The following is a 72,089-nucleotide window of genomic DNA, read 5'->3' as shown; positions in this document are numbered from 1 at the left end:
CAATTTAGCTAGTTGAATTGGTTCGAAGTTTGTTTAGGACAAACTTACCAGCTGAAAGTCACTCTTTACCTTGTTAGGTAGTATTGAACTATGAAATTTCTCATCTTCATTCTTATATATACAGACAGCCATTAGTTTCTTACAAGGCTTCTAAGAGCTTTACTTTCTTGAGTTCTTCCACGTGTTCTCATTTAATAGTTTTTAACACCTATCTTTATGTTCTTTTCTCATGGTCAATCCTAAACATGTTTTCGATGGTAAGGCATTTTTTCTCTCCGTATAATTAACACAACCATTGAAGCATGCATTTGGATTGTTTGGCCCTATTGAGTCTATTCTTGCTCTTGCCTAGATTGGGTGGTTTTCAATGGCTCCAAACATGTGGACAACTTCAAGGTTGATTGATGTATTCAATCCAAAAATTTAAGCTGTTGAATAATGATTTTTTTAATAGTTTATACTGTTTTCTAACACGTCCCCTCATACAATAGTCTATTAGACTTGAAAGATAAATAATGGATAGACATTCAATGAAAACATTATTAATAATTTATATCATTCTCTAACAGTTGTTATACGGTACTTGCAAAGGCATTTGAAAGCCCAAATCATCAAGGATTTAAGATGGTTTAATGTGTGTGAGAGAGAAAGACAAAGAACACAACTTAAAAACTACCGAAATCCCACTCATGTATAAGTGGTAGGTATTTCCTTGCATGCTAGTGCTAATTTCACCTTGGAGGCAGAGACATATGATTGTTGTGAGGATGGAATTTTGTTATTGCATTAGCTAGTTATAGAATGACACATGCCTAGGCGCATATCACATAATTAGGTTATTAACTAACCTCGGACTTAGGGTGTGTTTGGTACAAGAAAAATTTTTTAGTATCTGGGAATCACGATTAATGGAAATACAATAAAGAGTAAATACCATTTTTCGTCCCTGACAATTTTCACGAGGCACATATTAGTCCCTAACAATAAAAAAGGCTCATTTTAGTCCTTAATATTTGAAAAAAAGGGCCACGTTCGCCCTTCCGTTAGTTGGCATCTGACGGCCCAACTAACGGAGCACATGTGGACCGTGACTTTGCTGAGTCACCGTTAAGTATGTCAGCGTGGAAGTAATACGACGTCGTTTTATGTCTTCTTGGAGTTTTGGACAACTGACCCTAGCATCGAAGGCCCTATTTGGTCCCTGACAAATTTATCGAGGCCCTATTTAGACAAACCTTTCTTTATGACAAACATGACCTCACTGAGGCTCTATTTATATCAGCACTTTTGTGCTTGATGCTATATTTTTATATTGAATCTACACCTCTAAATAGAGTCTTCGATAAACTTGGAGCTACCAAAGCCTCATCTGATGAGGAAACAATAGCAACAAACTCAGCAATCAGAGTCTTTGAACTGCCCAAGATGTGACTCTACAAACACCAAATTTTGTTACTACAACAACTACAACAAGTCTCAGCCTCGCCATTTCTGCAGAGCTTGTAAGAGGCACTGGATTAAAGGCGGAACTTTACGCAATGTTCCTGTTGGTGGTGGCAGGAAGAATAAGAGGGTAAAAAAATCAACCACCCCAACATCTTCCTCCACCACCAAAACCACCACCTCCTCTACTTGCACCACCACTGTCTCCACCTCAATTGGCAACATGGGTGGCGGGTCAAGTAGCCACATGACAATGAATCCAACTCCTCTTGCAGTGAGTAATCAGAAAAGCATCCCTTCCTCTTTCTATCAAGTTCAAGCTTTGATTCGTCCACCATCTTTGCTGCTACAACAGAATCTGATGAATACTGGAGACTTAGAAAGCAAAGATTTTGGTATTGGTAATAGCATCTTTTTGAGTTCAACTTTGCCTCTTCCTCAAAACCAAAGCCTACACTTTCCCTTCTCAACCTCAAGCTCTTTTGACACAAACCCTTGTGCGGTATCAACTTTTTTGCGATCCTCCAATGTTTATAACTATGGGGAGGAATTTAAAACAATGGAGGAACCAACCATCAACAGCATAATGCCCAGCACAAGTGGCGGTAACACATAGCCATGGGAGATACCAGCAACAAGTGCTGGCATGGAAACTTCAAACTATTGGAATTGGGAGGACATTGATTCTTTGGTCTCAACTGATCTGAAAGATCCCTGGGATGATTCTGATATCAAACCATGAGACGGAAAAAACAAAAAAGCAACATGTGATAGTGTCTAAAGATTAGAAAGGTTTGTGGTGTTAAGGACTAACTAGGGCCTCGATAAATTTGTCAGGGACCAAATAGGGCCTTCGATGCCAGGGTCAGTTGTCCAAAGATATCACTGCTCTGGCCTTAATGGGGCGGTTTGCGAGGGTCCTAGACACACTAGAGAGTGTCAAGGTAGATTTTCCATGACTTTGTAGGGTATCAACAAAGACACTCCAACGCTATAGTAAGAATTTAAAGTGAAGTGCATAGGCAAGAGATAGAGAACATAACCTGAAAACTGTTGAAATCCCTTCCATAAATAGGCCTAAGTGGGTACTTCCTTGCACTTTGGTGTTGATTGCACATGTGATGAGAGCGATAAGGAAGAAAATTTGCTATTGTGTGAACCAATCACAAGAATACATGTGTTGTTGAAGCTATTACTGGAAACAAATTATTTGACAAGGAGAGAAATAAATAAATAAATACTCTTTTTGGTCCTCACCAAATCTCACGATGTCCACTTTAGTCCCTAGCAAATAAAAAGGCCTATCGTGGTCCTTAAAAAATTCAAAATGGACCCATTTAGTTGAAATCGTGGTCCCTCACAAATTCAAAAAAGACCCATATTAGTCCTCAAAAGGACTAAAATGGGTCCATTTTGAATTTTTTAGGGACCACGATAGGCCTTTTTATTTGTTAGGGACTAAAACGGGCATCGTAAAATTTACTGAAGACCAAAAATGATATTTACTCAAAAAAAAATTAACCCGCTCTGATACCATGTTAAAATAAAAATCATATAAATTTATCGTGGTTCAGCCATTAGGCTCACGTCCACGCTGAAAATGTTTCTCCCCCTCTCAATTATGATCAAGAAGGGGGTTTCATTTAATATAAATAGGAGATGATACAATAATTGGGTCAGGTTATTTTGTCCACAATTCAAGGTATCAAATGATTTATTATTCTTTTTATGAGTAATATTTGATACAGAATTACAATTTGATCCTAATTTGTTTCCGCTTCAACATTATTACTCTTTTTATGAGTAATATTTAATATAGAATTACAATCAATCATTGATCCTAATTTGTTTCCGCTAATAGCTTCAACAGATATTCAGAATAGGGTAATTAACCAACTTCTGACCCACATGGGTCAAGCATTGTGGATCAAATTCGGAATAATGAGTACTATATAGGCTTCGTTTGTATGTTGGGCCATCAACTCCTTCCACAAGTTATTTGATATTTGGTCAAACCATACAAGTCTTGTACGGGTTACAACCCTCTAACTCAGTTAAATGATAACTAATTGGTGGGTGAGCCATGAGTTTGGTTTCTCATATCATTGATTGATGAAAATCTAATTAGTGAAACGGTCTGAAATCAATGAGTTCTAAGTGTTGCGACATGATTTTTAGTTCTTTTATCTATGATTATGGTTATGGAGCTTCTTACTTGAGAATGTGGATTTTGAATCTGATTTGAGTGGTGGTGTTGGCATATGCATGTGTATTGTTCCATGAATTGCTAGCTTGTAGCTTCAAAAGAAGACCACAACCAGTAGGGTGAACTTATCATTTGCAACAAAAGAATGAAATTCTCATAAAATTCTTAGGAAGAAACAATTTCAATTGAAAGACTACCAAATTGTCGTGTTCCATTAACATGAAAGGAAACAACTACCTCCTACCAAATAAAGATATAAAGTAATAAGAATAAAAGTAATTTACCCACTTAGTTGTACATGACAATTGTTTTCATCATATGGGATAATGACAAAACATTCTCAGAATTCCGGACAATCATTAGGTAACCTAAATATGTGCTTCAAAATGATGAAAAATTGCATCCAAATAAATTCTTTGCATAAACTACAGCTTATAATAGCTTCCACTCCCATACACTAATTAAAATAAGTGAAAAGTGTTTGTTATTTTAAATGACAGAAAGTTATGTCATTTTAAGAGAGATGCAGACACAGAAAATTTGAATTTTAAATTAAAAAAAACCACCCACTTTCTCTCTCCCATTATTTCCGTTTTTATGTGTCTATCTCTCTGCTAAAATAACATAACTTGTGTCATTTAAAATGACAAACACCAAACTCTTAAAATAAATAAGTTTTTTGTTTACCAAAAAAATAAAAATAAATAAGTTCCATATAGCTACTCAAAAGATGAAAATTCATCGCAATTTGCACGGGTGAAAATGCTGGTCCATGTCTGGAAGGTCTTGTGTGCTGCAACTGACAGTGAAGAAGTGGCTTGTACAAAGGCAATTAAATACTCAAATCTAAGGTATTTGCATTTTTCTGATAACATCTTAGGTAATAGTATTATTTTCTATTGAAATTTTTTATGAGGTTGTGTATAGGAACTACAAAGATGAGCACAACAAAGTTTTTGATATAGTGTGGGAAATGACTTACTAGATTAATGAATGAAAAAGTCGGATATCTTCTGAAATTATCTTATGAAGAGTATCGAAAGTTACCTAGAAATCATAATAATGTTTTAAGCAAACTCAAGTATTTAACATTGAAAGTGCACACATTTTAGCTACTTTAAGAAAATGCATCATGCTATTGATATCGGTTGTCATTAGATAAGATTTGTTTAAAGTTGGATCAAATAGATGTTATGAGAATTGTAAGTGATGTTTGGATTGTTGTCAGCATGTAGTTGTGTATTGTCTTTCATTTGTTACCTCTCTTATTTAATATTGACATTCTTGATTAGCTTCATTGTTGTTTACCATATAAAAAGTTATCTAGCTCATGGAAGTTGATTATGTGTTTTCACCGTGAGATATTTTCATGAGATTTCGATGAGATGGTTCGGTGTTAAAATTCATCTATTTCAGTTCTGCATTATTTTTATTTAACTTATTTGCAAGGTATTATAACAATATTATATAAAATACTTCATACTTCATGAAAAAAAAAAAGAATAATGTTGTAGGAAAGTTGTTAAGTTTGGGTCTCACAATCCCTATCTCTATAACATAGCCTAACAACTTTCCTACAACATTATACTTATATTTCTCATACTTCATTGGTAAGAAAATCATACTCTTATATTGCATAAGATGGATCTCTCGTATAACTCTCTATTCAAAAAATGTGCTTTTTTTTTCTTTTTTTCTAAAAGTTGATAGAACTTCTCTCGTACTACATGAGAGAAGTAATCCTCTTATTGGTATTGGAGTTTATGGCTGAATTTGGTGCGAGAACATTGATATATTCTAGTACATGTGGAGAGCTGAGAAGAAGCCCATTACAGAAGACACAGAACAGGTGGGAAATCTAAGAGTGATTAAATAATGAAGTTTGGTCAAGAACATGTTTTTAGTTACATATATATTAATCTCACAGTCACACACATGAACAGCCAGCCTTGTCTCTTCAAATCTCATCTCTCTGATGTTTCTCTCTCTAAATATCATCATCAACCCTTGTCTGTAGGAGCAAACCTTGGACGCTACTTGCTGCACCATACATCACTTCTAAAAAAAGAAAAATTTCGGATTTGAAAGAAATTATGAGAAAAGACATGGATTCAAGTGGTATTAAAAAATTTCAATTTAGGAAAATGCTGTACCCAACTAGGTATAATAAAATTCTTGTCTCTAGATTAGACAACCTATGCACAACATTATTGCCATCAAGCATAAACTGCTTCATTTGGTGGCTAAGAACACCCTCAACAATTTTACAATCATAGGAAGCACCAACCTTTCGAATTACATCAGTTACATCCTTGTTCAGACAACAAAAGAAAAATTGATTAAAAAATAATAATTCCTCAATAAAAATAATTCTTCCTTTTTCTGCATACAAATTGACAAGTAATGGTTTGAATAACACACTATGTTGGCTACAATAGACAAGCGTACTGACTATATAAATCAGCACAACCATGAAACTATTTTCAGCCAATTCTAATTTCGGCAACAGGGAAAAGAGGAAATCAATATGGTACTGATCACCTCGGCAAAGTTGCCAATATAACATCTTTAACATATACTATGAGTATTGGAGTCCATATGTACATTGACAAAAGCTAACAAGAGCTGCAAATTACTCTGCATTAATAAGTAAATTAAGGGAAAATGACATTTATTGCATTATCATACTTAATCACCAAAAATGCCACAAAAAAATTGGATCCCATGAAGTCTAATAGGATTATGTATTACACATTAAGCAGTGCCACCCTCCTAATGAATTACTCATATCCACTATGGAAGTGGTTGGTTGTAAGGTATACATGGAACATACTAACATAGGATGAATGATTGATTCTCCATCAGTGTAACTATGACAAAAAGAGGCTTCATTGGAGTTTATCCATAGCCTATGATGTCTTCATCATATAGAGATCAGATCATCCAATGTACAATATATTATAAACCAAAATAAGATAGTATTAAGAGGTAGTTGGAAACTGGAAAGAAACATGAGATAGATCCAGCTAAGTTTTTCTTTTCTATAATTTCAATCAGAATAGAAAGAAAAAAAAAAACCAAGTCTTTGATGACACAGTGCATAGAAGATTAATCATGCAGGTAAAATAACATGTCCAAAAGGCTTGAACTTACAACCAAGCAATTTCAAAAGTACTAAACAAATAGAACAAGATGAGAAACTAAACATTTAAGCTAAGAGGAACCCAAAAGATCAGAAAATACACATTTTAGCGAAGAGGAACCCTAAACAAAAATCAAATCTTTATCCAATTGGGTTGTGAAACAGAACCAAAAACAGAGAAATAAGGAAGACCCAGATGAAAAGTTGTGAAATTGATGGGTTTTGCAGCATCACTCAAAGTTGCACGGTTGGGTTTGATTGAGGATGAAGGCAACAAATTGGAAAAAAAAAAAAAGTAGAGCAAGGGGGTGGCTGCTAGCTCAGTGGAACTAGGGTTACAGCCAAGGAAGCGGCTGTGGCTTATATAGGATTTTTCATTTTCATTACAAAAATACTAACTTTGGAGTTTGGCGTAGGGTTTTCTACTTTTCTCTCTCTATTAGGCTAGGGGCATATTTGGTACGTAATATAAAATAAGACATGATAATATAAGATCTAATAATATAAAGCATGATTGTATAAGATCTGATTAATTTTAATACTATTCAGCATTGGACATGATATTGTATAAGATAATATATTGTATATGATAATATCATTTAATATTTGGTAATACACTGTATAATACTAGATAGGTTAAAAATAAATATTTTTGTCAAAATACCTTATAATAATGAATATACATAATTCTTCCAAATATATCAGATGATATTATTTTTTATAGAAACATGTTGATCAGTGTGTCTAAAAAATATATTAAATTTTATAAAAAAAAATCTCCAATATTTTAAAAAGTTATATATTAATTTTTATTTTATTTTAATATACTAATATTAAAATAATAATATTAATTCTTGATAATTGCATTGGTTAATACATCAACCCCTTATCAGGCCTAATCCTACCCTCCTAGGCCTGATTAAGTTACATATTATTTTGATGTATAAAGGGATCCTTCTGTATAAGCTTATATTATACGATTGTCACACCAAACAATTAAAAATGTCGTAACGTCTAGTATAAGCTTATACTATCAGGCCCTAAGAGTATTAATGGGCTGAGTCCGGTCAGGCTTAGCTTTGATTTTGAAAGATTAAGTTTGTATTTAATTTCTTAACATGTAACTTATTATGAAAGTTTGGCTTAGCCTGTTAAAAAAACATAAGACAATAAAAATTTGTCCAAATAGAATATACGATTAACAACACTAATAATTTTATGAAGATTCATAAATTCAATGTATATCCAAACAGTATAATATAGAACAAAATCATTCAAAAAATCTGTTTAACCAATAAATTAAAATAGTATAAAATTCTATATATCCAAAAGAATAAAAGACAACAAATTCTGCGTAAACAATTTAATATACTCATATCAACAATTTAATATATTGCGATGTTGCCTCTTCCGACATAAAAAAAAAAGTCAAATTATTTTTGACATTCAATTATAATATCATAAGATATAAAACAACGGGAGAGATATTTTGACTCCAAAGTAAGACTTCTAAGTCGTACTCTTCATCTCAGCTGTAGACTTCTGTTCATTCAACGATTGTCATTTATTTGAAATTAATAATTAATTAATTGATATAACTCAATAAACTATAACTGCTTAATGGATGAAAATTAATGGTTAGGATGAGAAATAAGACTTAGAAATCTTATTCTAGAGTTAAAAGATCCATTCCCATAAAACAATTTAAGTTAAGTAAATACCTTCTGTTTTTTTCTTTATGCCATACTTATTACGTAATCAATTTGCACTGCAAATTAACGATTGAGCCATACTTTCAGCCAAACTCGCCCGATAAGTATCAATGACTCTTTCTCCAGTACTAAATGTCAATTTATATACGACTGTAGAGACTGGTACTGCTAATATATCTTTTGTCATTTTTTGATAAAATCTTATACTTCATTCTATTGTTCTTCCATCATTCCAAGGCATCAAATAAAAGATGGGAATTATCCTCACTTAGATAAACATTCTCTTCAAAACAACACTTTAGCTCTGACATAATTGAATGAGTAGATTCCCTTGCACGTAACATTCTATAGCACCTAACAATTTTCTAGAAGAAGATCGGCTAGGCTTCACCAACCACCAACCTTCTCCTTCAGTGAGCCTTTCTCCTCTGTTGCGGTTTGTGTTGGTCTAGTGTGAACTCCGGCAGGGTACAGAGAGACAAAGAGAGGAGAGGAAGTGAAGTCAGGGAGAGAAAGTAAAATGATGATGGACCACGAAGAGAAAGTGAAAATTAAGTTGGGTTTAATAAATGAGTAGTATAAAAAATATAAAATAAAAATAAGAGTTATATACGAGGCCAATTCTAAGGCCAAATTTTTTAATTGGAGCATATGACCTTTTTATTAAATGAGATTTTATACAAGTTCAAGTCTGTATCCAACAACCAAAATAGACGGAGCACACAAAACCTAAACAGGTCAGGCCAAAGGCCTGGAAGGCCCCGACTCTTTTAACATCCCCAATTACTGCTATACATAATAACGTAGGTCAATAATATGAGCTGACTTTATTTTCCCTAATAACATTCCATCTTTCAAGTAATTCATTTTTCATTTCTTTCAAGTTAGCCACGACTATTTGTAATTATAAATTTGTGCTTTTTTAAAAATTAAAAATAAAATTGAGATGTATAAAAATATCTATGTGAATCACTTTATTTAAATTATTTATGTAGTGTTTAATCATATTCATAAAGTTGCGTACAATACTTATTTAAAATGCAATCCTTATACATTGTAAATACAGAATTATCTTAAACTATAATTTAATTTTATATTGATGATACCTTATTCAATAAAATTGATTAATTTAATAATTCGATGAGACGTGAAAGATAATAATTGTTGTGCGTTGTGACAAAATTTTATTGGATATAAAATATCAAAAATTTATATTGAGAATTCATCAATTTTTTTAACCTCAAATATTGAAATGATTTGTTATAGAAAGAAAAAATACGGCAAGATAAATATATTAAATAATAGAGAGAGATACTATCTCTTTGTCAAACAAAGTAAACGAAGCCTTTTTCGTTAAAGAGGAGCGACATCCTAGTTTAAAACCAGACGTATTATACGCATGAAAACTGAGGGGTTTTTTTTTTACCGTAAATAATTTACATTGAGCGCAAAACGATATTATTTTGAAATAAAAATCAAGGTATTTTTGTAATTATAATTTATTTCACAATTATAGTAGTCTTTTTTATTACAATTTTTTAATTTTACAACCCAAAACGACGTCGATTTAGAAGCGAATATAAATAATTTATTTACATTCACCGTAGAAATATTAAAGTCATAAACAAAATGCTGCTAATTACTTAAAAACAAAAGATTCATTTTAAAAGTTGCTCTTCTTTTTTCTATTCACTTTTAGCTTCATTATTTTTCATGTTATAAGAGATAAATTTATTTTCTATACACACATAAATTTATATAGAGCCATATTTCCTTTTTCTCTTTTTTCTCTATATTTGGTCCTATATGGACCCCACTCCATATATTTTTATGTATATATAGAAGATAAATTTATTTTCTACAACATAAGAATCATTAAACCGTCACTTTAACTATGAGAATGGTTAAACGGGATCTTTTAGCATTTAGCTCAAAGTCTCACAGTATATCAAAAATAACTTTTATCTTAAATCTATCTACTTTTTTTTTTTTATTGCTGGCATCTAATTTGCTTTTTTATATCTGTTAGACACAACCACAAGTCCAAAACAATAAAAATAACAATATTAAGCATTAAAAAAAAGGATTTATTTTCATCAACCCAACCACAGATTCGTCCTAAGAATTCAAACTCAAATTAACATTAAAAAAAAAAATAACATGACACAAAGTACAGTAGAATTGAAAAACTCTCTAACATTGTAGGAACATAGTTTAGTAGTGGTGCCCTGCTTTCTCTAGGGAGGTAGCAACCCTGAACCTGAGCTTCGTGCAATGCGACCCTTAATCCAATTCTTGATTCTTTCAAGAACAGCATATTCATATGCAACTAATGTGAACATTCCAACCCACAAGGCCAAAGTGATCCAAGCAACTATAGATGAGATCATGCTCACAGCCAGAACTGAAGCAGCACTTCCCAGCATAAGCATGGCACATGTTATGATTGGAAGAAGGCTTTTGTTATAGAGCTGAAGTATTGTTCCAATTATCACCGAGAAGGAGTATAGAACAATGATCAAAACCAAAGATTTTTCTGTGTCAGATTTTGTTGCTGCAATCAATGCAATCAACAGTGTACAGAATTTGATAAGGGTCTCTTGCAATAATTCCTTGAATAGATTGACCTCTTGGTTCCTATGCACATTCATTGAGGGGAAAAAAAAAAATTAAAATTAAACATAATAGAATCATGCAATTTTGGTAGCTATAGATGCAGCTCAATGGTGAATCTGACAGAAAACTCATATACTAACAATAATGTGCCCTTAGTGAATAATAGAAAGAAATTGAGGAATAAAAAAGAGTAAGGTGAATTAGTGAAACATGATAAAGATGATGAAATGGTAATTTAGAAGTACCTTCTAACAAGGTTATGGTGAAGAGCATAAGCATAAGTTTATGGATATACATAGTAGTGATAATTATACTTACCTCATTGAAGCGAATGATTCTCTTTATTTGCTAATGAGATGAGAATGAATGATTTTGTTTGGGGGAATGAGAGTGGTTCATTGATGTAGCCATGATGAGGGTATTTATATGAAGTGGAGTAGCTAGAGAGAGACCTTGGTATGAAAAGGAAGGCAAAGAATCACAAAATCTAGTTTGTCAACTTTTCTATTTGATTAAGGGACCAAAGTATTAAACTTTACCGTTTTATACGTATTTTATCCTACTCATGCAGAAAGAGAGAGAGAAAGAGAATTGTTTCTACATCACTATCACACAATTAAACTCTTTGAAGAACTTTGGACTGCGTTATTTGTTGAGTGTTAACTTCTGCTTTTCAACTTGGAAAGTTCTTGCTGTGTTCCGGAGGAATTTTTTAATTTTTTTTTTTTCTTCTTTGAGGAAGATTACCATCGTATATAATATTAGAGTAGGTTCTATAGATGTGAATTCATTAGAATTAACGTGAACAATTTTTTTCTAATAAGATTTCAACTTATTAGTGATTGATGGAATTGTCACCATAATTAAATGAAAATGTATGGTTATGTTTCGTAAAGTATTATCCTTTGACAAAAAGTATATAACACTGTTGGGATTGAGTTTGGATTAAGAATTATTGAAGGAAATCTAAGAAATCATAAAGACATCAACATGCATGTAAATAGGATATAAAAAATTATGAACTCTATTATCTGTTTGGTTTTGTAATTACCAGTATCTTAGTTAATTAGTAATAAGTAATCTATGTAGATAGCTCCTGTTATTCGGAGGAATGTCATATTAAACTTGAATTGTATATGAGATTGTTCGGAACAACAAGGATTATCTACATAGATTAATTACTTGGTTACTGAATAGGAAAGGTACTGAAAGATACTCTATTATCTACAGCAATCAAGTAATTAATCTATGTAGTTAGCTCCCATTTTTTCGAGGAATCTCATATATAAAACTTGAATGGTATATGAGAGTGTTCGAAACAACATGGACTACATACATAGGTTATATCCCAAGGTTCTTTACATGGTATCAGAGCCTAACAAGAGGAATCTTAATCCGTTTAACTTAGTTCTATTTTCCATAATTTCAATATGGTTATAGAGAGATATCACCTTCCTTGAGGGATTTCCGTTGCTATTTCTTTTTCAGGTTTTTCTTAGTATGCTCTGTGACGACAGTTTAGACTGATCTGTCACATCAGAAAAGAATGATCCTTGGGAAGTTGTTGGGTTGACCACCGTTGTTGTTGACCGACCACCGTTGACCGCGTCGTCCACCGTTGACAGCCGTCTCCGGCGACTTTTTCGGTGACTTTTCCGATGACTTTCCGGCGACTTTTTCGGCGATCCACCACCGTTTCCGACGACCCACCGTCGTCTCCGACGACTTTTTCGATTCCGCGAAGCTTTGTTTTTCTTTAATCTTCTTTCTTCCCAAGATGGAGTATTTATACTATTCATCATCCATCTTGAGGGGGAGCACTGTCCATGTTGCTGATGGTCATTCCAGCACAATTGTCTTTGCCGATGATTATTCCGGCACTGTTTAGAAGTTCCTCTTGAGGGGGAGCACTGTCCATGTTGCTGATGGTCATTCCAGCACAGTTGTCTTTGCCGATAATAATTCCGGCACTGTTTAGAAGTTCCTCTTGAGGGGGAGCACCGTCCATGTTGTTGATGGTCATTCCAGCACAATTGTCTTTGCCGATGATCATTCCGGCATCTTCCATGTTGACGTTCATTTCGACGCCATTTTTAGCACATTGTTGATTTTTGGTTTCTCATTTAGGAGATTTATTTTGATGTTATGTTACTTGGTCTTTCTTGCAATAAGCTTGTAGCATAGTCAAGGGGAAACCACGGCTGCTCACCAACTGTTAAATGAAATGTCTGAGAGGGATCTTGATGCTGATGTCCTGGTCAGCTCAGTTGTCTTTGCCGATGATAATTCCGGCACCATCCATGCTCTGATGTCCATTCCAGCACTGTCTCTTTATCAGCTCTTCAGACTGATGGTCATTCCAGTTGATTTGTTGTACTTAGTCATTTCATTTCGTTGATGTAGCATTGTTGTTTTTGGTTCCTAATGGGAGTATTATTTATGTATCAAGCTTGTAGCATATGATCTATATGCTACAGCTTGAGGGGGAATGTTAGTGTTAATAGTGTAGAAGTCTCACATTGAGTGTGTCTCTTTGTATTCTTCAATTGGTTTGCTATATAATAGCACCAATGTTGTGTAGTTTAATACAATAAGGATTACTATCATTTCCTCTTGTATCTATGATATTCAACATGGTATCAGAGCACAGGTAGGCTGGGCCTGTTGCATTGTCCACTCTTCAAGCCCAATGGGCTCTCGTGTGAGGGGCGTGTTGAGATATATAGTCTCACATTGGTTGTATATGCAACTAATGTGGAGTTTATAAGATCTTGGGCACTCACACCCTTTGAGCTAGCTTTTGGGGTGGTGTATCCCAAGGTTCTTTACAGGTTACTTGACTACTATTTAGGTATGATACTGGAAGTTACAAGACTAAACAGATAAGAGATTTCTTAATTTTTTATACCTTATTTACATGCTTTCTGATTTCTTATGATTTCTCTTCCTATTTGTTTCATCACCAAGGTATGCGCATATTCATTCTGAAAAGATCGTCCATCTCCCTCATTGCTACTTTGCAAATGATTATAAACAAGTTATTTTTACAAACTTGTAATAGAAAACTTTGGATTCAATTGAATTGTATTTCTGTTTTCGTTGTGTATTTAGATGCATGGCATTGAATGCCTTTGTCCACATAATTTGTTTGTTTGGGAATTAGTTTTCAGAGGAAAAGGAAATGAATGAGAGAGTTTATTAATCATTTCCTAAAAAAATGGGAGATTCGAGATTTTTACAAAATTCTCCAAAACCCTTATCACCCTTAAAATTAAAGTTCTCATAATTTGAGGGGTTTAAGGAGGGAAATATTAATAATTACTTATCTATGCTTAGCATTAAAACGTGAAAACTACATAAATGTGAATCATTTTTAAATATGACACTATTAGAAAAGTCTCAAACATTGACGAAATTTATTCACAAAAAATATTTCATCGAAAATAACGACAAAATATTTGAAAAAAATCATATTACGTCGAAAATAGAGATGAAATTTTTTTTGTCAAAACAAGATTTTGTCATAATCACTAACATAAATTTTTTACAGAAAAAAATTTCAGTCAAAATTCTTGATCGAATCTAAATTTCGTCGAAACTTTCGACGAAAATATTTTCGTCAAACTTTTCCACGAAAACCGTCAAAAATTTCAACGAAACACATTTCCATAAAAAAGTTTCGACAGAAAACAATTCTGTCAAAAAATTTGACAGAATTTAAATATTGTCGAAAATTTCCACAAAAACATTTCCGTCAAAATTTCCGACGCAAAATATTTCCATCAATATTTTCAACGGAAAATATTTCCAGCGAAAATTTTGACAAAAAATATTCACGTAAAATTTTTGACGAAAAGTATTTCTGTAAAAAAAATTGACGGAAAATTATTATTTGTCATAATTCTTTACGGAATCTAAATTCCGTTGAAACATTTCCCTCAAAATTGTTGACGAAAAAACATATCCGTCGAAATTTTATACGAAAAATATTTCCATCACAATTTTCTAGGGAGCACATTTCCATCGAAAATTTTTTACGAAAAATAATTCGGTAAAAATTTTCATAAAAATTCTTAACGGAGTCTAAATTCTCTCGAAAGTTTTCGACAGAAACTTTTTCATCAAAATTTTCAACGGAACATATTTTCATCGAAAATTTTCGATAGAAAAAATTTTCATCCAAATTTTCGACAAAAAAATTTCCATGAAAATTTTCAACGGGACACATTTCCATCGAAATTTTTTTATGGAAAATATTTTGGTAATTTTTTTTGAAGAAAACCTTTGAAATTTTCATTGGAACACATTTACATTGAAATATTTTTACGGAAAACATTCCATCAAATTTTTTGACGGAATTCGTTTTTCCATTGAAAATATTTAAGAAATCATTTTCGTCAAAACTTTTGAAAAAACTAAATTTTGACAGAAAATTTATTTCTGTAAAATATTTCAATGGATAAAAAATTTTGTCGCCTTTCATCGAAAAGTATTATGACAGAAAAATACCTTTTTAATGGAATTTTCGTCGTTTGCAACGTAGAATTTTGTCAAAAATATGATCATTTTTAGTAGTGTGAAAAGTAAATAAATAATTTTGTTAAAAATTTTAAATTTAATGTAATTTGTAAAATTTAATAATTATATTAATTTTTAAAAAATGTTAAAATGGTAATAATATCTCAATTAACTCTCCATTTTTCTTACTTACCATATTTTCAACTCCGAAACAAAAGAAGAGAATACTCTCCAATTTACTTTCTTTCCGTCTCCTCCCTCACCCTTGAATTCCCTTCCTTCTCTTCTCCTCTCCTCCAAACTCCCAAACAAAGTATTTGAGAAAAAGAAAAAGAAAAAGAAAAACAAGACGTGCTAGATCCAAACTACCACCATAAATGATCAGATTATGGTCTAGCCAAGGAAAAATTAATATTTGCATGCTTCAATCAACTTTAAAAGATCGACCGTGAAATATTTAAGACATGGTAAAGTCATGATGCTCTTTATTGTTTTTAAGATAATAAGATCGCTCGTTAATAACCTTTTTTTTTATCCTATTATGAATGTAAAATATGAGCTTTAAAACTCCAAAATTTAGCAAGAGTCTCATGATTTAGTAGATTTTTTGATGAATTATCATTATTTGAAGTGTTAAACAAGAAATGTCTAGCAAAGGATGCTAGTGTTTCTATCTACGAAACAACGAGAGAAAGATATCTTGCAAGGGAAGGTCAGTACCTCTAACCTTTAGCCTGGTAGGAAAAATTAAGGGTGTGTGTGTGAACATGCATGTCAACGTATGAAAGGGCTTTTAAAGCATTTTTTTTTTCAAGAACAGAGTGACGACTAGGGTTATTGCAGAGTGCACAACTTAGTTGTTCGTGAGAGAAGAGGGTAAAGACATAATCAACATATGAAAACATTAATCTTCTCCCTCATGGATTCTAATGAAGTCTTTCTTTAATCGTTCTCTTCTTGCTCCTTTCATCTGTAGCCTTATAATTTCCTTGTGTTAGGACTAGATGGAACCCTTGTGGATCTTAATGTAACTTTATTTTGATTTTTGATACAATTTCTCTTTTTAATATCTTGTGTTATATTCCATATTACATGTATGGAAATTGATCACTTATACATTGATTCTAGAATCATATATGACAATTAGAGATTTGCAAAAGAATCAAAAAATTGAACTGAACTGTGAACTGAACTAAACTACACATAAAATAACTGATTTTTAAAAACTCATGAACTGGTTTTTAGAACCAGTCCAAGAACCGAATCATTTTCGAACAAAACCGAACTAGTTTTTATTACTTATTTCTTTATTTTTTCTTTTTTTTTTCTTTTCAGAATAGAGTCGACCCAAACGGGTTCTAAACCAAACTGAACCGTTTCCAACCAAACCAAATCGGTTTTGAAGCGAACTGAACCCTTTTCGAACCAAACCGTTTAAAACAATTCGGTTCAATTATTCAAAAAATTTAGTTCAATTCAACCCATGCACACCCTAATAATAATAGGGATGGTGGTATAGGAATTATACATGAATAAATCACCCTATTGCGTATATGATATAGGGATAGACATGTTAAATGAGCAATTGATAATTAAGTAATCTTTAGGCTTCACCCGTCTTTTGAAATATTAAAGGAATATGTTTCTTAACAAAGATCAAAGGGTTAGGATACCAAGGAATTAACAATATTGATTTCGGAACATCTTGGAAATTGAATTAGGTTATTTAGGTGAAAATTGAGGGAAGTCGAAACTCTAATTGTTCATTCTTGATAACTATTTTTTTTAGTTCTTGCTTTTAATTTTATTTGTGCACTCATTCCTTAGTTTATGGCGCATCTAACTTAAGTGGAACACTGAATTGATGTAGAAATGATGTTCTTATTTATCACTTATATATGACCGGTGTACATCTAGCGTTCATAACTCACTAAATTATATTATATTCATGTCTTCTACTTTTTAAAAATGTCATAGCTTTTCTAATCAAATTTGTTGTATTATGATTTCATATAACACAAATTAATATTCATAACTTGGCATATAGGCAAACCTTTAAGACCACCGCAACCGATAGCTAATTGCTAGAATTCACCGTGCTAAGACTCGTACGTGTCATCGTATGCCATTTTCAGAGTGGCACCTACGTGCGTGTCCTCTTTCACCTCTAGCCGCGTCTGTTGCACGTGTCCATGCATAGCTGCACTTAAGTTTCCTTTGATAAACTATTTTTCACCTAAGAGGCTTTTCCTCCATTGCTATATTTATGACCCTACATTAGTTTACGACTTTACATGCAATATTCTGCACCCTATAAAACGATGAACCTTTCTTCTTTCAGTGCTGTGAGCAATAGCAAAGTCTTTTTCTTAGTTGACACCCTTAACACTACTAGTCATCATCGTCATTCAGTTCACTTCCTAAGCAAAAAAGTCCTTGCAAAAGGAATAAAAAGTCTCAGTGTGAGTAACATGGCATCTCAAAATCAAAACCGTGAAGAACTTGATGAGAAGGCAAGGCATGGTGAAACTGTGGTTCCTGGTGGAACTGGTGGGAAGAGTCTTGAAGCTCAAGAACACCTTGCTGAAGGCATGCAAACCCTCTTTTCCTCTCTCTCTCTCTCTCTCTCTCTCTCTCTCTCTCTCTCAATAACACTTTTATGTTATAACCTTTTTTTTATGTAAGTAATGCATTTTATGTTAGTTTTAATGAGTTTTATGATGTTAATCCATGTGTAGGAAGGAGCCGTGGAGGGCAGACAAGGAAGGAGCAGCTAGGGTCAGAGGGGTATCATGAACTGGGAACCAAAGGAGGGCATACAAGGAAGGAGCAAATGGGGAGAGAAGGGTACCAAGAGATGGGACGCAAAGGAGGGCTAAGCACTATGGACAAGTCTGGTGAAGAGCGTGCTAAAGAGGAAGGCATAGATATTGATGAGTCTAAGTTTAAGAATAAGTAAAATATATATATGTGTGTGAGGAAGTTGTAGTGTAATGTTTTGTTGTGATTTCCTTTTAAGCTGTAGGAGTACTGTAATATGTGTGTTTTGATGGTGCTGTTTGTTAGTAGTGGTAAGTCCTTCAGGTTTAGGAAGGATCCTTAGGAGGTAGTCCCTTTATCTTTGACTAAGAGAAGGGGCATGTGTATCATGGGGTTGTAGAAGTTCTCTTATCTTTTTGCTTATAAAATGGATGGTCTTTTATCTTGAAACATTTGAGTTCTATCAAGAGTGGAAGTTGACTGATAAGAACTGGACCTTTAGATTATGAAGAACATCGAGGATAAATAGAAACTAACACAAATTTGAACCACCGGATGCAAGATCACAGTTAAGCCATGTTTTGTGTTGTGCGTGTAAGTTTTATGAATGTGATAAATGAATGCTCTATGACAAGTGTAATGAATGCAAAAACAAATACATCAATATAGGATAACCTTTGGCATTAGGGTACGTAATTATGTATTGTCTATGAAACCATGAAAGGGAATTGGATATGTCTACTTTTTGTACAAGCTTTCTAAAAAAGAAACCTTCTCAACCTAAACTCAGAAATCATCAAAACTCCAATAAGTGGGAGAACAAAACCAAATTACAGGACAAGCCTTGGTGATACTTCCTGTATGCATGGTGGCAAACAAAAACTATGGCACATATCTTGAATATTGGTACCTAACAACAGCCAATCTAAGATTTGTGAATTTCCTTCTCACTGTTGACTCCTCCTTCATCTTTATTTCATGAATTAATGCCCTTTTAGTAACTTTTGCACATAAAAGATCAGTGGCTAGTTGCTAGAGCAGTAACCAATAGACCAAGCACCAGAAATGGCTGTGCACTAGCCTGGAATCATGAGAACGATAGTGTAAGTTGGAGTAATTCACTCTAAATAGATGCCACGTTCTATTCATGATATTTCAAAGTTCAGAATAATGGGGGTTAGCATTGCCCCTGCTCCACAATATAAGCTTAGAAGCTGAAGTTTAAGTGGTTAATATATACCTGATATTTAACGTCATATTTCACAGGATCCTTGAGGAAGTACTGGAACTGCAAGGCACAACATGATAATAAACAGTGAGATGACACCATCAAATTAAGATAGAACAGTTTAGCATATCTTAATAGCTATGCTTATGTCACGTGATGGCAAACAATTTTTTAACATCATGTACATGTAACTATGTGATTTACCTGAAATATGACTTGTGGGACTATTAAGGCAAGTAAAGCCAACGCATAATACGGTTTACCAGCCCCAAGTAGATATCCTGCAACCATAAATGTCAGTAAAATTATTTGCATTAAAATGTAATCCAATTTTCATTTCTAGTACAAAATTATGTCTTGGTTACAAATGAAAAAGACTGCTTTACCAGAATTCAAGACACTAAATCATCTTAAACATGATTATTTATCTCTCTATATTCTTATCACCGAAATGAACAAAGACAATTTCTGGAGCTTAAAAGATTAAATAATTTATATAATGATATTTTAAAGCTATCTGTTATTAGCTTTTAAAAAGATATGAAGATTAATACTGCATCAGTTGCAATATCAACATTTATATTTCAAAAGAATTTATTCATAAAGTAACTGGGTTTTCCCTAGCAATTCTTTCATTAAATAGATACAATAAAAGAAAAGAAAAATACTTGGAACCTATTCTAAAATGCTGACCTCCACATTAATTCTGTGCTGATTACTAGTACTGCTTTTACTTGTCATTTTTGACATCACCACTCATTGTATCAGAAGCAAATTATTAAAACTAGTACTTGAATTTCTTGAGACCTAATTTAGAAAGAATTCGACAAAGAAACTTTGACAAAACAAAAAATTGCCATTGTATCATGGTCATAACATTGCTTTAGACGAAAGATAAAAACAAAAGTCTAAACAACAGTTGTCCACAGGTAATTAACAAATAAGGATGATGGTTAAGTTAATATGGAGACAAGTTTCCAACCCTGTAAAAAAGTCAAAGCACTATTGAAGATAGAGAAATTATTTGTGTATATTTGAGGGATTAAAATGTACCAGCAATAGATAATTGTGTGATGTCAATAGCACCAACACATATCCATTTTGCAGTTTCAGCTCCAAAAGCAACTGGAAGAGACTATTCAAACAAGATTGCCCATAGAAAAGTCAGCAGCAGCTACTTCAATGACTATGCATGATTAAAATTTGTGAAACATGAAAAGTTAAGATTACAGTTATTGAAAGGCAAAGGATATTAGAGTAGACCTGAAGCCCTAGAGCTCTATCCCCCTCAATACTTTTGAAGTCATTGACAATGGCAATTCCCAACTGCCATGTGATACAACAACAATAATTAAGTCTAAGGTATCATTAGACATATTATACATCCAACAAAATGCCATGCAGCATATACTACATACTCCAGCTATGCTGTAAAGGAGTGTTAGAACTATTATGTCTGGTGTAAGAGTCCCAAACAAAGCCTGACCAGCCCACCTGTCAATAAGAAATTGATCAAGACCTTATGAAACAGTGCAAATCCAGAAAATAGAACTCAGAAGTAAATCAAACAAGATCAGTTTAATCGTAATCTCTGTTGATGAAATGGACCTAGGGTTACCCCAGTTAGATTTTATTGAATATTGTAAAGAACCTATTCAACCCAAAAGCTTAAGCTGTTGGGTGAGGTCACATTAATGGTTTTATATATCTCAACACGTCCCTCACACGAGAGTCCACTGGACTTGAAGGGTGGACAATGCACAGGCCTGCCTACCTGTGCGAACAAAGAAATTCCACTTGAAAGAAAGTGGGGGGCGGCGAGGATCGAACCGGGGACACGAGGCTCTGATACCATGTAAAGAACCAATTCAACCCAAAAGCTTAAGCTGTTGGGTGCGGCCACATTAATGGTTTTATATATCTAAACAAATACTTATCACATTCCAAAAAGTGAATGCTATCCAGAAGCAATAACTTTTAATTAAAAAAAAAAAAAAGCAATTAATTGGCCTTTCAGGTGCATCTTGCAATTAAAAGCTATGCACCATTCATGTTCAGCAACTCATTTATCTGAGAATATAGATAAAAACCAAATCATTGAATTAACTAAAAACAACAAATTGACCACGAGGATAACAGTTTAAATCGATAGCAACTAGAGTTTAACAAAGTAGAAGATACCACACCATGGTAAACTAATGTAACTTGCTCCAAGGGCAAAGTTTCCAATCCATCCATTTTGTTTTAACTAGAAAAACATGTAGAACTTAGTCAAATGACCATCAAAGGCAAAAGGAATAGAAAGTATAAAGAAAAGATAAGGAGATTAAAAAAAACTACCTTTAAAGGAGGTGCGGAATATATATATGACAGAAGAGATCCACCCACAGCAAGGTAAAAAACTACAGGGAAATCATGCCCTGCCTGTAAAGGAGAAGATTTTAGCAACCAAGCATCTGGCAATTTACACTCAGAAGAGATGGATCATGGTACAATTGTGTACAATACCCACCCATATGTCCAATATACCAGCCAAGGTAAGACCTCCAAGTAGCAGCACCCATATTTGAGTGATTACCTGCAGAATTTTGAACAAAAAATGAAAAAATAAAAACAAAACAAACAAGTGGCAACAGAAAAAGTTTCAGATATAGAACATACCTCATTCTCAGATATTGCCCCAGAAGGAATTGGTCTGTAAGGTTCATTTATTGCATCAATTTCTCGGTCATACCAATCATTCAGAGTCTAAAAAATTAACAGCCCAACAATTCAATGTAATGTCAGTTTCATACTCATGGCTGGTAAAACTTGATATCAACAAATAAAAAAATATTACCTGTGTATATCCTGTAAGGAATGGGCCAGACATCATCATGCACAGAATTGATTTACCAACATCCTCAAAATTCCAATGGAAATTTCCTGCCCAGAGGGCACAGTTGATTCAGAACATAGAGAAGTTGTATCAAATCAAATATATGAATGAAGGATGAGGCAATAAATAGAGAACTTTGAAATGAACGTTTCTAAACAGTAATCCAAGTATAATGCAGGACCAAACTTTTTGTGACCATGCATGTCACATTTTAATGATATGCTAAAATTTAGTACCAGAAGCAGCAGCACCACAAACTACTCCCCAAACTAATGGAGGCCAAGTGACAGGTTTTGTAAGTTGAAGACGAATCTTCCATTTATTCTGCACAATATATTACACAATGAATTATCAAATACAGATATTTTTCAAAAACAGTTATCTGATCAATACATTAGAATATCAATAAATATCTCATAACATCATTATTGTATCTTATAATATCTTAAAGTATCTTGGTGATCTCTTAGGCTTGGTTTCTATATTTCATGATTTGTTTCACCATAAACTCCCCCCCCCCCCCTCCCCCCACTGAAGCTCTGCTGCGTTCACTACTCATTCAGCTCTCTGCAGGCCTACAAACACCACCCTTTCTTCACCATATAGATGGCGGAACCACCGTAACCCACCTCCAACCAATGCGCTTTCAATATTGGTCCCTTCATACTAGAGCCTCTAACTCTGTTCATACAGCAAACAATTAGTCCTCCTAACTAGGCTCCACATCCCCTCACATCTCAAATCTTTAGGAGTCTAGTACTAGTATTACTATAAATTGGGGTTAGTGCTTGTCTTTTGCATCACATTATTGAATAATAAGCTAAAAGAGGCATACGTTATAATCCGTGTATTTCAATAGCACCGCGGAGCCTTTAATATATAGACTTGACTATAAGTCTATAACAGTTACATAACACTAATTTAATGATGTGGGACTTCATCCCTCACTAACTATCAACCTATTTACAATATTTCTAGCACTACCCCTCAAGCTAAAGTTTACTAAGCTTTAAGCTTGTCAGAAATGAACACTTAAAAATAAAAAATAACCACCAATATAATATGAAAAAAAGAACGAGGGAAGACCGCATTAGTCGACAGTGACAGACGGACAACAGTGGCAAACGATTGCTAGAGGAACATCATGACAGGAGAAACCGAAAACTAGATGGACTACATGGTTTCTGGAGGCGTGTATTTAGGTACTAAGGTTGCCTCTCTTCAGACTCTCGATACCATGGCTCTGATATCATGTTGAATAACGAGGAAGAGCCATCATGTTGAATAACGAGGAAACGAGAGGCATATGTTTAAATCTGTGTTTCAATAGCATAACAGAGACTCTATTATATAGACTGACCATAACAATTACTTCATCCCTCATTGACTATCAACCTATTACAATATTTCTAACACACATCTTATCACATCATTACGCACTACAAATAATATTTATATATTTCATCCCTACCTAAATTCCGATAATTTTAACATGGTATCCACTATCCACCTTAAGGATAGTTTCTTCCTTCCATTTTGTTGAGTTCATGGAACTCAAGTACCATTAAGCCTATATCCTGTGTTTTTTGTTTTCTCATCTTTGTTTTCTCCCAATCTCTCCCTTGTGGGTTTTATCATGTAGAGTTTTTAGTCTCAAGCTCTAGTTCCATGACCCATCCTTGTTGTCTTTTCAGGCTTCAGCTTGTCTTTCCTCAAATTTGCTTAGTTTCAACTTATCTTTCAATAGGCTGGCTCCATTCTGCCCTATCTTTGTGCGAATTGATTCCATTTCAGACTGTCTTTTCGCATATTGGCTCCGTTACATCCCGTCTTGCCGCAAACTGGCTCCATTATAACCTGTCTTGCCTATCAAGAAAATATCTCATAATATCATTCCTATATCATAGAATATCTTAAAGTATCTTTAGACGATCTTTTAGGACTGGTTTCCATATTTCCTTATATTTCATGATTTCTTCCCTTATTTAATAAGAATCAAGAGTCTAGTATTACTATTAATAGGGGTGAGTCCTTGTCTTTATATCACATCTTATTACATCATTACACACTGCAAATAATATTCATATATTTCTTCCTTACCTAAATCTCTATAATTTTAACTGAAATAAACTTGCAAATGCCAATAATTGTTAGTAATTTAGAACCAAAGTCATACTTATCGTGTTTCAAAATACTAAACTATATTTTCAATAATGTATCCAAAAATAAGAATAGATTAATATGCATTGATGGATTAAAAGACACATATTCAGATTAATATACAGTGTGGTAGCCAATTGTGGAAAAGTTTGCCAATAACAGTATGAAGGCATTTTCTTATATGAATGGTCCATCAGCAATTCAGTATGCCAGATTAAGATCATTTTGTTTACCAAGAACACATGGCTCGCCATTTTAGTTGGACAAGATAACACCTTTTCTTCAGTCCTTCAACCGGTTCAATCTTATCTTACATATTTTAGGTGTTAAATGGAATTGCCATCTGAAAAGCCAGTAATATCTCTGGCAATAGAAAATTGTAAACCTTCATCTCCAAGGAAGGAAGTGCTTATTAAATTAAAAGTAGTTTAGCATTTTTTGTAAAATATGCCATTATCAAATCCTACAGTCTTCACTTTCTCCAATTAAATTCGCTGTCTTGTTTCCTAACTTCTACTTTTAAGCCTTTGCAGTTTACCAAAAAAGTTTATGGAAGCAACCAATGCAAAATATATCCAAAGCAAGCTCAAAAGCTAATACAGCTTAGCATCGAATTTCAACTGAGAAAACTAGGTTGGTTCATTTTTCCTGCTGTCATAAAGCTTACCACCCGATTCCATCGTCATTTTGTCACCATGTGATCTAATTCATGCCACTTTGTCCTTGTACTACACCCTGCTAATGGTATGTACTATCTGTAATTAGTTTTTGACAGATTCAAACATATCTATAGTAATTTTTATCAAACCATCATCAATTCAGTGATGCTTAGTTGACATTGAAGCAAAATCCCTGCTGAAGGAGTCAAGTGGTAATAGAATTGTTGCAATACTCCCCAAGAATAAAAAACTATGTATATCTATGGTCCTTGCAATTTAAATTATTAACTTTAGGTTTGGCTTAGGATAAGCATTGTAATTGAGATCTGTGACTGTAGCTATCCAATCACTTAGTGGAGTATATATAAGGCCTTTGGCTAGCCATGTACTGCTATATGTATATATCTTTTAGGTTCTATTTCGGTTGTGAATGTGTTTATGAGTGACATAATAGGAATACAGCACAAGGGGGCAGTGTCATAAATAAACCGCAGTTCAGGCCCTATGAGCAGCTTAAGCAAATTTCCTCTGTAAAAATTCACAATGTTCCCATCCCCACAACAACAACATTTGTTTTCATTCACTCTTGAACTTCTACTTCTCAAATTTAAGTGGCTGAAGAAATAAGAAATACTCATCCTAAAAGTCCTTGATCTACTACACCATCCAACTTCGTAACTTCCAGATAAAATCTGACTATGAGTATTTCATGCATCCATCCATCATGAAAATTGAAGAAAAATTTCCTAATCCAAACAACAAATCTCCATCAGAGAATGTAAAGAAATAGCAATATGGTTGAGTTTGACTCACTGTTTCTTGGGCAGCTCCTTTAATACCAAGAAGCTGATTGAAGCTTGAACCATTTTTAGCTGGTGCCTTATCCGGTGCCTGAGATTTAACTGCTCAAACACCCCCACAAATACACACACACACAACACACAAAAAGCACTTTCTGTGAGAAATACAAATAATGAGAAATGAACAACTAACATCAAACAAAAAAACCCAAAAACACCTTCATTTGCATCAGTTTCTGTTGCTCGAATGGTTAATCTCCGCCCTACAATGTCCACATAAACACAAACAATTTCAGACCCAATAAAAGCAACACATAAAAACTGCAACTTTAACCATGTTGGTAGCTGAGAAACCATGCAGAAGCATGATTAGTCAGCTCAGGCACATTGAATATGGGAATACAAAAGGAAGCCCAAAAGGGTGTTTAGAACACACAACAGTTCACTCTATGAGCAACCAAAAAAGCTCTATTGAGTCAACCTACTGGTAAATGAAACAGAAAACGGTGCCAAAACAGGTCGAGCATGAACTGAAGGAGTTCTTGGGGTTGATGATATTCTTGGTGAAAGCGAAACCATGTTGAGTAAGGAAGCCATTGAAGATTAAGAGATGGTGAGTGGAGCTTCAAGATGGCACGAGACACGGGTTATCAATCTCTTTGGTTGTAGTGGCCCGTTTGGATCGTCTTTTTTACTCCAGAAGTTGCTTTTTCTTTTCTTTTCTTTTTTTAAAAAAATGACTTCTTATTTTTAGTTCGTTTAGATATCTGCCTTTTAAAAAAGTAGAAGTCATAAAAAAGTCAAAAATTTACTTTTTTCTGAAGTTAAAAATTTTAACTTTTAAAAAAGCAGAAGTCAAAAGTCAAATATTTTTTTCAAAATCTAAATATTTTTATAAAAATATAAATAGCTTTAACTTTTGCAAAAAGGACTTCTAAAATAAGGAAGAGATAAAAATTACTTTTTTTAAAAAGTGCAAACAAATGTCTCTCACAGCCGGGTCAAACAGGGTTCTACTTGACCCGATTATGGCCCCAGATTTTGGAGTAATTATTTAAATTAAACTTAGTTTGAACTGAAAGTTTAAAGAAAGAATGTTATTAAACTTGTTTAGTAAAATTAAATAGGAAAGATCATTTGGCATTTTGGAGAATATAATTTGGTATCTTTGTAAGTGAAATTATCATATTTTGATGTATATTATTAATTTTTTAATTATCTCTCTTGTATAATATTTTCTCTCTATATCTAATTATATGGACGAGAAAAAAATATAAAAGACGATACAATCATGTTATTTAAAATCACACAAAATATAAAAAAAAAATTATATAAAAGACGATATACAATCATGTTATTTAAAAAAATAGTAATAAGGACTTCGTGTGATGGTGAAAAAGGTGAAAAAGTCAGTTAGTTATAAATCTTTATTTTTGAGTATTTTTTTTTTTTTTTATCATTTGTGAACATATTTCTATTTCTTTGGTCATAGATAATTGTAACTTAAAAAAATATGCAAGTATATCCTTTTATATGTTTGTTACGTAGAGGGTCCTAATCATATAAAAATAAGTTAATGATTATAAAAAATAAGAGAAAAAAATATTAGAATAGTAAGTTATGATATTATTACTATTGATTTGTTTATCGATGGTTAATATTTTTTCATATGGTATGGTTATATTAAATAACACATGAGATATTTACCAAAAAAAAATAACACATGAGATGATCTAAATTTCAAAAATACTTCTTCCAATTTCATCCCTTTACAGAAAAAGGGAATTGTGGCTTCCGCCATTAACTATGCATTACTAACTAAAGTCGAATTTTTTTTGTTGTTGCATTTATTAGATTTATTCCTTTATAATTAATTGTAATATTAGTTTTTTTTCCCTCTTTGTAATAAAGGAGGACAGAGTACCAAAGAAATGCTCAATGTTAATGTTATTAATTTACGCCATTGCATGACCCACAAGTCAACATCTGGAGGTGGCTTCTTACCGGCATGCCTTTGCAGGCCGTTTTTCCTGATGCAAAAATTAATAATATGCCATATTTGAACGTTTTGCATCTCATGAATGTGTTACCTTATGAGAAAATGAGACATTTATAGCTAGACATCACTGATGGTTTTGAACTATAAACAAGACAAAATGCAATAGTTTTGCTACTCGCGTTGTTAACCAAATATATAAGAGAAAAAAGTATGTGTCATTTTAAATGATATAATTTATTCAATTTTATAGACACAAAGAGATGTGAGTCTTATTGAAAAAATAAAAATAAAAATATCACTTTTTTGTATCTATAAAATGACACAACTGTATTGTCTAAAATAACACACATTTTTCTTATATACAAATAACCTTTAATTGTCAACACCACCCCTTTTCCTTTCTTCCGACAAAGTTACTTTCATTCCACTTACCTCCTCTTTTAAATTGATGGGATCATTTAGAAATTTATTGATTTGAAAATCAAACATTTTATCACTATGTTGTGAAGGATTCTTGAAAGTACTCATCAAACTCTAGAAGTTCTTTTAAATAATTTTCTGTGCCTAAAACTCATTTCCAATTCCATCAAATGCAATTTTTAAAAATCACATTAAATTCCAACTAACGAGGACAAGGGTGAAAATAATCATTGAACACAATTTTATCGTTACCCGTTGGAAACATATTAGCCTAAAAAAAGCATCTCTTCACAAGTGAAACATTGCCCATAAAAGAATAATGCACCAAAGCTCCTGCATAATGTCCTAGCCTTGTTCTTTGTTATCTTTTAAGTAATCAAATTTTGGATTCTAAACACATGGAGAATGTGATTCTTGACTCCACCAACATCTGCTTAATATTTCTTTGCCTAATGTTCCGGTAGTGCCAAATCCAGAATCTATCCCACTTTCTTGGGGATTTAGTTTTTAATCTAAAAGGTTTTATTAATATCATGTTAAATGAGATAAGTTATCTCATGTTATAGAGATAAATTTGTAGGTTCCACCCCTGAAAAATAAAAAGAAAAGAAAAAGGTGCTACAGTTATCGAAGGGTGTATATGAGAGAAAATTATCACATATAACATAAGAGTAGATTTTCCCTAAGCTAAAGCTAATGTTCTCTGCACATTAATAAATATACCTCTCAAATGTGGCAACGCACTTCTCATTTAAAGGAATCTTTAGAGTATAATTCTAAGAAGAGAAAAATAATTGAATAGTTTTAGGCTTCCAACAAGTCTATGTCATGTGTCACTAAATTAATTAACTATGAGAAGTACAACTTGTTCTGTCACAGCAAACAAAAATGGGTAAGAGTATCAAGTCAGAACTATTTGCGATACTCATATCTCTTCATATGCCTTTATACCTACTAAATCATATTTATATGATATGTAGCATAAACAAACGGAATTAATGTTTATTATATTATAAGAGATATTTTTATTTCCTACACAATATAAAAATATGTGAGATTCATGCGAGAAGGAAAAAAAACATGAGAATTATATATTTTTATATGTATATAAAAAATAAAAATTATTTCCTATGAGAAACATTAATTCATAAACAATAATATATGTTTGTCACCATTGCAAGAGTATATATATTATTCTCTTGCAGTGGCCAAGAGCTCAATGAGTGAGTTTAAAAAGAATGGCCCTTTGATGCTTTCTAGATATACTATTTGTTTATTACTTATTGTGCTTAGTAATTTATCATTTATTCTTTTGATGCATAATAATGACTCTAGCACTGACGAAAAACACATGAAGCCAAGCTCCATTTGGGTCCATGAGTACGAGTAAATCTTTGGTATTACTGTTGTACTTAGATTCAGTACATCTCATAAATGAGAGTCTTACATATCAGATGAGAGAAAAAAAAAAAATTAGCTGACATGTAATATTTTCATTGGTGGGATGTATTAAATCTTTGGTACAATAGTAATACCAAAGATTTATTCCATATGACTACATCAATTATTTGCTTGGCGTGAAACTAGATAGATACATACGTGAAATGCGACGACAAGTATGTGTGGCATAGAATAATCTTTACTTCACAAAGAAACAGAACTAGCTCAAGTGATGTTGATCCTGTTATTGTGTCATTTGTGTGTGTATTCCTGTCATGAAGGAGTGTTACAATGTGTGGTTTCAATTTTTATTTTTATGATCAATTCTGTTACAACAAATCTCAGTATAAGTAGTGATCAAGATAATGTTATAAATGGAACAAGAAGAATTGAAAATAATTTTTTACTCTCTTTGTTTTTTTTAATGTTTTCCATTTTCTTCTCCTTGATCTTCTCTCTCTAAATCATTAATCTCCTTCTCTTTTCTCCTTTTTACATATATTTTGTTACCTCATTCATAATTAGGGCAAAAATTAAGGAATCGATTAAAATATTGGTATAAATTTATTGAGATTTGAAAAACAACTTGATGTGTAAGTCTCTATAAATATAGTAAATTGATTGCCTCCGCATTCTTTATATTTTATGTGAATGTTTGATAGGGGAGAAATTAATTTTTATCCCGAAAATTGTGATTTTTGAGAATACGATGAAAAAATGAATTTTTCGATAATATTACCAAAAAATGATTTGGTGGCCAAATATTATTGAAATTTTTGTCAGAATTTTCACATATAATTTTCTATTTTTCCGAAAATGTGAGAATGTCATTCTCTGAGTGGTATTTTAATTTGCATTTTACACGTAAAATAAAATATCAGGAAAACCACATTTTCGACAAATTTTTCAAAAAATTTCTATCAAATATGAATAAATTGAATTACCATCCTCATTTTTTTAGGAATCTAAAAATAAATACTCTAGCAAACATCCCCCGTACGTGTTTTATTTTTTCTTCTTAAGAAGGCACAACAAAATCTTTCTTTGAACCTTATTCTATGCATTGTCAATCTCAATAAACACCACATGTAAGTCACTCCTCCTTTCTTAATATCTCTTAATTAGTACTTGTATCAAGAAGATACGTATATTTTTCTAGCATAAACTCAAATTGATTTAAATAAATCTTTGTCTTTTTTCGAGAACAATGTTCAATAATTTTCTCTTACAACTCCATTGTATGACACATAAATTTAATGTCTGTATAGTTGGAATAACTCGATATCTCTATTTTTCTCGTAGGAGCACAAAGTTACCTTTCCTATATTCATCACATATTTTATTAGTATAGAAAATCTTATTAAAAGAAATTAGTGAATCAACTTATTGTCAAATCCCCTAAACATGTGCACATGTCAATTGAGACCTTGTCGGATCTCAAAATTATGCTTTGTTTGATTTGTAAAATAGATTAAGCACATGATTAAAAGTATTTCAATGTATCATATAAAACTCTTAATTTTTGTTACTCAGGGGATAAAATTTTATCCATAGCACAAAAAAAGGACTAATTTACATAAGCCTGTTTGGTTTTTTTTAATAAAAAAACTAAAAATTACTTTTAAGTTAAAATTAAAAAAAACTAAAAATTATTTGGTGATTATATAAAATTGTTCTAAGAGTTTTAAAGTAGAAAAGATAAAATAATTTGTTATTAGGATGATTATTAGGGTAAAAAGTAAAATTAGTGAGCACAAATTCAAAATAAGAATGAAACTAAAAGAAAAATAAGATAACTCTAAAAAATTAGTATATATCTTTAAAATGTTTCTCCTGAGAGCTTTTTTTTATTCATTATAACAAAAAAATTATTTTAATAATAAGATTTTTTTTAATAATATGTTTGACTAAACTTTTGTTTTTTAAGAATGAAACTAAAAGGATATGGGAGATTCTTATTCCTACTACCCTTGTTTCAATTTTTTTTAGTCAGGAGCATGATAGTTAAAATTTGTAAAACGTAAAATCCTAACGTAAAAAAAATCGTAAAAACGTTTAGAATTTTGATGAAATCATTTTGATTAAAAAAATTCGTAAAATCGCAAATTTAAATTGGAATTTTAACTACCATGATTAGGAGGGTTAATTTCTAATTTTGGGGTATCTATTAACTATGATGTATGGCTGGTTAACTATATTTCTCTCAGCTTGCTGGAAGATCTGGAATTGGAGGAATAAAGTTAATCAGGGTGAAAATATGCCTCCCTTAGAGGTCAAAATTAATCTTATTAGGAGGCTAGCTATGGATATGAAGGAAGTGTATGCTAGTAAGCGGTTGCAGTCAAGAGCGGGGCTTACTCAAATTAATATAGCTTGGCAATTCTCTGAGGAAGGTTATGTAAATATTAATATTGATTGTGATTTAATAGTCCGTGAGATTCATCTTATATCTCGTATACAGACCTAGTTGAACAATGACTGGGAGATACATTTACAACATACTTTTAGGAAAGGTAATATGTGCGCTGATTGGATGACCAACTATTTGCTAAATCCACCTAAACAAATTGATCAGATCTTCTTTGAGGAATCACCAGGAGGAATCCGTTTGCTTTATGAGGTAGACCTTGTGTCTATTGGGAGGGAATTAACATATCGTTTCTTCTCTGGTTAGACTTTGTTTTTTTTTTGTTTTCCCTTTTAATTACCAAAAAAGAAAAAAAGAATGAAACTAAAAGAAAAATATAATAACTCTTAAAAATTAGTATATATCTTAAAAATGTTTCGCCTGAGAGTTTTTTATTTATTTTTATTCATTACATTACTACGGACCCATTTGGATGGCTCGTAAAAAATGACATTTTATATTTTGCTTATTTTAGAAGTATTTTTTTATTGAAGTTAAAGCTATTTAGATTTTGAAAAAAGTATTTGATTTTTGAAAAAAATATTTAGCTTTTGACTTTTACATTTTTGGAAGCTAAAATTTTTAATTTCCAAAAAAAAAAGCATGTTTATGACTTTTTTGTGACTTCTATTTTTTTTAAAGCAGATATTCAAACAAACTTTGTAGTGAGAAGTGTTTTTTTTTTTGAAAAAAAAAATAGCTTTTGAAAGAAAAAAACTGATCCAAACAAGTCATATCTCTACTATTTTCTTTTAAAAATATTATGAAATTAATCAAAAGGACCGACACTCAATTCATTTTTTAAAATATTTACGAAAAGCGTAACTTTTTTTTGTCTTTGATACATGTCCTTTTTTGCATAATCTCTCTGTAATGTTAACTTTGCTAAATTTGCACAGCGAGTTAGAGATCTGTTCTGTTTTCTTAATTGATTAATTAAGGGTGTGTATGATAATATTTTTAAAATCTTTTTTTCTCTATTTTTAGTTTGGGAACAAAAGTAATAAAAAAAATATTTTATAAAAATTGTTTATTTTTTGTTTTAGAGAACAAATCAATAGCTCAAATAAAATTTTAATTTTTTTTAGCATTTTCATTATCGAAGACAGAAATAGAAAAAAATATTTCTCTTCAAGAATAATATAAATAAAGAACAATTTTCATACGATCCTTATTGTTGAGATATATAAATGTGTAGTTTATAAGGTCTTGAGCACTCCCACTTTTGAGCTAGCTTTTTGGGGTGGTGACCTCAAGGTTCTTAACATGGTATCAGAGCCTCGCCGCCCCCCACTTTCTCTTGTGGCGTTTCTTAGCACAGGTAGGTTGGACCTGTTGCATTGTCCACTCTTCAAGCCCAATGGGCTCTCGTGTGAGGGGACGTGTTGAGATATATAAATGTGCAGTTTATAAGGTATTGAGCACTCCCACCCTTTGAGCTAGCTTTTGGGGTGGTGACCTCAAGGTTCTTAACACTTATACATACATGTCTCTCACACACATTCTCCTATTCTCAGGAACATGAGTGTGTTAACGGGCCGAGCCAAGTCGAGCTTTGATCTTAAAAGGCTAAGCCTGTGTTTAAATGTGTCAGCTTGATCAAGCCTGTTACCTGTTATGAATATAATTTCAGTTTGTGGTCTGTCTTATTTATAGAAAATAAAAGTCTGGTTTAACCTGTTAGCCTATATAAAAAAATAAGACTACAAAAATTTATTCAAACAAAATATACAATCAACAGCACTAGTAATTCCATAAATATTCATAAATTTAATATATATCCAAACAACATAATATAAACCAAAATCATTCAAAAAGTCTGTTCAATTAATAAAATAGGTTGGAATGGATTGAGGAGAGAAAGAGCTATCACAAGTAGTATAAAAAATATAAAATAAAAATAAAAATTAATATATTAGGTCAGCCTGAGAGGTTCTAAGGCCGAGCTTTTGAATTGGAGCATGATGTCTTTTTATTAAACGAGCTTTTATACAAGTCCAACCCTGGTTCCAACAATCAATTTTAAACATGTAAGCTCAGGCTTTCACGAGCCGAGCCAAAGGCCCTGTAAGGCCCTGACTCGTTTAACACCCCTGCTGAGCAATTATCTATATACTCTTGCGTTTTTAGATTTTTATTCTCTTGGATGACTCATTTTAATTTGGGCTTCCATCTTTTTATGCCCGTGCCCTCCTTCTATGTTTGAATAAATACTTCACGACCTATATTTTAATAATAAATTACAGTAGTATTAAATACACCATCAATTACTAATATGAAAGAAATTAAATACACCATCAAATAGTTAGTTGATTATAATTAAGTTAAATATTTATTTTAATTATATGATACATATATATATATATATAAGTTAATTAAAAAATACATTAACATTATTAATAAATTATAAACAAGATTAGAGTGTGAAAATAATTAAATGATAAATATTAGAACAATAAAAATAAATAAATATCTCATCCTATGCATTTTCTTTGCGCAAAGCAAGCAATACACAACATAAAGATTATGGGACAAACATTTATATAGTTATTGCAGAAGTTTTTATCTGTCACACACAATGTTCTCTCTTGAATATATAATATAATTTTTTGACAGACTCTTTTTTTTTTTGTGAGACTTCTCCTATTTTTGTGAGAGTGACAGATAAATTTTTAAATTTTTCTGCCACAATTGCAAAAAAATTAAACGCAGGCCAAAGAGTATTGTAATAAAGTTTGTATTATTTTGTCTAGTATTTATGTATATCAATCATACTATATAAAATCGTTTCTATTATGTATTGACTATTAAATAATATGGGGAATATGTCTCTTCAGCTGCCGCAAAGACACTGTTCCGTGCAGTAGACACATACTTTTCAGAATACGGTTCTGTATCTTGAAAAGTATGTGTCAGTTGCAAATAACTTCTTTGCAACAACACAAGATTAATAGAACCCAAATAATATATTGAAGAAAATGTGTTGTATCTCATATATTTGTAGTGTGATGTTTTACTCATGTTCTACTTGTAGTTTGTTATTCTACTTATGTAATAAAGCTTAATCAATTTACATCAATGTAAGATATAGTCTTTTTATGTCATTTAATAATCTTACATACAATGTGATTTTTGTTAATCAAATTACCATTGAATTAAATTTATTCATTACCTTATTCTTTATGTCAGGTCTTATAAAAATTGAACACAATAAGAATACAATCAAATGATTTTTATTTTCATATATTTCAAAAGTATATGTCATGCAAAATTTTAATGCGAATCAACTAAATATTAAAAGTTTTGCATTAATATAATATTTTATAATTATTATTATAATTTATATGATATGAAATTTTAAGAGATAAAATTATTCAGTTATTAAAATAATATCATTTTTCTATTATTACTAAACAATCAAAGGAATCCTATACATTCTTCAACTAAAATTTATTCCTATAAAAAGGCATAGATTTGGATATTCTTTTCCATTCATTTTCAATCCTCCTCTCGTACGAAAACGAATGGTTAAAATATAAACATCGTAAGAATACCAATACATAAACAAAAGGTTAGAACGATTATCAGAGTTGTAACATCATCACGAACAGAATTGACTCCGTTTAGAGTAGTAACTTGTATGCAACACTTTAGAAATAAGTGCATTAATAATATGAGCCACGTAATCTCAACATTACCTTAAATCTTTTACGGTGACACTAAAACAGATATTTAATGTTAATTAATAGCATTGAAGGATCTCTTAAGTGACATTAAATTAGTCATAATATAAATAAAATTGACAATAGTAATTAAAAAACTGATTTCATGTTGGATGAATATATTTTAAGAAATGCTAATAATATATTCTTTATTATTTTTCACTACTTATTTTATTAAGTAAAATATCATGATGGTTGCATTAAATAACTTGAAAATACTTTCCGACTCAACATAAAATTTTATCCAAAAAAAATCTTCCTGTTCTTATTACCTTTTGTGTTTTTATCACTATTAAATTGTATTTAAATCAATGGTTGAAAGAGAGAAACAAGATGTAGAAAATTATCTTTTTAGTTTTTATTACTATTAAATTGTATTTAAATCAATGGTTGAAAGAGAGAAACAATATATATAATTAGTTGAGAAAAATAAGGAAGAGAGAAGCAAAATAAAAAATAATTATATTTGAGACTATTGATTTAAATTTAATCTAACGACAAAAAAAAAATAGTATAAGTAGAAAGATTAAATAGGCAGACAATATAACATTTCCCATAATAAAAACAGCATTAAAAAGTAGGATTTAATGTTTTCACTTTTACTGCAAATTTTTTTTACTACACTAACATAAAAGTGAGTGAATCCAATTATAAAGAGAAAAGAGAGAAAATACTCATTTTTATATGAGTGTGGTAGAAAAAAAATTCTACAGTAAAAATAGAAATATTTTTCCCAAAAAGTATTATAAAAAGTGTATTGTTGATATTTTTTTAAGTATAAAAAAATGTAAACTCATAATTTAAGTAAATTATTTAAACTTTAATTATTTTCCCAATTCTAAAACGTTTAACATGAATATTTTAATAAACTTATATCTCATATATTTTCATGTAAATATCCTTTCTCCCACTTTAGCCTTAAATCACATATATATATATATATATATATATATATATATATATATATTTTTTTTTTTCACATAACTGGGAAGTTTGTAAGTGCATTATGAATCATATAGTTCCCCTTGTTATTATCGCTTGACTTTAATTATATTTTTATTAACATAGCTAGTTTGTTATATATAGTATAGCTAATAGTTTTGAGAAATTAAACTCGTTTGGTAAGCACTTCTTTGTAAAAATTTTTTAAAATTAAAATTTTTATTTTTATTTTTAGAATCAAATTTAAAAAATATATATGAGTTATTTTATTTTGTATTTTGATTTTTAATTTTTAAAAATAAAATAAAATAAAAAACACATATTTTAATGACTATTTTACAAATGTTAAGAAAAAAAAAAACCAGAACACAGTTATTGGACATAGAAACAGGAGAGCAGAATAAGATACATATCCTAAAGTTTCACATATTTTAATAACTATTTTACAAATGTTAAGAAAAAAAAACCAAGAACACAGTTATTGGACAGAGAAAGAGGAGAGCAGAATAAGATACATATCCTAAAATTTCACATATTTTAATAACTATTTTACAAATTTTAAAGAAAAAAAAACCAGAACACAGTTATTGGACAGAAAGGAGAGCAGAATAAGATACATATAGGGGTGTCAAAATGGGTTGACACGACACGAATTTGACACGACACAAATACATCAACGCTAACACAACACGAATACATCAACGCTAACATGACACAAATTTTTATTCGTGTCAAAATCTTTAACACTGATACGACACGATTTTTTTGCAGGTTGACACGATACGACACGAATAACACGCAAAATAGGAGTCAAAACGGTAATTGACAAATTTTTTTTTTTAAAAATGGATCGAAATTAAAAAAAATTAAAAAAATAATAATAAAAAATTAAAAATAAAATAATTTAAAAAAAATACGGGTCGACACGAACACGAATACATCAACACGAACACGACACGAATTTTTTACCTGTCATTTTTCCCAACACGGACACAACACAAAATTTTTTGCGGGTCAACCAGAACACGAATTTTCGTGTCGTGTCGCGGGTCGACCCGCATGTCAAAACCTATATTGACACCCCTAGACACATATCCTAAAATTTCTTCGTCAAATAACATTTACGATTTTTTTTTTATTTGTTTCACATTATTCCGTATGGTCCATAGGGGTGTAAATGGCCAGGCTAGCCAGCCCAGCGTACAGCTCGGCTTACATTGAGTCTGGCCTAGTCCAGCCTTTCAGAAAAGAAGAGTAGGCTTAGACTTATAAGATAGCCTTTTTAACAAATAGGTCATAAACCAATTTTGTCAAGCCCGACCTAAAGCCTTGTAGGAGGCTGATCTATTTAATTTATTAAAATAAAATAATAAAATAATATTTATTTTATGTGGTAAAGTACCAATACTAACCGTAATTTTTATGTGCACCGCCGCTTCTCACTCTCGGCTTCGTCTTTTCTCTTAGAACCTTTGTGCTTGTAGCCGGCTATTTCCGACAGCCACTCTCTGCTTGGAGACTTTATTTCAGCACCCAATAATTATATTTTTCTTATTTTTCCCATTTCTTTGATTCTATTCCTCTATGATATAGATTATAGAGCTGTTTCTTGTTTGTCATTTTTTTCTTATGAGAAGTATGAGTGCATGCATGAATGGAACTTTCTCTACTCTATACAATTATTTTCTTTGCTTAGTATCTACAGTTGGAGGCCTACAAGGCCTATAGGCCATGTCAAGTTTTTTTATTTTAAAAAATAGGCCAGACCTTGCCTACAAATAAACCCTTTAATAGGTCAGATAGGTTTAATTTTTTTTTATGTAGACTTGAGCCAAAAATATCAAAGCTCGATCTAGCCCAACCCATTTACACGCCCGTGTGGAATATATCTCTTGAGCATCGAAGGAAGAGGAGAGGGACATGTACTCGTGGGCTCGTGTACTGTTTGTCTGCACTCTAATTATATATTGAGGATAATCCTACATTCCTACTTACATTTTCAAGCGTGCACATACCTGTGCATCATTGGCCACGTGGAGCAATCAGATCGTAGCTGTATAAAAATTGTACAAAACCGTAATTAAAACGTTTGTTGTTTATAACATCAAAAATCAATTAAAATAAAAGATACCCATTATATATAAATTTTTTAAAATTTTAAATAATTTAATTTAATAATAAAACATTAATATTTGAAGCCCAATATAAAGTAATTTTGTAATTTTGTTTAGAGTGATAATTTTCAACACAATTCAGTAATATGGCATGAGAAATTTATATTTGGTCGATTCATTTTTAAATTCGTTTTATGTTTTGTGTCTTTTTAAACATAAAATTTTACAATTTATTCATATCATGTCAACGTGATATCGATGAAAGAAATATTCACTACATAGATTATTCATATCATATGTCATCTCATTTTGCATAATAAACAATATATTTTAATATTGACAGATTATTCATATTATGTTCAATTAATCCGCAAAATTAACAAAATATAAATTCATACCATATTGTGTTAATCTAAATTTTTATTCGTAATTTTAACTTACTAAACCTTAAAAATTTACAATTTTTTATTTAAACACTGTATATTACATATTAATGCAAATTATACATTTTTTTTAGGAAAATATTTCTTATATTGCAAGATAAAACATAAATAAAGTAAAATGAGATCCACTCTTTTTATCTCTTTCCTTCTCAATGAGTCCTGTATACAATATATTATCTTTTTTTTAATCATTCAAAACACAAATTTTATTTACACGTTACACCAAATTTCCATTTTTAAACTTTCTGACCACAATTATGAAGCGAAAAATCTATTATATTACAGTATATTGTGCCAATGGAAAGGAAATACACCATATTAGCATATATCGAAGAGAGAAAAATAAAATCAATTTTTATATTATGTCTTTACCGGTAAAACAAACCGCAGCTACTCTCTACTATGAAGAGGGTTGTGTTGTGTTGCAGCCACTAATTTGTCTTGTTGTCTATAAATGAATAGAGAGAGAGAGAGAGAGAGAGATTTTCTGGTCTCTTTTAAACACAGAGCTGAGACTCAGTGAAAGTGTGTGTCAGTGTGTGTGTGTATTCACTTGTTTAGTAGGGTTTATCTCTCTCTACATTATAGATAGCTCTGTTTTTTTTTTTTTTTTTTTTTTTTTTTTTCCACTTCAAAGTTCAAACTCATTTTCAGAGCTTGCTTTCAGAGCTCTAGAGAGAGAAAGATAAACTCTAGAGAGAGAAAGAAATAAAAACCGTTAATGGATGCTTACGCCTTGCACCTGGCCATGGCGGCACTCGTCGGAGCTTCCGCAGTTGCCATCTCCGCCTACTACATGCACCGCAAGACACTCTCCCAGCTCCTCGAGTTCGCCCGCGCCGTCGATCGTGACGGCGGCGGCGACGACGAGGAGGACATCGTCTTCTCCGGCGCTGCCGATTCGCCGAACCATTTCAAGAAGCGTTTTGGCCGACGAGCTAGGGGGAAGGGGAGAAGATATTACCGGCGAGGATCCGCGTCGCTGCCGGATGTCTCGGCGATCGCCGGCGGTATGGACGGTGATGAGAAGCTGAACGGTCCGGTCCCCGTCGAAGGGATTCCGGCCGGGTTGCCGCGGCTCCATGATGGTATGGCTATGAACATGATGAACTGAGTAATAGCATTAATGTCTAGTTTTCGGAGTGTTTATTGAAATTGAAGTTGCTATTATGGACTTGGATGGATTGTTGTGCTATAATCTGTCATATATGCGATTCGTGTGAATTTGTACAGTGGATTTTTGTTTTTTGTTTTTTGTATCTTTTGGATTTTGTGTGTATACTGGTGAGAGACTTGTTGTTTGAAGAGTGTGCTGCTAGAGTTTTCTCAATTTAAGTGCTAACTGGGGAAATTGGTTTTGATTCAAAAGGGATTGGAAAGTTTGATTCCATTGTTTTGGTGATATTGGCGTTGTACATGTTGATTTTATTTATCTTCTTCTTTTTTGGTTTTGTTGTATATATTGGTAAAGGGAAGATTACATGATAGAGGAAAGATTCTGGAACACTGATGTCAATTTATGTACTTATTTGATATGTAAAAAAAAAGAAAAAAGAAAAGGAGAATATATTCGGGTTTGAGGCGAGGTCCCATTATAGTTGAATAATTTTTTTTTGATGAATCCATACCTCTTTGCATCTTTACCTCTATTGCCAAGAAAATAAATTTTAAATTATTTAAGATTTTTTTTGGTCTGGCTAAAATGGAATGATTGACTGAGAAAGATGTCTGTACATTGGAAACCTGAGTGACATAATTAGTAGGAATTATTATTATTTTTCTTGGTACAGAGGGAATTATTACTTTATTAGCGGAGCGGGAACTAAACAATAAAATTGATTGCAATTATGTAGAACATGTAGTTTAAGATATCAGTACATAACCAAAGGTGCTTTTCCAAGAGAAAAATAGCTACATGCACTCAGTTTTCACCTAGCTTTAATAGGTATGTAATTTAAAATGATGCAGTGCTCTTTCTTGGAGAAAACTTTACGTTCGTGGAATAGGTTAATTTCCTTGCTTTCTTTTGGATCATCTCTGGAAAGGCTAAGCTAAGTCTTGTTCTAGCATCAAAATATGCCATTGGAGGAAGGGGGGAGGGGGAGGGAACAACATACTTCTTAGTTGCCACCCTGCTTGCTTTCTTCTCCACAGCCTCTTTTTGATGTACTACCCACATAAATACATGAACTATCTAGTTGAAAGTTAATCTCTGGGTGTTTTACTGATTAAGAAAATTATACAATTTTACAGCAAAATCTGTGCATTCTGGTACCCCAAAGAGAAATATTTTAAGACCAATATCTCCCAAGTCTCCTGTTGCAAGTGCTGCCTTTGAAAATGTTGAAGGGTCGGATGATGATGATAATGCTGAAGCAGATACTACATATCTACATACGAATGGAAATGTTGTAAGTCTGTTATGAACTTTTTGTTGTCGGCATTAAGTTTATCATTCATATGATGTATGGTATTCTATATATAAAAAAAGTTTTCTGTTCATAAGATAGGTCTCTCTGTCTCCCTCTCTCTCGCCCCTTGTTTCCTCCTAGCCCTTTCTCCCTAAGATTGGTGTTAGCCTGGATTTTCCCCATTGCTTTTTAGATGCACTTTGATTATTTTGGATGCAATGTTCCATATCCACTAAAGCCAGATGTTTGAATCATGTCTGGCGTTGAATTTGTAATAACCTGTATGCAGGGGCCAGATGGTAAAAACCCATATGAGACACTACAGGACCATGTTAATGCTAATGGAGAGCAGATCCCAGTTGCTGCTTCAAGTATAATCCGTTCTCATAGTGTTTCTGGTGACCTGCATGGTGTGCAGCCTGACCCAATTGCAGCTGATATTCTCAGGAAAGAGCCAGAGCAAGAAACTTTTGCTCGACTTAAAATTACTCCTATTGGTATGAAATTTTGTTCATTCTCTTGAATGCAATGATTTACTTTAAATGGGTTTTCTCATAGCTTGTGTAGAGTCCACTTTCTTTATCAAGTATTGCAGACTATAATTGCAATTTTGGAAAATCATTTGGCAAATTATAATTTGCGCTTTTTTGGTTTAGAGGCGCCATCATCTGATGAAGTGGAAGCCTATGTAGTTCTTCAAGATTGCCTTGAAATGAGAAAAAGATATGTGTTTAAAGAAGCAGTTGCTCCATGGGAGAAAGAAGTTATATCTGACCCCAGCACTCCAAAGCCTAACCCGGAGCCATTTTTTTACATCTCAGAAGGAAAGTCTGATGTGAGCTTTTATTTTCTAATTTCCATCTGTGAAGTCGAGGTTATCCAAATTTTATCCACTTTGTGACTAAATGAATGTTATTTCTGGGTGATGCAGCATTACTTTGAAATGCAAGATGGGGTTGTTCATGTATATCCAAACAAAACCTGTAAGTAATCCAGGAATTCGTTTGGTTTATCCTTTTGTAATTTTTATCGTAACCACTGGGACTCTTATGCAAATTTGCTTGTTATCTGCAGCAAAAGAAGAGCTTTTTCCTGTTGCAGATGCAACTACCTTTTTCACTGACCTCCATTATATACTTCGAATCATCGCAGCGGGGAATATAAGAACTTTATGCCATTATCGGCTTAATCTTCTAGAACAAGTAAATATATGTTTAAATTTCTGATTATAAGTAATAAAATGCCGCATATTCTTGTATTTCAATTACAGATGTGATCAGCTGGTTGTTTGACAATTTGTGTATGTATTCAGAAATTCAATCTTCATTTGATGCTAAATGCGGATATGGAATTTCTTGCTCAGAAGAGTGCTCCACATCGAGACTTCTACAATGTCAGGAAAGTTGATACACATGTGCACCACTCAGCATGCATGAACCAGAAACATCTTTTAAGGTTTATAAAGTCAAAGCTAAGGAAAGAGCCTGATGAGGTGATAATTTGGATCAGTTTATCACTGTGTTATCACTTGCTTTGCTGCATCTTTTTTTAAGCTAATGTTACTAGTATGAATTATTTTTCAAGATGAAATAATAATTGTGTATAACAACTTGGAATTATTTACATTTATTTTGTTTTGTATGTATAATAATGCCTTATATGTGAAGGTGTCAGATCACTGCAACTTACAATTGGAATAGGATATATTACAAAGTACTTGTAACATTCAGGATACAAAAGAATGTTTTGAAGGATTATCATTCAGGAAATATGTTATGCTCTTTTGATCACATATATTATGTGAATTATATTTTTGGAAGCTGATATACATTGCATATTGTTGAAACCTTGTATAATTCTAACTTTACTCAGGTTGTAATATTTCGAGATGGAACGTATTTGACCTTGAAAGAAGTTTTTGAGAGCCTGGATTTGAGTGGGTAATAAACTCCTCTGTACTTTCTACTATAATTATAATTTATAATTGAAATTGGTTGGTAATAAGTGACAAGAATATATGTATTTTCTTCATTTTTTTGTACAGATATGACCTCAATGTTGACCTTTTGGACGTTCATGCAGACAAGAGTACATTTCATCGCTTTGACAAATTCAATCTTAAGTACAATCCTTGCGGTCAAAGTAGGCTCAGGGAGATATTCCTGAAGCAGGATAATCTCATCCAAGGTAACTTTTTTAACTATTGTGCATTTGCTTTGGGTAGTTGTTTCTTTGAAAATTCTGCTTAAAAAAAGTTTTTTTCATATATATATAATATATATATATCATGATTACCTTTTCAAATACTATTTTTGATATGTTTATAATGGTTTGCATATATTGCAATAGAGTCTGAAAGGAAGAAACAAATACTTGTCAGGATCATCTAGTCTAATAGTTTTCTGCAATCTAAGGAATATAGTGTTTCGTTCCTTATCTATATGGTCTTCCATAGTGTTGAGATATATAAAACAATTAATGTAGCCTCACCCAATAGCTTAAGCTTTTGGGTTGAATTGGTTCTTTACATGGTATCAGAGCCTCGGTGTATCGGGTTCGATCCTCACCGCCCCCCACTTTCTTTCTAGTGGAATTTCTTTCTTCGCACAGGTAGGTAGGCCTGTGTATTGTCCACCCTTAGTGGGCTCTCGTGTGAGGGGACGTGTTGAGATATATAAAACCATTAATGTAGCCTTACCCAACAGCTTAAGCTTTTGGGTTGAATTAGTTCTTTACATGGTATCAGAGCCTCGTGTCCCGGGTTCGATCCTCGCCGCCCCCCACAAGAAAGTGGAATTTCTTTGTTCGCACAGGTAGGTGGGCCTGTGTATCGTCCACCCTTCAAGCCCATTAGGCACTCGTGTGAGGGGACGTGTTGAGATATATAAAACTATTAATGTAGCCTCACCCAATAGCTTAAGCTTTTGGGTTGAATTGGTTCTTTACACATAGTAATTTGTAAGGGCATATTTTGGCTGTTAAAGAGAAAAAGAGGTTGGACACCTGGAACCTGCAGTTATTTGTACCGTCATGTTATAATAAAAACTAAACATTGTTTTGCATAAGGTGGATGCACCTCATTTCAGTGTTGTGCAGGATTATATCATTAATTTGTTTTGGAAATGAATTGCCTGGGGTTATTAAAATGGTAAAATTTGGGTCTTTAATTAATGATGGATTATTCTTGAAGGAGGGTTAGATTACTTAAATTGTATATAATTCATAAGGTATGAGTTTTGAATTTGAAATGGCCAGTCAGCCTCTGAGCAGTTTTAGGGTTACATTTTTCAAAAGCAACTGCCACCTGTGGGTAAATAAAGTAGTGGAAGAAGCAACAAAGAAACGGACTTACAAACGAATGTCAAAATTTCTCAGAATTCATTTGGAAGATTACTGTTGTGTTAATTATCTTCAAGATCAAAACATCTTTTACTGACATGAGCTCATACTATTGTGTTGCAATGAATAGGTCGTTTCCTTGCTGAACTAACAAAGCAAGTGTTTTCTGATCTTTCTGCCAGTAAATATCAGGTGCTTTCCTGAATCCTTGCATATATTTTTCCTATTATGTTAGAATATATAAAATTGTAATAAGACACTTTAAAATTTTTGTGTTGGCCTCTCAATTTGCACTTCTTAGCTTCAGGCAGTAACAATCAGCATGGACTGGTTTGCTACTTGCTATTTTATGTATGTTAATGCTTCAATTTTTCCCTTGCCTTTAGCATGTCTAGTTCTTTCTTTTCTACTCAAGTGGCATTTAAATCCCTACGTGAGGATTATATTTTTAATAATTTTTCATTCATATTTTTAACCTTCGTAAAACTGATAGTAATATGTCTTTCAAATATGTCTTTCTTTCTTTTGTTTTTACGACTGGAAAGTAATAGGATTTGACATTCATGCGTGCTATTTACAATAATTTCCCATTACTAGATAGTTGCTTCTGTATGCTATTACTTATTCCCTTCTGAAGTGGCCCTGGATGTCTGTTAACTTCTTTCCATACATATTTGGTTCACAGATGGCCGAGTATAGAATATCAATATATGGTAGGAAGCAAAGTGAGTGGGATCAACTAGCTAGTTGGATAGTGAATAATGAGTTGTACAGTGAGAATGTTGTTTGGCTGATTCAGGTATTCTCTAGTTATTTGCTTTTCAATTTCACTTAGTATTCATGCATAAATAAATCATTTGTCCATTATTCTCTCCAATCTCCATAATTTTGACGATGTCCCAAGTTTCGGCATCATAATTTATACATTTTAGTTCTAATTTAGTTCAGGACCTTTTTGGGTAAATGTTTCTCCAAGTCTATAACTTATTCTTTTTGATGTTCCCCTTAGAATTGCTAAAGATCTAGTAGTATTTGGGGGGAACTTTTCCATTTCTGGCTTAGTTAGCTGAAGAGATTGTGAAGTGTTGGTTGTTGATTTTAGTTTTGTCTCGCAGCTTCCAAGGTTGTACAATGTGTACAAAGATATGGGAATTGTGACCTCATTCCAGAACATCCTTGACAATATCTTTATTCCACTTTTTGAGGTTACTGTGGACCCTGATTCACATCCTCAGCTACATGTTTTCTTGAAACAGGTATGGTACAATTTCATTTACTTTTTATTTTGTAGGGGACTAGGAGTTTCTGGTTAATGGTATTGACCATGCTGATGGTAGGATTTTAGTCTGGCTTATACATTTATTAAACAAGTAAAGGAGTGTAAATGACTACAAATATGCATTGCACAAATCGACTTAGGTTCTGGCCTTGCTTAGTTGTTTCAAGATCTTGAGGTCCTCCCTTCCTGCCACAACAAAAAATAAAAAATGATTTAACACTCTACATATTTGATCAATCACATTTTTTTGTTTTGTGCTCTTGAGAAATATAATATTCATTGCCTCATTATTTATTTTTGTTTTTATATTTTTTAGGTTGTTGGGTTGGATTTGGTAGATGATGAAAGCAAACCTGAAAGACGGCCAACAAAACACATGCCTACTCCGACTCAATGGACTAACGTATTCAATCCGGCATTTTCATACTATGTCTATTACTGTTATGCAAATCTTTACACCTTGAACAAGGTGTGTAACTGTTTCTTCAAAACAGATTTATACTTGTAAGTTAATTTTTGGGTAGCTATTCACTCCATCACCTAGGAAGACAACACTCTTAGCTGATAAGGGGGAAAACAAAAGGAAAAGTAATGAGGGTGGGTCTCTTCTTAGCATATACCATATTGCGTAAGTTGAATACTTCTCTATCAAGTTAGTATTAAAGGCTCTCACTTTATATTTTATTCGTTGCTTGCTTCTTTCCTCAATCAACCATATATCCCCATAATTATGTATACCAAGATTCTCTGCTTCTAATTTCATTACTAGAATCTGAATATGTTGACACACCAAAGTTTGACCTAGTAAAAATATTTCTCAGCTTCGCGAATCAAAGGGAATGACAACAATCAAATTCCGTCCACATTCTGGAGAGGTACTTATTGGAGTATATTTTCTTTGTTTGGATATTTGCTTTTTGTTGTATGGGTACCTGATGCATCATATTGTATTCAGGCCGGTGATATCGACCACCTTGCTGCAACCTTTCTTACGGCTCATAACATTGCACATGGAATCAATTTGAGAAAATCTCCTGTGCTTCAATATTTGTATTATCTAGCTCAGGTATGGTCCATTTTTAAACTGATTGCTAAATTATGATATTTGCAGTGATTAATTGGTTTTGGAATATTTGTTATCAGATTGGGCTGGCAATGTCTCCTCTTAGCAATAACTCCCTATTCTTAGATTACCATCGGAACCCTTTGCCAATGTTCTTCTTAAGGGGTTTGAATGTTTCACTTTCTACTGATGATCCTCTCCAAATCCACTTAACAAAGGAACCATTGGTCGAAGAATATAGCATTGCTGCTGCTGTAAGATCTCTCCCTCTCCCTCCCTCTCTCTCTCTCTCAATGTGGCATATTAACAGACAATACTGACATTCAGGACACTTCTTCCTCTATAGGTATGGAAGTTGAGCTCATGTGATTTATGTGAGATTGCCCGTAATTCAGTTTATCAGTCGGGTTTCTCACATGCCTTAAAGGTAAACTTATCTTGACTTTGCTCTATTAGTGTATAAGGATAGGGATATTTACATTAGTGTATAAGGATAGGGATATTTCTGTAAATATCCCTATCCTTATACACTAATATGCTCCTATGGATGAAAATCCTCCACCCCAAGGCATAACTTTTTTTCCCTCCAAAGATACCCACAAACCCACTGGGGGGAGTGGGTTTGGTAGCATTTTTTTTCAAGAATCTAGGATTTTGTGGCAGTAAATTTATGTACTGCCCATGCAACGTTCTGGTATTTATAAAATTGAACGTGAACAGTTATTCAGTTATATTCACAATTGTTCATCAAGGTAGCACCTGTCCTTGAAATGGTAGAAGTCATAAAGCTAAGAAATTTTCTTCATGAATGTTAGCTATGTAAAATTTCACCAAAAGTAGCGTGGGGGTGTCACCCAAGTATGAGTGACATGTACAACTTAAGAAGCAAAAAATAGAAAGTGCCACATATTGGCCAAGAGCTGTTGTAGACGAGCATGACCCAATATGCAATATCAATATTTCATACCATTATCATGGTGCACTGTGTCCATTCCTATTCATTATTTCTTATTTGAGATTAAAAATGGTATATTTAAACAATTGTTTGTATCAAGAAAATAGAAAAAGAAAATACTTGTCTGCAACCTAGTTATTTATATTTGGGAGAGAATGTGGATTACTAAACTATACTTGTAACTGTGAAGTATTTATTTACAATTTTAAGTTTTTGTTAAAATGATGAAACTGAAAATAGTAGGGGCAGAATCTAAACTGGAAAATTACTAGAATCATGTTTACTTCGTTTATAGTTTTGAGATAATATATATTGATGTAATAGTGATGATCCTAGAGGTTTATGTAGATGCAATTTTTTGTATAAAAATTAAAAATAAATGGATGCAATTTTCTTTTATATATCTTGTACTCAACTGATCTGTTTTTCTTGTGTCAGTCACATTGGATTGGAAAGGAATATTACCAGAGAGGGCCAAATGGAAATGACATTCACAAAACAAATGTTCCTCACATCCGGTTGGAATTCCGAGACACGGTACGTGATCGATAAATGGTTAAATTAGCATATGTAGCTTGTTCTCTGTTTCAGATTTTTCACATGATTCTGAATTTAATAATTTGCACTAGATTCTTTTTTGTATTTAGTTGGAATGTGCTATATAAACAAATTGGGGTTAATGCTTGCCTCACTTTCAAATATTAACTGTTTGGCATATTTCAGTGATTTATGATACTTAGCCCTAAAGGTCTCAATTATTTCTGCTATTTAAAACATCAATGAGCATGGCGAACCAATAATTCAGATGCATTGTAATTTTTTTGTTGATACTTGTATCAATGTTGTTAAAACGTAGAGTCTACGCCGAAACGGTAGGGGTGAGCAAAAACATAAAAACTTGAAACCTAAACGAAATGTAAGAGTTAACTACATACCCAAACAAATAAAATATCCAACATATAACCAAAACACACCAATACTTAAGTCCAAACACTAAGGAAATAAAAATTAATTTTGAACTTAGTCATCATAAATACATACTAAAATCAAAATACCAAGGCAATAAAATTATTAAAGAGATCAACATCTCTAATCTAAGTCATTGGATCTGTAAATAAATATCTACAAAGCAGCGACTGAAATCAAAATACCAAGGCAATAAAATTATTAAAGAGATCAACATCTCTAATCTAAGTCATTGGAGTCTAAGTCATTGGATCTGTAAATAAATATCTACAAAGCAGCGACTGAAAGGAGAAGCTTTTCAGAAAAAATATCCAGAAAAAATAAAGAACAAGAGACCAGGAAAAAACAAGCTCAGAAACGATCCAAAAAAAATAAAGAACAAGAGACCAGAAAAAATAAAGAACAAGAGACCAAGAACAAGAAACGATCCAAAAAAAAAATGAGGTAAGAAGACTAGGAGAGAAACGAGATCAGAATAGGAAAAAAAAAAAAATAGGAAAAAGAAGAAGATTAAAGACCGAATCTGATCCAAAAAAAAAAGTATCCTTACTTGAGTCTTGATCAGAAAATAGCTGCTGTCTTCTTGATTTGTCCGAAGTCCGAATCTGATTAAAGACCACCGTCCACCGCTTGCGACTTGCGAAGGAGACTTGGAGAGAGTAGACAGAAGATCTAAACGAAGAGACCCAACCCAATACAATCGGGTATTAATAATATATTTTAAAACAAAAAATGTCATTATTTTATTTTATAGGACAAAACAGAAATAGACCCATGCTGAGAACACACTCAGTTCGGCCCAAATTTCGTTTTTTTTTTGAATACTGAGTCAACTCGGTAAACTCGCCGAGTCAACCGAGTTTACCGAGTTGACTCGCCGTTTCAACCGTTTCAACTCATTTTACTTTTTAACACGTTTTTTAGGCGAAAAACATAGAATCGTACCGTTTCGGCGCTACGTTTTAACAACACTGACTTATATGCAATATTTTCCTGACCATGTGATCGATTGAAGCGAAGTGGTATCTCTTAGTATGATTGCTATGCTTGCAGATTTGGAGAGAGGAGATGCGAGAGGTTTATTTGGGCAGAGCCATCATTCCTGAAGAAGTAGACTAATAATATGCCAGTGGCATCCGTACTTTAAAATCGGAGGCTGTGAAACAGGTTATATCTTCTTGGTTTCTTTTCTTCCTGTATTGAGTGTCTGCTCGTGGTTTTAGGATTGGCATTTGGCTATTTCTCACTTCCACAATAAGTGATTGAACCTGGTTGAAAGTGAACTCTACACACCCACCAAGCATCAAGCATGGCATCTGAGAACACAATTTAATGGTTATGCTTGGTACACATAATACTAAGGCTGAAGACATTACAAGTTTGGTTCGAGGATAAGGACCTAATACATAGTATATATCCCCCGTGATCGATGAGCTTGAGCATGATCAAGGCTTATGACTGCAAAGATTTGGGGTAGATGTAAAATGAGTTGGGTTAGCAATAATTGCGTGGGCGCTTGGCGGAAATGATACCTGTTGCAGTAAAAACTATACAATAATATAATCCATACCCTTCAAAGAGAGAAAAACTGGCTCTCAAATTTTGATTCCCATTATCTATAGGTGCTCTTTCACTGGAAGATGGAGAGCCTCAGTTTTGGCATGCATGTTTGACAATGTAATGGCATAGATAGATGGAGTGTGAGAGTTAAGATGATATTGAACAATGCATTTAATGTAACAATGTGCTTGATTTCATATTTATCTTGTAAAATCATATTTTATGGATCTTCTGTAATAGAGCCTTATTGGATTTCATGATTGGAAACCAATGACAGAGTTGAGGCAACTTGCAACAGATTTTTTGAAGTTTCCTGCTACAAATGGCGACAACTTTAGCCTATGATGCTAGATCTGGCACCTACATATCCTAATGTAATTTTATGCAGCTGGGAATGGATCTTTTTATCTCACTTGACCTTGTGTGAAATGATGTCAGTTGTTCATAGACGAATCAATTATTAGACAGAAGGCATTAGCATAGAGAACCAGAAAAGAATATCTGTTGATTTATGAATGGGAAATAGTAATTGTTGATTTGTTTGTAAACAGCTAGAATCATTTTACATGAATTCATGACATGAAATGACTCATTCTTGTGTTGTTAAGTATATTAAAATAAGAAAAGGATTTAGCTGGCGTAGTTGGAGCGTACGTAACTGTTATTGATATTGTACTAAACTATTGTTTTAGTTACCTGTTTACCCTTTTGTCTTGTAATTTTGTTTCCATTTTAGTTGCGAAGTTGTTTTAACTTCTATAAGTTATTTCAAATTTCTTTAGTTGATTTTTTTTTTATCATTTCTTCAGTTAGCTAGGCTTTAGCTAATTTTAGATGGTCCCTCAATTTGTAACTAGCCCACGTTTAAACCAATGTACAGAAAATTCATGCAGATTGCAGATTACCAATGGAGAGATCAACATTCCAAAAGGTCATGCGTCCAATGAAAGGAAGAAAACCGGTCAAACTCATTTACTCTTCTCTGTAGAAAGATCGTATTTTGATATTTCACGCCGATAAATTAACAATAAACGACACTACTGATAAATTCAATTCAGGATGATACTATATCAGATAAAATTATGGCAAATGTAGACCATGGCAATTGTAATGCCGTTATATCTTAAAATCAACACAAGTAACAATATTATCCCCAATTATTTATTTAAAAAATAAAAATAAAAAATTAATTGTTGAAACAATGACACCAATTAAGTTGCCTTTTAAAAAACTGTCATTTCTCCAGAATCACCTAAAGAAGGAACTATCCTTCAGAAGTATATTCAGACTTGCTGGTCAAGTTTCATACCATTAAGCCAAAACTCAAATGGCAATTTCTTTCCCACAAGGAAGAAACAGTTGTGGAGGTTACTTCTTATACTGCTTTATCTCTTTAATTACTCCATCAGCAAGTGAGTCAACATCATTGTTCTTGCCGAAAAACTTTACAAAGTCCATGTCAGGCCCCATCAAGTATCTGGCAAGAATTACCATATTATCATATTAGTATTCATTATTCTATTCAACAGGAATCATCCTAAGTGAGAGCTATATAGTCCTGCAGATGCAACTGCACATACAATTTACATATGCACAGCTAACAGCGAAAACACAAGCATAATCAGAAAGAGATTCAATGGATAGGGGTAACCAGAAAAATGATATTATCTGCATATGTGTGCATGCATGTCTACATAATACTCATCATAATGGGTATTACGGACGTTAATTCCATAATCATTACTCTCCTCTTTCAAAGGAAATATTTCAAAGATTAGGTCATTCACAAATTTCATTTTCATTGATCAAGTTCCATATTCAAAGACGGACTGCTAGCATACAGCACCAAGAGCAATTGGTGGTGTGAAACAGAGTGTAGTATATATGAAGCAGAAACAAAATTACATACATAACTATGGAGTGATCAACAAGATAATCTGAGTCTTCCTCTGCTGTCTTCATGTAATAAACACGATACGCACGAGCAACACTCTTTATCTCATCTGGGCTACCAGTTAATCCAATTAGCTTTGGATGAAATTCTGAAAAATACAAATTAACACAATGACTTCAGAATCTAGCAACCAACACGTATGTACATATCCCAATAGATAAAGGCGTAATTTGAAAGGTATGAGACAAGCACCTTTGACATATTCGCCCACTTGTTCAACAGTATCCCTCTCAGGATCAACAGAGATAAAAACTGGGACAGTTTCAATTCCAGCTTTATTCTCTGCAGGGAACCAAAAGAGACATGGACATGATTACCATTAATACATTATCACAAGATCAAAAGTTAAGATTAAAAAACTGTAATGTGCTTTCTCTAGTGGTCTTTAAATCTTGACAACTCATGCACGATACTATGGTCAAAAATCACTCTTATTACTCTCGTAATAAACTAAGTCACTCACTATACACACCCTTACATGTATAGGTGTTGCCATAGTTGCTTGGGACTAGGGGGGAAAAAAGGGGTCCTCCACAGGTTAAATCAAATTTCCAATAAAGCACTTGAAACTTCAATTTTATCATTATTGCCATCGAACCTCACCCCCAGACATGTACCTGTTATGACTAGCATTCGCGAGAGGGGTCAGCCCTCTACTTGGAGAGTCTATTCTAGAAGGAAAAAGAAAGGAAAAAGAATGTACCAATGAGTTAGTTACAAACTTACTTAGGGAGCAATGTGTATAAATAGTGAGGGGAACAATTGTAAAGGTACTTAGTGAATTTGTTAGTGAGAAATAAGGCTGAGGTGAGGCTCAGTTTCGGGGAACCTTTCCCTGGTAGGAGGCTAAACTCTTGTACTTCTTTTTGTGTTCTTGATCAATAAAGATTCCCAGAATATTTTCTTCTCTTCTGTTCCCTTTTCTTTTAGTCAGAGCCTAACAAGTTGGTCCGACCTGCCGGATCATGAGAAAGGAAGAGATGGCTTCGTTGGAAGAGCGTCTGGAGGCTCTCGAAAAGGTGGTAGAAAGCGTCCGGAGAGAAACCAGCGACACCAACCGCAGATTGGATTCTTGGGACCGAAAGCTTGATGGGATTGATGAATTGAAACAGCTGGTCACAAAGATGGCGATCAAGAATGCAGGGGATGCGTCCGACGACTTTACAAACAGTGAAGGTGACGGAAGCAATTCCAGCATGACCCTCAAATGTCCATGGGCAACCAAGGTCAAATGCCCCTGTTTTGAAGGGGCTGACCCCTCTCGCGAATGCTAGTCGTAACAGTAGCTCTCATGGAATAAGTTGATTGACTACTATAATGAGAAATAGAGCATATCTTACTCTGAAAAGTATGAAACTCAGCTAGTCATACACCACAAAATCACCTATAGAAACTTACTTATTTTATCAACTGCAGCTGCTAACTTCTGTAGTTCATCTGGACAAATATCAGGGCAGTGAGTAAAGCCAAAATACATCAATGTCCATTTTCCCAAAAAGTCCTTTTCAGTTACATATTTCCCATGATGGTTGATAAGGTGAAATGGACCCCCAATCGCAGCTTTTCCCGCAGAAGGTCCCTGCTTAACTGCCTCTGAAGCACTATGTATGTCTACAGCAATAAAAGTTGAATCAATAAAAGGAAGAAGAAAATATCCATGATATTCAGAGTCAGATTGAAATGCAACAGGAAATGGAGCTATTAGATCTGATCTGATTTGTTTTCATGCTACACCTAAGAAACAAAGATGTGGCATGATATATCCTGTACACAAAACTTCATCTTGGAACTAGATTTGACCCTACTAAGATTCCATAAAATCCACAAGGACACATGCCATAAATTTTATAAGAATCCCTTAAAAAATCATATGATAATATAAGCAAATAACAATTCAGTTCAAATTTAAAACCCGAAAAAACATGTGATTAACAGAGACATATTCACATACGACCTCCACATGCATAACCACAAAATACTCAACTCACCATAGTAATCTACCTTCAATATGTCGTTTCTTTTCCCAGTCATAGTAGAATACTAATCCAGCTCCAGTGAGAACCAGCAAAAGAAAGCTCAACCAAGAAACAGGCTGCAAGACACAAAGTAAAATCAGCTCATAAGTCTAACTCCATCATTTAAAACTCACATTAACTGAAAATGCTCAAGGAAGAAGAACTACATCGCTACAATAACTTTAGATACACACCCCTCCACGAACAGGTTTCCCATCATCACTTTTCTGATCATTTTCCCCTCCAGACTCTTTTCCTTGACCAGAACCATCTTTTGCAGAGTTATCTGACGCTGCTTTTTCTTGATTAACACCAACAGCAGCAGTACTAGATAGAAACCTCTGACACAACATCAAAGACCCAGTACCATAACCTTGATCCCCAACCTATAAATTCAATAGAAAGTAACATACAATGAAAATTGGAACTAACCCAATTGAAATTAAAGAAGAATAACAATAATTAGAGTTAAAGCAATGAACTTTACATTCATATTGCAGCTAAAACGAATAAAAAAATGATTTTTTTTTTTTTTGAGGGGGTAAATAATAATGAAAGAAAAGAAAACTTAACCAGGTGAGGGTGATGGAGTGGTTGGGATGAAAGATGAAGATGATGGGAGAATGGTGGTGAAAGCGTGATGGGTCTGCCATAGCGAAGAAGGTGAGAGCAGAAAACGCGAGTAGCATAGCGAAACTGGTTGGTCTTGCTGCATACGATGGACGCCATTAGATGAAAACTAAGTGTTCAAAAGTTTAACCTTAAACCTTGGAGGACCAATGATAAGGGTTTTATGGTTGGAAGACCAATTACATACGATTAACCAACAAAAAAAATAAAAAAATATTAACCAAAATAAAATAAAAAAATTTGTACTTTATCAGTAGGTATAAAAATGGATACATGTTATTATATTTCTTTTTTATTCCTACCTTACTTATTACTTTCTAACATTACTAGATCAAAATTTTAAGAAGAGTGAAAAATGATAAAGATTAATTGAAATTATGATATAACGATATTGAAAAGTGATAAGTAAGGTATGCATGAAATAAAGGTAGTTACAATAATTTATTCCATAAAAATGATATACAAGTTTTAATGCATAAATATCAATCTTCTAATTGAATGATATTTGTTGGTTGAATTAAAATTTTATAACTGTTGAAGCTTTTTTTTTTAAAAAAATATTTTATGGTTTTTTAAAATATTTTATTATAATTTCTACATCATTTATTTATTTTAATTTAGTCCTTATATTTTTTTTTATTAAATCAATCTCCGTGTTTATGTACGTTTCAAAAATATTCTTTTGTGGTTAATTTTTTTTCTTATAACACACGAGAACATTATCATTTAGTTAACCTATTTTTTTTTAATTACAGAAATATTAAGCTTAAAGGGCATATCATGAAGTTATGGGAAATTATTGAAAATCGTTTGAGAAGAGAGAGCAATATTTTTGTAAGTCAATTTGGATTTATGTTAGAAATATGTAGTACTATGGAGACCATATTTTTTATTCGACAACTAATAGAAAGATATCCAAAAAAATAAGGATTTACATACTGTGTTATAGATATTGAGAATGCATATGATATGGTTCCAAGAAAGGTTCTATGATGGGTTTTTGAGAAGAAAAAAGTATTATCAAGTATGTAAATGCAATCAAAGATATGTATGATGGTGCTACTATAAGTGTAAAGGCTTCTAATGGAACATCAAGCTATTTTTCTAGCATGGTAGGTGTACACCAAGGCTCTGCTTTGAGTTCTTATCTTTTTGCTCTAGCTATGGATGAACTAATAAAAGATATTCAATATGAAGTGCCATGGTGTATGCTATATGTAGATGATATTGTGCTTATTGATGAGATTAAGGTTCATGTTAAAAAAAGCTAGAATTGTGGAGAAGCATATTGAAGTCTAAAAGATTTATGCTAAGTCAGAGCAACATTGAGTATATGAATTGTGAGTTTACTTCGACAAGAGATGGAGATCAAGATTCCGTGCATTTACTTACACAAGACGTACTCAAGAAAGTATTGGAATTAATTTTTAAATTAATTATTTTTATGAATAAGAAGTTTGATTATAAAAGATGTGTCATTTCGTCGCTGAACGAATGTGTTATTCCATCCTTGAAGAGTGTCTTTTAAATTGTGACCCTACATTTTATATAAACAAATAAAGAACCAGGTTTTTTAGGATGAGTTTCTTTTTCCTATTGGTTTATACATATTCTTTGCATTTGCATTATTCTAATTTAGTGCGATTAGTCAGAAATATGTTGAGTTCGATAGAACTATTCAATGTGGAAGTGCCATCACAAGAATACAGGTAATCCGTTCTATTTAAAGAGGCAATTGTTCACTATTTTGGGCACCATAAAAAGGGCAAAATTGTCTTAAGAACACAAAATCTAATACTAGAGGATTTTCTCTTGCTGCATTCATATATTTTCGTATGGTACTCTTTAACTTAGTATTATTTCTTTTTGGTTTCTTGCGTGCACTGCATGAAACTTCATGTGTTATTGAATCACTTACTTAAACACAGATTATTCTCTCAATGATTTTAACATATTTTTCTTACAATTTTAAGACAATTTTGGTATATATTTGACTTTTGAAAAAAAAGAAAAATTGTGAATGTAATTTAAAAACGCAATTGAATGTTATTTTAATTTTTGGTTGCACTGAAAATCGTGTTTTTCAAGTTATGCTTTTACTATATGAAGCATAGTTTATCAATTTTACATTCCCCTTATGATTGCAATTGAAGAAGGATGACATTTTTATTTGTTTGACTGTTAATGAGATGTTACAACGGACGTGATTCACATAATGTCCAGTAAAATAGCATTTTTTTTTAGAAAAAAAATGAGATGAGAGGTGAATAATTGTGTGTGTTCATTTGATATGCACATAAAGTAGTGCTTACTGATTTCATGGGTAAAAGTCTGAGATCTGGGATACTAGAAACATACTCAAGACCATGCTTTGCATTACTCGAAGTATCCTATTGTATTGAAGGACATTGTGATGCATATTGGAACTCCGACTCTAGTGACACCAAGTCCACAAGTGGGTATGTGTACACACTTGGTGGGGGTGTTGTGTCTTGAAAATTATCCAAGTAGATGTATTACAAGCTCGACCATCGAAGAAAAAAAAAATTGCCTTGGATAGAGTCGGTGGGGTAGCCAAGTGGCTTTTTAACTTCCTTGAGAGTATTCCAAATTGGCTAAAATCAGTGATTGCTATGTGCATCCACTGTGATAGTAAGGAAGCAGTCATAATTGAAAGGAGTGTTATGTATAATGGTAAATCTCGATATATATTAGAGACATGATCCCGTGAGGAAATTACTCTCTAGTGGTATTATTACGGATCCGTTAACTAAAAGGTTTGACTAAAGAGTTAAAGGGAAATTTGTCTAAAGGAATGAGTGTAAAGGGCATTAAAATATTGATCATTGTGGACACTCTACCTAGAAGAATGGAAATAACACGAACTAAGTTTAAAGAGAAAATCAAGTGATGATTGAAGAATAAGCACTATGGATATTTTCAAAACTCATACTCATTCCTAGTCGAGGCAGTGCATAAGTAAAGGATAAATGAGTAGGCTTTTAATGATTTCTGATTCTGATATGTTCATACAGTGTATGTTGGGATGCACTGCCAAAAATTACCTATGTTGGTGTGAAGTGAGAGCGGCTTCTATGAGAATATTGTAAGGCCGTATTCTCTAACGTACCCGCAGAACCAGGAAGTGTTCAAGGCCAAAATGGACACAAATAAAGGACCAACCATGTCCGAGGAACAATTGTGTGTTTTCTATTGTCTTGGTTTACATGCAAGGTCGATGGTTACAAGGCATCACGTCCACCGATTGATTGAGTAGATTCGATAGGTCTGACTAGGGATGGTTATAAGGCATTGCATCCATCGATCTCGATGCATTTATTTCTCATTGATCAATAGCACATTGCATTTGAGTCTCATATGCATACAGTTGTGTTTATGAAGGTTGAACTTCTTATTCATGAGGGGAATTGTTGGAATTAATTTTTAAATTAATTACTTTTATGAATAAGAAGTTTGATTTGAAATGATGTGTCATTTCGTTGATAAACGAATGTGTTGTTTCATCCTTGAATGAGTATCTTTTAAATTGTGACCCTACGTTTTCTATAAATAAATACATAATCAAGTTTTTTAGGATGAGTTGTTTTTTCTATTAGTTTCTGCACATTCTTTGCATTTGCATTCTTCTACTCTAGTGCGATTGGTCGACATAGGTTGAGTTCGATAAGGCTATTCAATTTGGAAGTGCCGCCACAAGAATTGAGGTAATCCGTTCTATCTTGGGAGACAATTGCCCACGAATTTTAGGCACTATAGAGAGGGTAAAATTGTCTTAAGGATACAATGTCTAGCATTGCGCTCAGATTTCCCTAGTTGCATTAATATATTTTTGTATGGTACACTTTAACTTAATATTATTTCTTTTTGGTTTCTTGTTAGTATTATTCCTTTTTGGTTTCTTGTGTGCACTGCATGAAACTTCATGTGTTATTGAATCAATTTCGTAAACACAGATTATCATCTCAACGATTTTAACATTATTTTTTCTAATAGAAAGATGCTTTCAAATATATGAGATATATTTAGCAAAAGGGTGGAGAGATTGATGAAGATGTAAATTATATAACCAGAGCACATTGGATGAAATGACGTAGTGCATCCGAATTTTTTGTGACTGCAAGATTCCTCTTAGGCTAAAATAAAAGTTTTATAGAACGATAGTAAGGCTTGCAATATTATATGGAGTTGAATGTTGGCTAGCATATATGCAACATGAGCATAAAACCTTCATATTTTACGCCACGAAGAGGATTAGTCTCATCCAAATAGGTAAGGTTACCCCTAGGAAAAAAAAGGGTGAATCTGTGGTAATAAAAATGATGGATAAAATAAGAAATGAAGATATTCAACGAAAGATAAGAGTAGTACTGGTGGTTGAAAAGATGAGAGAACATATATTGAGGTGGTTTGGACACCTAAAAACAAAAGTTTGTTATTAAGAGCTTACACAAAGAGCGGAAGAGGCTGACCAAAATTTACTTAGGGGAAGGTAATAAAATAAAGCTTAATAGTTATATATATATTTATTTATTTATTGCCGTATGATATGTCTTAGGAGTTATGATGGATTGAAGGAAAGTTATTTGTATTATGAAGGGTTAGACCCGTTTTTATTCCTATATTTCATTTATTCCTATATTTCATACGCTTTTTTTAGTCATTTCCCCTTTATATCTCCATTTTTTTTAGAGTAAATACATTTTTTAGTCTCTAACAAAAAATACGGTCCCCACTTTAGTCCCTTACAAAAATAAATTAGTCAGTTAGTCCCTAACAAATTCAAAGTGGACCCATTTAGTTGAAATCGTGGTCCCTCACAAATTCAAAAAAGACCCATATTAGTCCCTCAAAAAGACTAAAATGGGTCCACCTTGAATTTGTTAGGGACTAACTGACTAATTTATTTTTGTAAGGGACTAAAGTGGGGTCCGTGTTTTTTGTTAGGGATCAAAAAATGTCTTTACTCTTTTTTTTTTACCTTTCTTTTTGTTTTCTTTTCTTCTTTGATTGATTGATTTATTTCCACTTATTTTTTTTATATTTTTATTTTACTTTTTTCTTTAATGTATTTTTCTCATTTTATTTATTTTTATTTTATAATTATTTATTATTGTTTTTAGTTTCTAGTGTTATGTCTAACTTTAATTTTATTCTTATTTTTTCTTAATCTTTTCATATTTTATATTTGAATTCATGTGATACCGGTCCCAATTAATTTGGGATAAAAATATTATTGATGTTGACGTTAATCTATGTTTTTATTTTTTTTAAGTAGGTATTCTTTTATGCATTTGTCTTACTAAAGTAAGGTATATGCTTTAAAGAATGAAATGAAAAGAAAATCAATTTTTAGAAATATAATAGAAATATATGTATGTATATACATAAATTATGAAATTCTTGAAATTTATTATGTTAACTTTTCAATCAATGATTATAAATAGGAAAAATATTTGTCTTTTTAAAGGATGGTCATTTTAGTTAAAACTAGTGTTTTTTATTTAAAATTTAAATTAAAAAAAAATCTCTCACTTTCTCCCTCATGATTTTTATTGATCTATCTCTTTTTCTCAGTTAAAATGACACAATTTTATATTTTTTAAAAGAATAAACACTAATATCTAAATAAATTTACACTTTATTCTCTAAAATATTACTTCACTTTAAAAAGCAAAATTCTGCAAAATTGACTTGTGAGTAAGTTATATTTTCTTCTTTTGTTCAAATACCAAAATGTTGGCTTTTAGCATTTAAAATAGGTAATTTTCAGAAGAGTTTTTTACTTCTTACTTCCTACTTTTTCTTTCAAATAAATTCCTGACATATTCCCATGTAGTAATTTTTCATTTTTTATGGACGATGATAGTATCCAATTAATGTTTTTAACAACACGAACTTTATAATAATTCCCATTTTATTTACATAAGGATAAAACTCTAAAGAAAAGTTTTAAATATATTCGTGGTGTTATTTTTTTAATTAAAGTATAACATGAGCACTTTTTTTTTTCTCCGATCTTAATGACACCTCGACACCTCTTTTAATGCTGTCATGAGAAATACTTACATAAACTATTAACATACTATTAATTAATGGTTCAGTATTTCTTTTTATAATTAAGTTCTTATAATTATGTGAATTTTTTTTAATAATTCTTATAAACCTTGTGAAAATAAGCTAATGTTGTGGTTCGTTTGAAATTCTTTTGAAGTCCGTTAATTTAATGATTCCATTTGTAATAAGCGGGTGTAAATGAATTAGGCTGGGTTAGACTTTGGCTTAAATAGGTTAAACTTGTGTAAAAAATATTAGGTATGATCTGGCCTATTGGCCCGTGTATGCTCCCAATTACAAGTTTGACCTGACCTATATTCAAAAAATAAAAGCCTTGGCCTAGGCCTGTTAGCCTGTTTAAGCCTTTTAAACATTCAACAATTAAATGAATAACTAAAATAATATTATTTTAGTTATTCAAAATTATTAAATAATAATTTTATTTATTATATTTTAAATAAATAATATGATATAGGCTGACCTGTAGGTTTATAAGTCCGACGTGTACAAAAAAAAACCTATGGCCTGTTTTTTAAATAGATTTTTTTATTAAAGCCTATGCTTATTCCATTTTACTACTTATAATAGGCCAAGCCTGACCTAATATAGGCTAGGTCGTAGGTCCCTGTAGGCCGGCCTAGCCCATTTACACCCCTACTCATGACACTTACTAATGCTTGATTAATGTAGTTAAATAAAAATAATGTAAACATTAACTTAACAGACTTTTAATAAGAAGACCTATTAAATTATATATATATATATATATATATATATATATATATATATATATATAATTAGATTCCATCTCCCTATAAGATATAGGTATATGAAGTATAGTAATAGAAGTTTAAAAATCCTTTTACTTTATTTTCTGTTATCAATTTTGCATTTTTCTTATGTAATATATCAAGGGTTTTATTTCTTTTATATCACATAAGAGAAATCTTATCTCCTATTTTCATTTTAATTTTTGTGTTCTATTTTTTTTTTAAGTAAAATGGGTTCCACCATTTGTTTTATGTGTAGGAGACAAGATTTCTTTTATGTGCATAAGAGAAATAAAACCTATATATTAATTCTACACTTTATTTCTAAAGGGACGGATTCAAATATGGTGCATGAACACTTGTCCAAGAAATTTAAATTTAATAATTACTATAATTAATTTTTTTGGTACATGGCTATAATGATGTTAAGTAGCCCAAATTTCCTCATATTTTAAGATAAGATATGACATTATATTTATATTTTTTCATGCTTACTTTACACATTTTTCTTCGATACCATTATATCTCAATTGATCTTCACCTTTTTTCTTTTCTTCCCTTGTTAATTGAGATTGTGATCTAACCATATTGGAAATAAGTAGGTAAACGATATTGGAAATAAGTAGGTAAAATAAATAAATAAAAGTAGACATAGTATTCCATCACTTTTAAAATAATTATATTAAGAAGTAATTCAAGCAGCGTGAAATTATTATTATCTTTAACTATTATTCCTTATTTTCCTTAAATAATAATTATTTCTTCACTAGTAAGTGATTGCTTTGTTGGTTGAGAATTGTTACCCAAACAATATGAAATAGATGGTTTTATAACTTCTTCTTCTTCTTCTTCTTATTATTATTATCATTAAACTTCTCTAAAACAGAGTTTAGCACATTAATTTTATGCTTATGAAAATCTTAGTACTCTGCAGTAAAATTATTATAACTAATGCTACAAGAATAAAATATTACACGTATTACTAACCTGTGTAAAGCAATAATTAGTGATATTGAATAATAAATGGTCAATGTTAGACAAAAATATAAACGAAGCGTTAAAACGATGTTAGTGAATAGTGATATGGTTAGATTAACACCCAAATAATAAATCACAAAACAGTAGCAATTGAAGAGGACATTATTATTTCATATAATAAATATCATGAAGGTTTAAATCTAGGACCTTCAATAAATTACACGAACTCGACGACACTATTAGACTCCAAATTATTTTATCATCACATGTCTCAATGCATACACTTAAAGGAAATAAATGTTTATCACATTTTTGGAACATAGAAAAATAATTCAAATGATTGCTTTTCCAGAAGGTTTATATGCAATGGGGATTAAGCATAGATCATTCTTCTTTGGTGCTACAATGCCAAAGCTCTCAGTCATGTCCAATTCTTCATTGTTCATTCCATTTGGTAACTTCCAATCAAAATGATAAAGCAAATTGGCAAGTGGAAGCTGTAAGTAAGGTATAGAAAATGCAATTCCTGGGCATATTCTCCTTCCAGCACCAAACGGGATATATTGGAAATTGGTGCCATTAAAATCAATTGGGTTATCAAGAAATCTCTCTGGTAAAAATCTCTCAGCTTCAGCCCAATATTTAGGATCTCTTCCAATAGCCCAAGCATTGACTATGATAGTGCTCTTAGCAGGTATCTCATATCCTTTGATAACACATTCCTCACTGTTTTCTCTTGGAATTGATAATACTTCAGGGGGATGTAGCCTCAAGGTTTCTTTGATGACTGAATTTAAGTACTTCAGATGGTTAAGGTTTGTTTCATCTACATATCCTTTAAGTCCAAAAACCTTTCTTACCTCAGTTTGTGCTTTTTCCATAGCCTTTGGATTTTTCATGAGTTCTGACATGGCCCATATTATAGTTATTGATGGTGCTCCAGTGCCACCAACAAGCATGTCCTGAAATTAACCAGCTTAATTTTAGTTAATAATAAAAGAAAATTTTGTGATGGTCTACAATTTAGCACATAATAATTTTTCTTAATTTTTTCCCAAAACAATGCTTCATCTGAAAACTGCCCTTCAACATTTTGATCATCAATTTTTCTAAATACGATTTAAATTATTGATCCAAACACACCAAAAACTATGATTGATGCCAATATTTTATGGGCTTTATTTATCTTATGTGACATAAGAGAACCTTTATTTCCTAAAACACCGAAATCAAAATGAGAGTAGGAGAGAAAATTTCTCAAATGTTACATAAGAGAAATAAAACCCATATTTTATATTGTAGAAATCCACTCAAACATTTTTCTCCCCTTCCTTCATCTTTCACCCTCCAACATCTCTTCTTTTTTCGTCTCTTCCGTTTAATCCTTTATGACGTTATTCCAATAAGGAGCTCAATATATACCAGTGTAAGAATAAACATTCTTATACTCAATATATTAAAGCTCTTAAATATAAATAAGATCAACATAAAATTGTGAATGTAACTTATACCAATATAAATGATTCTGTCCATATATGGGAGGGATTCTTTGACTATGGTGTAAGAATACAAAGTATTACTCCACATCTCAATTGTTGATCTACGTGCACCTAAAGGTTATAATTTATTAGGGATTACTAATTAACTAGTGGATATAATTTAATAAATTATAACCATTAGATGTACGAAAATTAACGGTTGAAATGTGGAGTAAAATTTCTTATTCTTACACTGAAGTCAAAAGTCCCTATATATATAATGAGATTAATATTTTTTTTGCAAGCCGAAGATAATTTTATCTTTTATACATATATGGAAAGGATCTCTTTTTTCTTATGTTGTTGCAAATTTTTTTTACAGCAACAACTGATTATAACTATTATTTCATGAAATACATAGTTATAATCTTAAATTTTTTTTTTCTCTCTTCAAAAATTGTATACTGAGGCGAAGAGAGAGAAAAAAATAATTTTTTGATTATAACTATGTATTCCCGGGAATACATAGTTATAATCTAATATAAGAAATACATTTCCCGTATGGAAATGAGTGGGAGCTACGAAGAGATGAGAGAAAAAGGGAAAAAATGAGGTCAATTCACTCTCATGTATATTTGCAGGAGAAAAATAAAGTCATATACGATTTTAAAACCAAGTAGGGAAAATGATATACTGAATAGCACACTGAATTACTGACCCACATTATTGCTTTGATGATGTTGTGAGTTATGGGATTTTCCAAGTCATCTATCTTATGATTTTTGAGAAGAACATGAAATAGATCATCCTCCAATACACCGTGGCTGCTCTTATAATTTTCCTCGAGATCTTTGAGTATATTTTCTAGGACCCTGTCACTCTCTCTCCGCACCCTTTCAACTAGAGCTTTCATTCCTGTAAGTAAAGGAAGCACTTTGATGGAAGGATAGTAATCAACAATTGAGAAACCTGCCAACATCTTTGACATTTGTCCCAATGCTGAAAAGAAAGCAACTTGGTCTCTACATTTTTTACCAAATGCTGCCCTTGAAATTATATCATTTGCCATTAACACAATTTGCATACTAAGGTTCACAATTGAACCTTCATTTGCAAATATGTTTCTAATGAGTTTTGACACCTCCTCTTCTCGTATGAGCCTGAATGATTGAACTTTTTTTGCATTTAACAACTTTGACGTGCACAACTTCTTTAATTGTCTCCAATGGCTTCCATGGGGACAGAAGGTAATGTCAGTGTTATCATAACTAAAGGATTTGGAAGAAAGATGATGAGGCCTATTTGCAAAGATGGCATCATGTGTTTTCATAACCTCTTTGGCCATTTCTGCTGAAGAGACTATGATATGTGTCTTTGATCCAAGTTGAAGGTGCATCAAGGGTCCGTGTTGGTTTGCTAAGTTCCTCAAAGTATGATGGGGCTGTGAGGAAAAAAATTGGTGAATGTTGCCTATAAGTGGTAGTTTCCATGGCCCAGGTGGTAAGTTTTTGATGGGTTTCTTCAAATTTGAAGGAATCAGAATGATGAATATTGCATGGAAAATGCAGAAGAAGGTGAATAGGATAGAACAAAGTATATGAAGCTCCATGATGAGGTGACAAATTCATGAAAAGGTGAATAGGATAGAACAAAGTATATGAAGCTCCATGATGAGGTGACAAATTCATGAAAAGGTGTTTGTGATTTTTGATAATGCAAATTGATGGAGTTTTCTCCGTATTTTGGAAGGAGTGGTGTGAGTTCCACACGTGAACCACAAAATTTGAGATTTATTTGTTTTACAAAATTATTAAAATAATAATAATAATATGATATATATATATATATATATATATATATATATATATATATATATATATATATATAGCCTTTAATGTTTCTACATTGAATGTAGATAAATTATCTACATTCGCTCCCAAAACGACTTCGTTTTGGGTTGAAAAATTATAATGAAAAAGACTATTATAACCCTGAAATAAATTATAATTACAAAAAACCTTGATTTCCGCCTCAAAATGACGTCATTTTGGGCTCAATGTAGATAAATTATCTACATTGACCGTAGAAAAAGCGAACCGATATATATATATATATATATATATATATATATATATATATATATATATATTGGGATAGGTTATTCTTATACTAGTATAAAAATAAAAAGTCTTAAGCTCATTTTTGTTGGATTTTTGGGTCTAAATCCCATAGGTTATGAATAAGAAGTTTGGTATTGAAAATGTGTGTCTTTTCGTGTCGAACAGATGTGTCTTTTAGTGTTGAACGAATGTGTCTTTTCATGTCAAACAAATGTGTCTTTTGTGTCGAACGAATGTGTCTTTTCGTGTCGAACGGATGTGTCTTTTCATGTCAAATAGATGTATCTTTTCGTGTCGAACAAAAGTGTCTTTTCGTGGCGAACGAATGTATTGTTTCATTGACAAAAAAGTGCCCTTTGAATTGCGACCTTACATTTTCTATAAATATATAGAATTAGAATTTTAGTTTAGTGCATCCATACCATAGTATTAGGGAATTTTTTATGGTAGAACCGTGGTACCATTTTTTCAGTGGGGAACACCAATAAAAAATGGGCAGAGAATGTGAAAGTGAGATGAAAAAAAGAAAAGAAAAATCCAAGTGGCAAAATTTGAATGCTTTATAATATTCATAACTTTATAACATTGGAAAAATGTGTGCCATTTTAAATAACACATCTTACATTCTTTCACTCTCATAAAGAGGTAGGATCCACATCTTTTTTCCTTTACTTTTAACATGCGACGGTGGTATCAAAAGTTCGCTCATAGTATTAGATAGAGTGATTCCTCAAACATTTAGTTTTGTTTGTTCGAGCTTTTGATCGGTAGTGCCATCGTCTTGAATACGTCAATCCGTTCTATCTTGGAAGACAATTGTTCAATGATAGGGACCCATAATATCACCACTCCAAAAGCTAGCTCAAAGGGTGAGAGTGTCCAAGGCCTTATAAATCCCACACTAGTTGCCTACACAATCAATGTGGGACTCCTAACATTGCCACCCCCTTTAAGGTCGATATCCACGATGGCTTTCACTCTGACCCGGTGATAGCCCTTTCCTCCTTTGGACGGCTTCACCCACCTATCAGGTAGCCCTTTCCGCAGTTCGACTCTCAACGAGAGCACCAAATGATAAGTTCCTTTTTAGCAAAAAAGATAAGCTTAAGAAAAAGAGAAAAATAAATTAAATAAAGCAATTTTCTGATATCTTTTCATTCATAATGGGTCTTTAAATAAAGATTACAACTAAAGCATAAACAGTACAAACATAATGGAAAGTAACTACCAAACTAAACAAAATGGAAAATAACTACCCAACTAAATAATACAAAAAACATGGAGATGCATTTACATATTCATGGGATCATGGGTTTGTATCATTCAACAACCTTCGGCATCCATAGAGGGAACAAATTGTCTTAAGGAGACAACATCTGTTGGGCTCGGATTCATCTACACATTGACATCTTTTTCATATATACCATGTGAGTTCGTTCCTTATTTTTATTGCACTTTAATTATATATTTAATTATAGCATCTTTGTTCCACGAAATCAAATCTCTTGGTGATTATTCATCCACTTTCTTCAACAACAATCTTAAGACAATTTGGGACTGTTTGGTGTGATGTATAAGGCATGATAGTATAAGCTTATACTATACGTTATGACATTTTCAGTTGTTTGATGTGACTATCGTATAGTATAAGCTTATACAGCATAATCCTTTAATACATCAAAAGATTCAAAACGATGTATAACTTAATCCGGCCTAAGATGGAAGAATAAGGCCTGATAAGAGATTAGTGTATTATTAACATCGTTGACCAGTGCAATTCTAAAAAATTAATATATTTTTAATATTGATATATTAAAATAAAAATTAATTTTTCAATATATTAATTTTTAAAATATTGAATATTTTTATTTTTATACAAATTAATTTGTTTTGGACACACTGTTCAATAAATTTTTATAAAAATCAATATCATATGATATTTTTTGAAGAATTATATAAATTCTTTATTAAAAGATATTTTTATTAAAAATATTTATTTTTATCCTATATAGTATTATATAGTGCATTACCAAATACTAAATGATATTATCTTATACAATATATTATTTTATACAATACCGTGCCAAACGCTGGATAGTATTAAAATTCAATCAGGTCTTATACTATCAGGTCTTATCCTATACTATGCACCAAACATGCCCTTTATGCTTTGAATCTGTGCTTAGTATGTTTTATATTTCTACTTTAATATACTGTTTATTGTGCAATTAAAAAATTAATCTATGTGATTGATCATACTTTCTGTTTGAGTAACAGAAATGGAATTTTTAATTGTGTTCAATGTTTTGACTTGTGAATATTCAATTGGTGGAACTCCTATTTTGATATTTTCAATTTACGAAATTCGAAAACAATTTTACATGATATATATGTTAAATCTGTGTTTTCGATTCCGATCAGTATAGTTTTTTTTTTTTTTTTTGAATAAATCTGACACCCATTAGTCCCTACTTTCGTGTTTTCATATTATCTGGAACACTAGTACTAATCTGCGTGTAAATTTTTCGTCTTTCCATGATTTTCTAAACGGTACTTAATGGTGCTTTTTGATTTTCATGTTGAATAGTATTTGTAATTTCGTGCACGATTAAAGTTTCATATTGAATTTGTGTGGACAATTACGCATACCATTTGATCAATATTTCATGAATTGGAATTGTGCCTCATTTTTCGTATTTGAATATTCACCACCAAATTCATTTCAATTCTGTTCGGATTTGTTCTGCATTGCGTATTTGTACCTGCACTTCCATGATCGGTTAATTGGTTTTGTGCCTGCACTGTGATTCTTCTGTGTTTATCTGTGTAGTTTATAGGTTTGTAATTCTGTTTCTTGCCAATTGTTACTAAAATTTAAATTCACATTGCTTTAAAATTAAAATTAGCAATGTGTTAAAGGTTTGTATCGATAATCTTATTTTGTGACTACAAATTTAGAGATGAATTCTGATTCTTGAAAAACTAGAGTTTTGAAATTGCAATATTATAAATAATCATTGGCAATTTCTTTTATTGGGTTTTATTATCATAATTTTTGGTAATTTGGTATCAATCATTAGATTGATGTGTTAGGTTTAATTGTGTGTAAATTAAATCGGATTTGATTTCTGTTTGTGTGACAGAAATGACAAGTATGAGAAATAAGAAATGTTTATTACTTGAATTGATTGTTATATTATTTATTATGGGAAATGATCAATCCTTGTGATGTTGTAAATATTGACATGTATGGTCTTTATATGTATGTAAATTGTGATTTTATGGTGTTGGCAAATGATAATTCTTGCCCATAATGCACTTTATAGCATGATGGATATAAGAGTTTTATATCTACTGAAATATTTGATATTATATGAATTTAGAACGACTATCATAGTGATGACATGATCAAAGTCAATGTGATGACTTTGAAATGTTGTAAATGACATGACAATTGTGAATCATTTTATGGTTAAATTGGAATTTATTATTTGAAATATGTGTTATAACCGAATAATGTTAAACTGAAAGTTAAAGGTATTAATTAAGGAGCGATCGAGGGAGATTTTATAATGACTCTTCGAGGAACTTTGTTTAGAGTTTGAAACTTTACACCAAACGATGGCTCCTTAAGCAATACAATCCAACAGGATTGTTGAGAAAAAAAAAACCAGACATTAAATAAAATGATGTTGTTACCGTCTGGTTTGAGGGGGGGGGGGAAGTCATTTTAATGACAAACTATATAATCAATAGAGTACCCCACAAGAAAGTTAAGAACATTCCCAATGAAATGTTAAAAAGGTAGAAAACCAACCTTAAATTATCTTAAAGTGTGTGAGTATTTGGTAAAGGACGCGAATCCGAAATAAAAAAGGGTTAAATCGAACCAAAGACAGTGGACTATGTGTTCATTGGATATATAAATAATAATGGTGTGGATCAATTATGCAAATTAAATCACTGACTCTAGTGAAACTAAGTCCACAAGTGGGTATGTGTACGCACTTTGTGGGGGTGTTGTGTCTTAGAAATCATCCAAACAAGCATGTATTACAAGGTCGACCATGGAAGCAAAAAACCTATTGCCTCAGACAAAGTTGGTGGCGTAGCTAAGTGCTACGAAACTTCCTTGAGGATAATTCGAACTGGTAGAAGCGAGTGCCTACAGTGTGCATACACTTTGATAGTCAGGTAGGGAACAAAAGGGTAAGGAATATTATGTATGATGATAAGTTTCGAAAGTCTCGATATATATATATATATATATATATATATATATATATATATATATATATATATATATATATAGGGCTTTATTAATCTTATGCAATAGGAGATAACTCTCTCATGCAATAGAGATAATCAAGTGTAGGACCCATTCACTATAGAAAAAGAAAAAAGAATAAAAAAGTAGTGTTTGATGTTTGTCATTTTAAATGATATAAGTTATGTCATTTTAGGAGAAAGATAGACACAAAAAAATGGAAATCATGGGAGAGAGAAAGTAGGTAATTTTTTTTAATTTAAAATTTAAATAAAAACTTTTTTTTGTGTCTGTCTCTCTCTTAAAAGGACAGAGTGTTATGTTATTTAAAATGACAAACACTTTTTCCAAAAAAGTAACACGAAAATCGATGTATGTGTAGGAGAGAAAAATTCTCTCCTACAACATAAGAGTATATTTTTCCATATATATATATATAAATATTAGAGACATAATCCTGTGAGGCAATTACTCTCTAGTGGTACTATTACAGATCTGTTAACTAAAGGTTTGACTAGAGAGTTAAAGGGGAATTTGTTGAAAGGAATGAGTTTAAGGCCTATCAATTGTTGATCATTGTGGTAACTCTACCTTGATGAGTGGAGATCCCATGAACTAGG

The 72,089-nt window shown here is 32.2% G+C and overlaps 6 protein-coding genes and 1 pseudogene across 7 annotated transcripts; 3 read left to right on the top strand and 4 right to left on the bottom strand.

The window, feature by feature from the left end:
- The first annotated feature begins 1,351 nt into the window (after positions 1-1,351).
- Positions 1,352-2,197, top strand: LOC133309666 (dof zinc finger protein DOF1.4-like; annotated as a pseudogene).
- Positions 2,198-18,108: 15,911 nt separating this feature from the next.
- Positions 18,109-18,596, top strand: LOC133309655 (protein SLE1). 2 transcript variants are annotated; one of them, XM_061510450.1, is made up of 3 exons: positions 18,109-18,226; positions 18,376-18,424; positions 18,479-18,596. In XM_061510450.1, exons 1-3 carry the CDS (start codon positions 18,109-18,111, stop codon positions 18,594-18,596), a joined length of 285 nt encoding a protein of 94 aa, XP_061366434.1. The 2 variants fall into 2 exon arrangements, with proteins under 2 accessions (XP_061366434.1, XP_061366433.1); XM_061510449.1 differs by having other exon boundaries at positions 18,376-18,596.
- Positions 18,597-19,061: 465 nt separating this feature from the next.
- Positions 19,062-26,785, bottom strand: LOC133309642 (chlorophyll synthase, chloroplastic). The gene is made up of 15 exons (XM_061510437.1): positions 26,608-26,785; positions 26,341-26,385; positions 26,136-26,224; positions 22,740-22,827; positions 22,465-22,550; positions 22,287-22,373; positions 22,138-22,203; positions 21,966-22,049; positions 21,812-21,873; positions 21,044-21,119; positions 20,889-20,951; positions 20,679-20,760; positions 19,830-19,906; positions 19,638-19,685; positions 19,062-19,478 (listed from the first exon to the last, which is right to left on the bottom strand). Exons 1-15 carry the CDS (start codon positions 26,717-26,719, stop codon positions 19,416-19,418), a joined length of 1,128 nt encoding a protein of 375 aa, XP_061366421.1. The 5' UTR covers positions 26,720-26,785; the 3' UTR covers positions 19,062-19,415.
- A 13,126-nt stretch (positions 26,786-39,911) lies between these two features.
- Positions 39,912-51,826, top strand: LOC133309639 (AMP deaminase-like). Its single transcript, XM_061510432.1, has 19 exons — positions 39,912-40,697; positions 41,863-42,020; positions 42,310-42,517; positions 42,677-42,855; positions 42,952-43,003; positions 43,095-43,222; positions 43,333-43,512; positions 43,893-43,960; positions 44,065-44,207; positions 45,490-45,551; positions 46,045-46,158; positions 46,475-46,615; positions 46,955-47,107; positions 47,460-47,513; positions 47,594-47,704; positions 47,782-47,955; positions 48,048-48,128; positions 49,095-49,193; positions 50,676-51,826. Exons 1-19 carry the CDS (start codon positions 40,331-40,333, stop codon positions 50,739-50,741), a joined length of 2,538 nt encoding a protein of 845 aa, XP_061366416.1. The 5' UTR covers positions 39,912-40,330; the 3' UTR covers positions 50,742-51,826.
- Positions 51,827-52,281: 455 nt separating this feature from the next.
- On the bottom strand, positions 52,282-55,889 carry LOC133309650 (protein SCO1 homolog 1, mitochondrial). The gene is made up of 7 exons (XM_061510444.1): positions 55,725-55,889; positions 55,346-55,537; positions 55,138-55,228; positions 54,535-54,747; positions 53,329-53,418; positions 53,092-53,224; positions 52,282-52,659 (listed from the first exon to the last, which is right to left on the bottom strand). The coding sequence occupies exons 1-7, from the start codon at positions 55,878-55,880 to the stop codon at positions 52,551-52,553; spliced, it is 984 nt and encodes a 327-aa protein (XP_061366428.1). The 5' UTR covers positions 55,881-55,889; the 3' UTR covers positions 52,282-52,550.
- An 8,047-nt stretch (positions 55,890-63,936) lies between these two features.
- On the bottom strand, positions 63,937-64,515 carry LOC133309661 (cytochrome P450 71D10-like). The gene has a single exon (XM_061510458.1). It carries the CDS (start codon positions 64,513-64,515, stop codon positions 63,937-63,939), a length of 579 nt encoding a protein of 192 aa, XP_061366442.1.
- Positions 64,516-65,707: 1,192 nt separating this feature from the next.
- LOC133309660 (desmethyl-deoxy-podophyllotoxin synthase-like) lies at positions 65,708-66,427 on the bottom strand. The gene has a single exon (XM_061510457.1). The coding sequence runs from the start codon at positions 66,425-66,427 to the stop codon at positions 65,708-65,710; it is 720 nt and encodes a 239-aa protein (XP_061366441.1).
- Between the last annotated feature and the right edge of the window lie 5,662 nt (positions 66,428-72,089).

This window comes from Gastrolobium bilobum, unplaced genomic scaffold (assembly GCF_033153095.1).
Source record: "Gastrolobium bilobum isolate Gb01-03AN ecotype WA unplaced genomic scaffold, APGP_CSIRO_Gbil_v1 utg9061, whole genome shotgun sequence".
NCBI classification, from domain to species: domain Eukaryota; kingdom Viridiplantae; phylum Streptophyta; class Magnoliopsida; order Fabales; family Fabaceae; genus Gastrolobium; species Gastrolobium bilobum.
Note: the sequence above shows the minus strand (reverse complement) of the source record. Positions and strands in the feature narration are given on the sequence as shown.

Coding starts and splice junctions, on each gene's coding strand:
- LOC133309655 (XM_061510449.1), top strand. CDS start 18,109: ATGGCATCTCAAAATCAAAACCGTGAAGAACTTGATGAGAAGGCAAGG. Junction 18,227..18,375: donor TCAAGAACACCTTGCTGAAG/GCATGCAAACCC, acceptor ATCCATGTGTAG/GAAGGAGCCGTGGAGGGCAG.
- LOC133309642 (XM_061510437.1), bottom strand. CDS start 26,719: ATGGCTTCCTTACTCAACATGGTTTCGCTTTCACCAAGAATATCATCA. Junction 22,050..22,137: donor CTGGTATATTGGACATATGG/GTGGGTATTGTA, acceptor TCTCCTTTACAG/GCAGGGCATGATTTCCCTGT. Junction 21,874..21,965: donor ATTCCGCACCTCCTTTAAAG/GTAGTTTTTTTT, acceptor ATGTTTTTCTAG/TTAAAACAAAATGGATGGAT.
- LOC133309639 (XM_061510432.1), top strand. CDS start 40,331: ATGGATGCTTACGCCTTGCACCTGGCCATGGCGGCACTCGTCGGAGCT. Junction 40,698..41,862: donor GTTGCCGCGGCTCCATGATG/GTATGGCTATGA, acceptor ACAATTTTACAG/CAAAATCTGTGCATTCTGGT. Junction 48,129..49,094: donor GTTTCTCACATGCCTTAAAG/GTAAACTTATCT, acceptor TTCTTGTGTCAG/TCACATTGGATTGGAAAGGA.
- LOC133309650 (XM_061510444.1), bottom strand. CDS start 55,880: ATGGCGTCCATCGTATGCAGCAAGACCAACCAGTTTCGCTATGCTACT. Junction 55,538..55,724: donor CACTCCATCACCCTCACCTG/GTTAAGTTTTCT, acceptor TTGAATTTATAG/GTTGGGGATCAAGGTTATGG. Junction 55,229..55,345: donor GGAAACCTGTTCGTGGAGGG/GTGTGTATCTAA, acceptor TGTGTCTTGCAG/CCTGTTTCTTGGTTGAGCTT.
- LOC133309661 (XM_061510458.1), bottom strand. CDS start 64,515: ATGTCAGAACTCATGAAAAATCCAAAGGCTATGGAAAAAGCACAAACT.
- LOC133309660 (XM_061510457.1), bottom strand. CDS start 66,427: ATGGCCAAAGAGGTTATGAAAACACATGATGCCATCTTTGCAAATAGG.